This window comes from Pyrus communis, chromosome 6 (genome assembly GCF_041283825.1).
Source record: "Pyrus communis isolate YQ-2024b chromosome 6, ASM4128382v1, whole genome shotgun sequence".
NCBI lineage: Eukaryota > Viridiplantae > Streptophyta > Magnoliopsida > Rosales > Rosaceae > Pyrus > Pyrus communis.
In genome coordinates this window covers 2510105-2571052 of record NC_142570.1, presented here as the reverse complement: position 1 = coordinate 2571052, position 60948 = coordinate 2510105, and the positions used below count along the sequence as shown (strand labels likewise).

At 38.2% G+C, this 60948-nt stretch overlaps 4 protein-coding genes and 1 pseudogene across 4 annotated transcripts in view; 4 read left to right on the top strand and 1 right to left on the bottom strand.

Moving 5' to 3' along the window:
* Positions 1 to 16110: 16110 nt before the first annotated feature.
* Positions 16111 to 19341, top strand: LOC137710894 (flavonoid 3'-monooxygenase-like). Its single transcript, XM_068450051.2, has 3 exons — positions 16111 to 16723; positions 17600 to 18043; positions 18528 to 19341. Exons 1-3 carry the CDS (start codon positions 16283 to 16285, stop codon positions 19176 to 19178), a joined length of 1536 nt encoding a protein of 511 aa, XP_068306152.2. The 5' UTR covers positions 16111 to 16282; the 3' UTR covers positions 19179 to 19341.
* A 653-nt stretch (positions 19342 to 19994) lies between these two features.
* On the top strand, positions 19995 to 22322 carry LOC137710977 (protein CANDIDATE G PROTEIN-COUPLED RECEPTOR 2). Its single transcript, XM_068450158.2, has 6 exons — positions 19995 to 20479; positions 20574 to 20765; positions 21414 to 21576; positions 21656 to 21758; positions 21852 to 21933; positions 22037 to 22322. Exons 1-6 carry the CDS (start codon positions 20183 to 20185, stop codon positions 22112 to 22114), a joined length of 915 nt encoding a protein of 304 aa, XP_068306259.2. The 5' UTR covers positions 19995 to 20182; the 3' UTR covers positions 22115 to 22322.
* A 1606-nt stretch (positions 22323 to 23928) lies between these two features.
* LOC148696112 (uncharacterized) lies at positions 23929 to 24587 on the top strand (annotated as a pseudogene).
* A 6927-nt stretch (positions 24588 to 31514) lies between these two features.
* Positions 31515 to 36335, top strand: LOC137711448 (flavonoid 3'-monooxygenase-like). Its single transcript, XM_068450690.2, has 3 exons — positions 31515 to 32084; positions 34185 to 34628; positions 35531 to 36335. The coding sequence occupies exons 1-3, from the start codon at positions 31644 to 31646 to the stop codon at positions 36179 to 36181; spliced, it is 1536 nt and encodes a 511-aa protein (XP_068306791.2). The 5' UTR covers positions 31515 to 31643; the 3' UTR covers positions 36182 to 36335.
* Positions 36336 to 47054: 10719 nt separating this feature from the next.
* Positions 47055 to 60948, bottom strand: part of LOC137709753 (U5 small nuclear ribonucleoprotein helicase) — a 17198-nt gene continuing 3304 nt past the window's right edge. Inside the window, exons 8-49 of the mRNA XM_068448730.2 lie at positions 60373 to 60489; positions 60220 to 60279; positions 59757 to 59828; positions 59529 to 59645; positions 59280 to 59441; positions 58375 to 58440; positions 58096 to 58248; positions 57932 to 58015; positions 57362 to 57436; positions 57138 to 57269; positions 56987 to 57052; positions 56700 to 56765; positions 56485 to 56607; positions 55768 to 55917; positions 55388 to 55600; positions 54947 to 55102; positions 54626 to 54850; positions 54446 to 54547; positions 54256 to 54336; positions 54051 to 54131; positions 53717 to 53920; positions 53478 to 53594; positions 53251 to 53373; positions 52966 to 53055; positions 52768 to 52893; positions 52551 to 52613; positions 52245 to 52333; positions 51767 to 51857; positions 50933 to 51082; positions 50654 to 50845; positions 50467 to 50532; positions 50183 to 50338; positions 49952 to 50095; positions 49777 to 49844; positions 49520 to 49685; positions 49368 to 49430; positions 48920 to 49015; positions 48651 to 48818; positions 48253 to 48423; positions 47920 to 48063; positions 47712 to 47843; positions 47055 to 47527 (exon numbers count right to left, since the gene is read on the bottom strand). Coding sequence (XP_068304831.2) covers positions 47444 to 47527; positions 47712 to 47843; positions 47920 to 48063; positions 48253 to 48423; positions 48651 to 48818; positions 48920 to 49015; positions 49368 to 49430; positions 49520 to 49685; positions 49777 to 49844; positions 49952 to 50095; positions 50183 to 50338; positions 50467 to 50532; positions 50654 to 50845; positions 50933 to 51082; positions 51767 to 51857; positions 52245 to 52333; positions 52551 to 52613; positions 52768 to 52893; positions 52966 to 53055; positions 53251 to 53373; positions 53478 to 53594; positions 53717 to 53920; positions 54051 to 54131; positions 54256 to 54336; positions 54446 to 54547; positions 54626 to 54850; positions 54947 to 55102; positions 55388 to 55600; positions 55768 to 55917; positions 56485 to 56607; positions 56700 to 56765; positions 56987 to 57052; positions 57138 to 57269; positions 57362 to 57436; positions 57932 to 58015; positions 58096 to 58248; positions 58375 to 58440; positions 59280 to 59441; positions 59529 to 59645; positions 59757 to 59828; positions 60220 to 60279; positions 60373 to 60489 — 5004 coding nt within the window. The 3' untranslated portion in view covers positions 47055 to 47443. The remainder of the gene's footprint in view (positions 47528 to 47711; positions 47844 to 47919; positions 48064 to 48252; positions 48424 to 48650; positions 48819 to 48919; positions 49016 to 49367; positions 49431 to 49519; positions 49686 to 49776; positions 49845 to 49951; positions 50096 to 50182; positions 50339 to 50466; positions 50533 to 50653; positions 50846 to 50932; positions 51083 to 51766; positions 51858 to 52244; positions 52334 to 52550; positions 52614 to 52767; positions 52894 to 52965; positions 53056 to 53250; positions 53374 to 53477; positions 53595 to 53716; positions 53921 to 54050; positions 54132 to 54255; positions 54337 to 54445; positions 54548 to 54625; positions 54851 to 54946; positions 55103 to 55387; positions 55601 to 55767; positions 55918 to 56484; positions 56608 to 56699; positions 56766 to 56986; positions 57053 to 57137; positions 57270 to 57361; positions 57437 to 57931; positions 58016 to 58095; positions 58249 to 58374; positions 58441 to 59279; positions 59442 to 59528; positions 59646 to 59756; positions 59829 to 60219; positions 60280 to 60372; positions 60490 to 60948) is intronic.

Here is a 60948-nt window from a genome sequence, read left to right as displayed (position 1 = left end):
GGTATTTCAGCCTTACCTGGATAGATTTGTCATTGTCTTCATTGACGATATTCTGGTGTATTCTAAGTCCAAAGCGGAACATGTCCGACATCTTACTTTGGTGTTGAAAAGGTTGAGAGAACACCAATTGTATGCTAAGTTTAGTAAGTGCCAGTTCTGGTTAGATCAAGTCGCGTTTTTGGGGCACATCATTTCTGCTCAAGGTATTCTGGTTGATACTCAGAAGGTTGCAGCTGTGGAGAGTTGGGAGCAACCACGAACCGTCACTGAAGTGAGAAGTTTCATTGGTTTGGCGGGATATTATCGGAGATTCGTTAAGGATTTTTCGGTAATTGCCTTGCCACTGACGAGGTTAACAAGGAAAGATGTTAAGTTTGAGTGGAATGATAAGTGTGAGCAAAGTTTCCAGCAGTTGAAGCATTGTCTCACTCATGCACCTGTTTTGGCACTCCCGGACGATAGTGGTGATTTCGAGGTTTATAGCGATGCTTCCTTGAATGGTCTGGGATGTGTATTGATGCAGCATGGTAGGGTGATTGCTTATGCTTCGCGGCAGTTGAAAACCCATGAGATGAATTACCCTACACATGATTTGGAGTTGGCTGCTATCATCTTTGCGTTGAAGTTGTGGAGACATTATCTTTACGGAGAGAAGTGTAGGATCTTCACAGATCACAAGAGTCTTCAGTATCTCTTCACCCAGAAGGAACTTAATCTTCGTCAAAGGAGGTGGTTAGAGTTGCTCAGCGATTACGATTGCACGATTGATTATCACCCTGGTCGTGCGAACGTAGTAGCCGATGCACTTAGCAGGAAGTCACATGGTCGTATCAATGCGCTGTACGCTAGTCGTATTCCTCTTTTGGTGGACTTGCGTGCTACGGGAGTAAGGTTAGAAGCAGAAGATCGAGAAGTGGCATTGCTTGCTAATTTTCAAGTTAGACCAATCTTGGTTGATCGGGTGCTTGAAGCTCAGGTAGCTGATGAACAGATTCAAGAACTAATTCGAGCTCGAGATCAAGGAAGGAGGCGAGATCTCAGAGTTCGTGATTCTGATGGCATGTTGATGTTAGAAGGTAGAATGTTCGTGCCTAGTAATGAGGAATTGAAGAAGGAAATTCTCGATGAAGCACATATCTCGGCTTACGCCATGCACCCAGGGGCAACTAAAATGTATCATACCATTCGACCATTTTACTATTGGCCGGGTATAAAAAGGGAGATAGCTGAGTATGTGAGCAGTTGTGCTGTTTGTCAGCAGGTTAAAGCAGAAAGAAAGAAGCCGTTTGGATTGTTACAGCCGCTTCCCGTTCCAGAGTGGAAGTGGGAAAATATCACTATGGATTTTGTGTACAAGTTGCCGCGTACACATAATGGCTTTGATGGCATTTGGGTGATCGTTGATCGGCTCACTAAATCGGCACATTTCATTCCAGTGAGAGAGAAGTACTCTTTGAGCCGGTTAGCAGAGTTGTTTATCTCAAAGGTTGTGAAGTACCATGGTGTCCCTGTAAGTATTGTCTCGGATCGTGATCCACGATTTACATCGAAGTTTTGGGTAGCTTTTCAGGAAGCTTTGGGTACGAGACTACTATACAGTACAGCATATCATCCACAGACAGACGGACAGTCAGAGAGAACTATTCAGACCTTGGAGGATATGCTGCGAGCATCAGTGTTACAGTTCAGTGATGCTTGGCACCAGCGGTTAGATTTGATGGAATTTGCTTACAACAACAGTTTCCATTCGAGCATTGGCATGACGCCATTTGAAGCCTTGTATGGTAGATCTTGTCGCACTCCGTTATGTTGGTCAGAGGTTGGCGAGAGAGTCTTGGTAGGTCCGGAGATTGTCGAGGAGACGACTCAAAATGTTCAGGTAATTAGGTCTAACCTGAAAGCAGCTCAGGACAGACAGAAAAGTTTAGCAGATCGGCATGCTACGGACAGAACGTATGAGGTCGGAGATTGGGTATTTCTGAAGCTTTCACCGTGGAGAGGTGTTGTGCGGTTTGGAAAGAAAGGGAAGTTGAGTCCCAGGTATATCGGACCGTACATAGTTACAGAAAGAGTTGGTGAGGTAGCTTACAGGTTGGAGTTGCCTCCGGAGTTGGCTAAAGTGCATAACGTTTTTCACGTGTCTATGCTTCGACACTATGTTGCCGATCCGTTGCATGTGATACCTCCTCAACCGTTAGAGATAAATCCAGATTTGACGTACGACGAGGAACCGTTAACGATCTTAGATTGGAAAGAAAAGGTTCTGAGGAACAAGACGGTGAATTTGGTGAAAGTTTTGTGGAGGAGTCACTCGGTTGAAGAAGCTACATGGGAGACAGAAGAACGAATGAGGGATTTGTATCCTAGATTATTCTTTGACTATTAGGGGTGTATTGAGGTTGTTTTGAATTTCGGGACGAAATTCTATTAAGGAGGGTAGGTTGTAACATCCCGTCCCGAAACTAAAGAAACGTACATTTAAATTTACGTTATTACCCCTAGTTCGTTCGTGTACGATTAGTTTTGTGTTGTGTGATGTGGTGGGACCACACACACTCATACACTCTCTTTTCTCCCGGGATTCTCTCCCTCATTCCCTCACTCTTTGTCTCTCTGTCTCTTCTCTCAGTCTCTCTCTCTCTCTCTCTCTTCCTCCCCGAGTTCACCTTCTTCTTCTTCCTCTACACACGGACACACATACAAACCTAATCAAATCTTCACCAAACAAGAAACCAAGACCACCATCGTGTTCGTGGAGCTGAGAGGAGTTCAAAGGTGCCATTTTCAGGTAAGGATATCGTTGTTTTCACGTCGTTTCAACGAGGTCCGATTATTGCACTGTTCATGCAAACCTAATCTAGCTTGTTTTAGGAGATTCTAAGCTTGTAGATGTGTTTGTGAGGTCCCAAGGAGCCTCGGAGTGGTTCGTTGGGTGAATTTGGACGTCGGGATCGTCCTGTACGAAGTTGGCCGATTCTTGAAGTTGAAGACAGGTATGATCTAGCAATTTTTAGGCCTTAAAATTAGTCTAACGTTGTTCTACTAGTCCTAGGCTTCATTTTGGTATAAAGAACGTGAAATTTGGTTGAAAAACGAAGGAGAAAACAAGGTTTGAAAATTACCCAGTTTTCCGGCGCCGTCGCCGGCGCCGGAGGTTCGCCGGAGAAGAAAGAGGAATATTCCGTTAAGTCTAACGGAATATTCCTAACGGCAGTGACAGAATCCGGTTAGATTTGACGGAATATTCCGTCAGTTAACGGAATATTCCTGACGGCGTCAACTGACGCCGTCAGTGTGCAGTGCACGTGGGCCGCGCGTGGGGGCGCGTAGGTCCGTGCGGGGTCAGGCGCGTGGGGGCGCGTGCGTGGTCCAAAATTTTTTTCTAAAAATATGGGTGTGATCCTGAGGTTGTGTAGGTCACGTTGGTATATTCAATTGTCCAAATTGAGCAATGTATGAGAAGTTATTACGAGAAGTTGCTTAGGTGCTTTTAAATTAATGTTTTCGTAACTTTGTCGCGTATAGGTGATTCGTTTTCCGAAGACGAGCGTACACACTCGAGGCAGGGGGGCTACGACCCTTCTAATTATCAGTGAGTGGGCTTTTGTTTTCCGTATATACCTATATACATATTAATTCCCAGAAATTAAATAGAAAAGGTTATATGTTTTATGCCATGCATCATTTGAATATTGTTTACGCATCATCACGTGCGTTGGTAGTTGGCATACATATATAAATGTGTATTTGGTGCTGTGGACGCACAGGTAAGTGCCAGGTAAGCGGTATTTATGTGGTTATGCATTCCTGTTTATTATGCAATAGTAGTTTGAAATGCTTAGAGAGCTCATAATCTGCACCCCCGGTGTTAGTGCTCCCGCCCAGGGCCAGGGCACAGTCCTTCACGTGATGTTCACCAGCACCACACGCTCGCCTTGGATCCAAGTTAGGTGCAAGCCTTGTCGTACAGACCACATTAGGTGGTTCCGACTCGTAGGTGACCCGCGATTATTCGCACAGTCTTCACGTGATCGTAGCACTAGAGCGTATATATTACACCCAGTCTTGTCGTACAGACCACGTTAGGTGGTTCCGACTCGTGTGCAGATTCAGATATTGAGTTGAGATTGAAGCTCTATATGCAGCCGTACAGGTCACGTTAGGTGACTCCCGGCTGCCAGATTATATATATTCGATGTGAATTACGCTTGAGCATTTATAATTGATTATGATATTCTGTAATGGCATATTCTCAAGCATGAATGGCATATTACAAAGCATGAATGGCATATTGTGAGCATGAATGGCATATGTGGAGCATGATTGACATATCTATACATACGTATATATGTTCATTTTCTGGGAAGTATACAGGTTTTACGGCGAGGGGTTAGAACATTTTTTGCTAAAGAGTTTTCAAAGAACTTTGTTTTTGCCCACTCACGCTTTTGTTTTTGCGCCCCTCCAGGTTCTAGTGGTCTAGAAGGTTCGGTGGTTTTCCCCAGAGGGCGTCCCGGCAATTTCTGACAGACACTCACCATTGTAGGGTCACCTTCGGGTGTACATATGTCGTATCTTTTCCTTTTGGACTGTTGTAGACTTGCTCTGAATTGTGTCTCACATACACTAGTACTTTGTATGTTATTAGGTTTTTAATTATTCGTACTTTTATATTACCTTCTTAATTAGCTTCCGCACGCGCACATGGTTACGTCACCTTCGTGTGACGGCCAGCACGCCCTGATCTCGGTCGGGGTGTGTCAATCGTGCTATGGTGAAGTTGAGCCCGGGATGTGGTGGGATCGGGGCTGGGATGTGACGTGATGGCCAGCATGATTTTGGTTGTGCCACCCCCCCCCACCCCCCCCCCCCCCCACAAAAAAAATCTCCAATTATGGGCTAAAAAAAGTCCTAAGGAGAAAATATATCTCTAGACTTGATTTCCTCTAGGATTTAAGTCTGACTTAAATTATTTTGGACCTACCAAACTGTCATATTTCAAACATTTTTTTGTTTTTTACTTATAATCTAACGACTGTGATCAAATAAGATCAAATCTAATAGTAAAAAAAAGATTTGATGGTCCAAAATTAAATCTAACGTTAAAAATAATTTAAGAAAATAATTTAAATCAAATTTAACTTAAAACTTTATAAATACCTATGTATTTGTATGATTTTTAATTACCTATTGGAATTTAAATATTTTTAGACTAAAATGTTCATAAAAATAAATTAAGATAATCTACATAAATTTTATTTTTTAAAAAAAGTTACTAAAAACAAAAAGTTAGGCTAAAATCATTATTTAATCATCATGGGCAAAAAATTTAAGCCACAAAGGGTTGGAGGAGAAAAACAGTTTATGGTTTATTTTTTAAAATTTTCTGGCTTAAATTTTAAAACTTTATTCCCTAGATGTGTTGGTGGGCTCCATTTTTATTAGAGAAATGATACAAATAAGATATGTAATATGTGATAAGTGTAGCATTTGATCATTACAGGTGTTCTTGGATTTCTTGTTTGGGTTCATCATCTATTTATTGTGGGCTTGTACATTGATACCCATGTCTACTTTAACGCAGCTACCATGATTACAACCAAAATTGTTTTATAGGATTGATACGACCATCCTAAATACCTAACTTAATGGGTTTGTTAAATCTTAGCGCAAACTCTCTACACGATGATTCAATAAAACTTTATCAAACTAAGTCGAACAAACTCCAAACAAATATAAAACGCATGAACACAAATTATGCCTTGGAACGAGAGACAATTCCATTGAGACGTCGTAGTTGAAGCCTCATAACCAATTAAAAGAAGGGAGCTTTAATGAAAAAGACTTGGCTTAAGTTTGTTTTAACAAAAAACCATCTAATAAGTTAATAACTTTATTTAATGTAAAAGGCTTGAAAGTTAATGAAAAAGACAAAATACAAGATGGTAAAGACAAAAATTAAAGCCTCATGAGTATAAAGCATCAACAAATTTGATGCTTGTTAATGGTTGGCTCTATTTCCGATTCCTTTTTCCATTTTATTTCTCTTTCAATATATATATATATTTTTTTTTTTCGGCGCAAATAAATTCTGGAAGAGGCCAAGTGGGGGAGATGTGATGTTGATTATCCATTTAATCATCTTGAATAATTATGTTTATTTTTTCTTAGGTTAACTATACAAAATTGACACTTTGAAATTCTTCAAGAAAAAAAAAACAAATAGTTAAAATATTTCTATAAGTAAATAAAGTTATCAATTATAAACACATGAAAAGTTTCCAAAATATAAAACCTTCAAAATGAACATTATTTATAGAACTGAACATTACCACTGTTTTTAGAACTTAGCACTGACATTACCACTATTTCTAGAACTAAACATTGACTTTTTGTAGAACTGAACAATGACTATTTTTTAAATTGAACATTGTACTATCATTATTATAGTTCCAGAAATAATGTGAGTTATTTTGGTTTAGTTTCAGAAATAGTGTTGGTTATTTTGCTATAGTTTCAAAAATACTGTTTATTTTATTTGACACACCCCGACCGAGATCGGAGCGTGCTGGCCGTCACACGAAGGTGATGTAGCCATGTGCACGTGCGGAAGCTAATAAGGTAGTAATGCAAAAGTACGAATAATTTAAAAACTAGCATACAAAGTCCTAGAACAAGTGCTAGCGTAAGTGAAACACAAATCAGAGCAGGTCTACAGCAGTCCAAAAGAAACGTTACAACATAAGTACACCCGAAGGTGACCCTACAATGGTGAGTGTCTGTCAGAAACGCCGGAAAAGCCCTCTGGGAGACCACCGAAACCGCTAAGCAACTAGAACCTGGAGGGGCGCAAAACAAAAGCGTGAGTGGGCAAAAACAAATCTCTTTGAAAACCATTTAGCAAAATATATTCTAACCCCTCGCCGTAAAACCTGTATACTTCCCAGAAAATAAACATATATACGTATGTGTAAATATGCCAAACATGCTCAAGGGTATGCCAATCATGCTCAAGAATATGCTATGTCAGAACCTCATACTGAAATGCAAGTGCTCAGGTATACATCACATCAATAGGATAACATCTGGCAGCCAGAGTCACCTAACGTGACCTGTACGGCTGCATATAGAGCTCAAATCTCAAACTCAACAACTGAACCTGCCCACGAGTCGGAACCACCTAAAATGGTCTGTACAACAGGCCTGGGTGTAATATATATATACGCTCTAGTGCTACGATCACGTGAAGACTGTGCGAATAATCGCGGGTCACCTACGAGTCGGAACCACCTAAAGTGGTCTGTACGACAGGACTGTGCACCTAACTTGGATCCAAGCTGAGCGTGTGGTGCAGGAGGTGAACATCACGTGAAGGACTGTGCCCTACTCTGGGCGGGAGCACTAACACCGGGGGTGCAGGTTATGAGCTCTCTAATCATCTCAACCCACTACTGAAATGTAAACATGCATACCTCTTACTTGGCACTTACCTGTGCGTCCACGACACCCAATACGCATATAAAAATGTATGCCACTACTAATGCATGAGATGATGCATAACATTAATAATATGGTGCATGGCATAACATAAATAACCCTTTAATCAATTTCTGGGAATATAAATGTATATAGGTATATACGGAAAACAAAAGCCCACTCACTGATAAGTGGAAGGGTCGTAGCCCCCCTGCCTCGAGTGCGAACGCTCGTCCTCGGGGTACGTGTCACCTATATGCGAAATAACTATAAAAACGTTAACTTTAAAGCACATAACCAACTTCTCGTAATAACTTCTCATACATTGCTCCAAATGGACAAATGAATATACCAACGTGCTCTACACAACCTCAGGATCACAACCATATTTTTAGAAAAAATTTCCTCCGCCGCACGCGCCGGCCACGCGCAGGCACGTGCGGCGCACACGGACGGCGTCAACTGACGCCGTGAGGAATATTTCGTTATTTCTAACGGATTCCGTCAACGACGTCAGGAATATTCCGTCAGATTTGACGGAATATTCCTTCACCTTCTCCGGCGAGCCTCCGGCGACGTCGCCGACGCCGAAAAACTGGAAAAACTTCAAACTTTGTTTTCTCACTCGTTTCTCAACCATTTCTCCTGATTCTTGAACCAAATTAAAGCCCTAGACTAGTAGAATCACGTTAGACTACTTTTAAAAGCTAAAAACCACGCGATCATACCTGTCTCAAAACTCAAAACTCGGCCAACTTCGAACCAAGCTTCTCCGACGTCAAAATACTTCCAACGTAACACTCCCAGGCTCCTCGTGACACCACCAAGCTACCTACGAGCTTAGAAATCCCAAAAACACGCTAGATTAAGTTTGCATGAACAGTGCACAATTCGGATTACCTCGAAACGACGTGAAAACGATGTATTTCTCACCTGCAAGTGGTACGGTTGTGCTCGCACGAGCTTCACGAGTTCGAATGTGTCCTTGGTTTCCTCGATCTGTGAGGATTTGGTGGTTTGTCTGTTTGTCCGTACGTCGAAGGAAGAAGAAGAAGGATAGGGGACTCGGGGGAGAGAGAGAAAGAGAGAGACAGGGAAAATGACTGAGGGAGAGGGAGAGTGTGACAGTGTGTGTGTGTGTGGCCTAGCACATGCCACACCACACCAACAACCAAAAACATAACGAAAACAAACTAGGGGTAAAATTGTAATTTCACACGTGCGTTTCGATATTTCCGGGACGGGATGTCACATTATTCCATTTCATAAATAGTGTAGGTTATTTTGGTTCAATTTCAAAAATAATGTGAGGTATTTTGCTATAATTCCAGAAATAGTATGAGTTATTTTGCAGTAATTTCAAATTTGTGAGTTATTTTGGTTCAGTTTCAGAAATAGTGCGTAATTTTGCTGTAGTTTTAGAATTAATATGGGTTATTTTGGTTCAGTTTCAGAAATAGTGTGAGTTATTTTGGTTCAGTTTACAGAAATAGTGCGTAATTTTGTTGTAGTTACAGAAATAGTGTAGGTTATTGTGGTTCAGTTTCAGAAATAGTATGACTATTTCTAACTTGTTTTTAAAAATAAAAAAAAGAAAAGAAAAAAAACTGAGGGCAATGTATATATGCATGAAATAAAAGCACACGTCTTAACCAAAGAAAAAAAACCAATCAATCTCTTAACTTTTTAAGTTACACAAGCTATATTCATCCGTTTACTAAGAAAAAAAAGCTATACTCATCATAGTTCACAGTTATAAATGCAGATCAAAGTAAAAACAAAATTGATTGTTTAAAGAATACTGGAATATGAAAGGACCAATTGGTTAATGCACGAGACGAAAAAAAATTGATCGAATGTAGCAACCAAACAGAACCATAATGTGATAAGTTACGATAAAATGAACTCATTTTATATAAGTTGCTTTCTAGTACATCCTCCAAAACTCTGACATGTACAACAAGATTACATTGATCTTCTTCACCAATTCATATGATCCACAATCAAAAGATGTAGATAGGTCTAATCTAAGGTTAAGTAAAGTTCGTTCATTATAATCTACTGAATTCTGAATAAACAAATACCAAATTAGTGAGGCAGGGTGTATTGGTTCAAGATCATAAGAATTTTCAAGTTTCGAACCCGAGTTTATATTTTGAAACCTCGTTGTTTTAGGGATCAAAATCCAGCTTATTAGTATTAAACGTTGACCAAATGTTGCATGCTTCACATTGACTTTGGTTAGGGCATGTTGGATGAAATTTTTGTATTGAATTTATACATATATATTATATATTTTTTATGTTAGTGGGTTAATAAGGGAAACCTAATAATCTAGGGGTGTGCTATCCACACACCCCTTTTACTTCTCACACACCTTTATTAATTTATGTCCGTTGATATTCTTCAATTCATCCGATCCGACGGCCGAAAACTAAAATGATGTGGGAGAAGTAAAAATGAGTGTGTGAATTCACATCCCATAATCTAATGACGTTGGCCTTTGCCATTCATGAGATGCCAGGTAGCAAGCAACAATTGTATAATATGATTGAATCTTTTTTTTACCCTCATATCATATTCTATGCTTTTAAATATAAAATAAGGGTTTGATATGAGTCGGGTTGGTCTTTTGGCCTTTTGGCCTTTGTGTGGAAGATGGTGCTGATTTCTGCAGTAGCAAAAATGGAAGACTAACTTACGGAAAACTAAAGATAGAAGTGATATAGTATTACGATTTAGTATAGTATTACGATTTAGTAATATTCTTTTGCACTTATAGGTAAGAGGTTTTAGGTTCGATTCTCGTCATAAAGGTAAATTTGAATCACAATATTGCTAACTCATTGTATGGTTAAATCCACTCCCTTTTCTTAGTGTAGATAATATCGTTTGTTTTTGTAAAAAAAAAAAAACTGAAAGAATTAAAAATTGTCAGGTATGGAAATTCATTAGGGTATTTTGGTTGGACTATATTGATTGAACTGATTTAGATTAAGCTTTGTTCTAACTATTAAATAAAAATTTTACATAATTTTTTATTAAAATTTTAAATTTTAAAGTCCCAATCATTATTTTTCTTTTGAAATAAATAAATTGTCTTCGAACAACGTGAACGTGATCCAAAGTTTAGCAAATTCAAATGTAGTTGCATTGGGACATTGTAGTTGAAGCCACATGTTCCATATCTACGTGTTCAGCCTGTAACCACACTTCCAAACATGGGAAAGAGATCTTTTGTCCTGTAAAAGTAGCTTTCTGAATCTTTTGTACTATGTTTGTAAGTACGCTGTCATTGTAGGCATCCCTGCAGGGACATCAGTCCGATCGTTTAGTTACGTAGAGCCCCTAAAGAACGCACACCATGACTGAGCTATTCTTTGACGTGGGTGATCGTAAACCAGCTTCTCTTGATTATAAGTACCATGTATGAGCTGAAAAGTTCTATTAGAGCAACTTCACCGTTGCAAAGACTATCTAAGGTTATTTAATATTTAATCCACTTAACAAACAGTAATTATCTTTAATGAACAGTAACTGTATTTTACGTCTTCATTCCTGCATTAAATAGTTCTGGTAATAGATAATAAAATATTAGTATTTTTATTTATTTATAAAATAATACAAAATAATTTTATTTGTAATTTCGGATAAGATTTTTAATCATTATTGTTGAGCCACATGTCATTATCTGAAAGGACAATTATTGGTGATGGATTTCGATAAGATTTTTATCCAATACCGTCGTACCACGTGTCGTTATCTTTTCAGAATCGTTGATGATAGATTTCCTATAAGATTTTTAACCAATTACGTCGCGCCACGTGTCACGATCTGTTTACAATCTTTGATGATAGATTTCGATCAAATTTTTAATGAATGACGACATGCCACTTGACATTATCTACAACCTAATCCTTTCTAAATCCTTCAAATAATCCACCATCCATCCTCAGAAATCTCACACCAATTTTCTTAAGATCTCTATCATTATTCATAGTTTTTGTTTCCTTCTTACAATGTCTTATTCTTCAAGGATGATGTGGAAAATCGATCAGCAAGAGGAATAATTGTTTAACCAATAAGAAGGAATGTTCAATCTCCAAGTGGCCCAAAATGAGATGGAAGAGGATGAGGAGCGTAGAATGGGAGATGATGAAGCAAGAATCGCCAGAGCCTCAAATTCCCATTGAGTCATCCAAGCTGTGGCTCAGATTTGCAGGCTCAGCCGTTTCGCAAACCTTGATAGAAGTAGGCAACGACAAGGTATAAATCTCTTGGACGATTATTTTGTCCATAACAGTGCATTCCCTGATACGTAATTTAGACGTCGTTTTAGAATGGAACGACATTTGTTCAACAAAATCATGATTGCTGTTTGTAACCATGATTCTTACTTTGTGCAACAGAATGATGCTTTTGGTGTTATGGGTCTCCTTCCTGAGCAAAAAATTATTGCTATCTGGCGGATGCTTGCATATGGAGAATTTACAGACCAAGTGGATGAGATAGCATATAGCTTTTGGGTTTGGAACTTTCGGAATAAGCACCACATGCGTGGAATTAATACGGTTAGGAATGAGATGTCCCATCATAAGGTCCTCAATCAACCCATTGACTTCAATCATAAGATGATCCCAAAAAGATTGATAAAATAGCCCTAGAAACCATCAGGTCTAGGAGCCTTGAGTCTCCCCATTTGAAAAGCAGCCACCTGAATCTCCTCAGCCGAAACCTGTGCAAGAAGGGATGCATTCATATCATCTGTCACTTTAGGCTGAATGTAATCTAAAACTGTGCCCCACTCACGTGCTCCCACGGATGTAAAAAGTTTGACAAAGCGTATCAATGGCTTTTGCTACCCGTTGAGGACTCTCAAGCCACTGCCCCTGTTCATCTTTAATTTTGATCACCTTATTTCTTCTTCGCCGCTGTAAGGTGGATTGGTGGAAAACTTTGGTGTTTGCATCACCTTCCTGGAGCCATTTTACTCTGGCTTGCTGTTGCCAGTAGCTTTCCTCCTGCCGCCACAATGCATCAACCTCCACAGACAAATCCTCAATTTGCTTCTGATTCATGTCCCAATCCTCTTGCAATTGCCCATGATGTTCCAATTTTGACTCAATTTGTTGCCCCCGGCAATTAACTTAGAACGGCAATCATTCACCCTTTTATTCCATCTGGACAGACTGTCACCTAAACAAGGCATCTCCCAACAGCTTCTCACAATATTCTGACAGTCCACCTCATTGGACCAATATGCTTCAAAGCGAAATAACCGTTTGCCTTTACTACATTGTGGCTCACCTTGGACAATTAGAGGATTATGATCCGAGCCCAGCACGGTAGCATGAGAGACATAGGTGTTAGGCCACATCTCGAGCCACTTCTGGTTGACTAAATCACGGTCTAATCGAGCCTCCACAAGATGACCATTGCGATGTCCCCGCCGAGTAAATTTGGGCCCATGAAACTCCAAGTCTAACAACTCCATATTATTCATAAAGTCTCCCAGATATCTCTCCCAATTATGTCTTATCACCACTTCCCCCGACTTCTCCCAATCGCATAAAAAATCATTGAAATCACCTCCACAAATCCACGGTATGGTGGTCGGATAAAAGTCGTTGTTCATTTGCTGCCAAAAAGCCGTCTTTTTTGCGTGATAAGGAGTACCATGCACCCCTGTGAATCTGAACGCCCAATTTGAATCCACAATCCTACAGTGTGCATCAATTAAATGTCTCGAAGAGTCCACCGTGTCCACCTCCACAAATCATCCCACCACAAACTCAATCCACCGCCACCGCCACCGCCCTCATCTCACCTATGTTTATCCTGCATTTCCTTCTCCGATAGTGCCTCCAGACAGTCCCACATATCTTGATACTCAATTGGAAGTTCCTGCAATTCCTCCTCTGCATATATCGCCCGTTCCATCATTAAACATCGCTCTCGAATACTCATTTTCCTGAGTTGATTCGCCGTTCTCCTCTTTCTCTCCATTACATTTGCCGACAGTTCAATAGCCCTACTTTTCTTCTTCAGGGATTGAGCCGATCCTGTGGCCACGTCTGATGACTCAGCACCCCGTTTAGAAGAACTGCCCCCTGATTCCCACTAAATGGGAATCGACCTCCCTGTTGGAATTGCTGGTGAGCTATAACAGCCTCGTCCAGAATCTCCTCAATCCTTACTGACGTACCTCGAGGTAAATTTGGATGAATGTCCATAGAATGAGTACTCGTGGAATCCAATGAACCCAATCCCTGCTCAACCTGATGCTGCATCTGTGAGGAGCTTTCAGTCGGAATCCAGTGTCCCGGGTTTAGCAGCATGTCATCCGTTCTTTTCTCCAGTCTTCGCCATCGTTTTTTATTTGTAGTCCTACTACCGGTCTCAATATTAGGGGGCTGCACCCTCTCACTACCCTGATCCCTATCCTCCTGGCCATCATGTCGCTGTTCATATCGTTGTATAGGAATCGAAACTTCACGTCTTCATGTCCCAGCCCGTCGTCTAGTATCCGAACTGACAGTTAAGTATCTCTGAGGTTCCACCATTTCTGTAATTGGTGCCGTGCGAGTCCAATCTCCGTACCTCGCAGCACCCCCTTGCGTTGGTTCCAAAGAACATTCTGTCTTCGCATGGTCAATTCTTCCGCATCTGTAACAAAAATCTTGGAGTCGTTCATACCGGAACTCAACCCAAGTCTCTTCGGTATCTTCTCTAGATGGCCAACAACCTGTGGTTAATGGATTCATGGTATTCACTACAACTCTGACTCGAAGAAAACCGCGTGCAATCGCTGGATTTTCTGTCTCCAACAACTCTCCAATTTGGTGCAGCAAGCCTCCTGGCATTAGGTTCTGAACAAGTTTAACGGCACCCTGTGTATCTGGACCCACCAAAGCTAGAACCGGTGGCCACCTCTGTATTGAGAAGTGTTGCTTCATAACTGCCCACGGGACTTGATTAAATATCTGTGTTTCCGTACTGGCACCTGACAGATTTTTCAGTGTGATCGGTACACAGGATGATACATTACGTGTCATTAAATAAATAGTGAGATATGTGTGTTAAAAAATTAATAATTTAAAAAATAAAATTTCTTACCATTCCTATTAAAACACGAGGTGTACCACTTGTGTTTTCGTCACAACTAAAAATTTCTTCCGGCACAGTGATAATAAACAGATTTTCCCGGATCCATTTGATGTCGATATCCCTTAAATCCTTCCAAGCAGCACGAAGTATATTACGAATTCCCCATTTATTTAAAGTTCTGTTAACTAAAGCCTGTCCCACAAGTTTGACCCCATGTTCCCACAAGTTGAACGTTCTTGGAGAAGACTTAGTCACACACTCATACAAGCAAAAGACCAAAGTTCGTAGGATGTAGTTCGTGACCGAGATAATCTTCCACAATTTTCTTTCCCACACAGACGGTTGAAACAGGTGGAAATGACAATAAAGCCACAAGAAGAAAAGGTAAATGGAAGGACCTGGGCTCAATCACGCTAGGACGGTTCTGCTCTTCCCTAGTAGGTTGTTCATGAGCTCCCTGGGTATGTGGGAATAATTGCTCCGGTTAAGTTGTTGGGCGTAATTACTGTAATTCCTTTTGCCACCGCCTGTAGTTCCAAATGTAAAATTACCAAAGCACAATTGGGTAATAGCTGCTAGGATTACAGCAGAAGCAACTTTACCAGAAAATTGAAGAGAAAAGATCTTTCTTTTCATAAATTCCCAGATCTTTATGGTAGGCGTAATGAAGGGTTGTCTACGTGGGTAATTGTAAACCAGCTGATATGCAATATGAGCTAATTTGCAAGCTCAAGCGGGTTAGTTAAGTTAACTATCGTAGTGTGTTTGTTAAAGTGTCGAAAATAATTTCATTGAATAAAAGATAATTCAATACTATTTTTAACGAAACTATCAACTTTCTTAACAACGTGATTAAAGATGTAATTAACAAGGTAACACAAAAAAAAAAAAAAAGTTACTAGTGTAATGTTAAAACGTACATGTATTTATTTAGTAATCGTTTACTTCACGCTCAAGAAATAGTACATTGTTTTTTTAAATCCACCAAAATATGACATTTGAACTATAATAATTAAAAATAAGTGAATGCGTGATGATCATATAAAACAAATTTTCCAACTCTAGATCCTTAAAATTCACAAGATATAAAAGTTTATTTAGCCCTTCTTCCTCCCTCCAAAAGAAATGAACAAAAATCCATTCCGGATTTCACTTTTCGAAACTCAAGGATCAAGTAATATGGATAACTCAAATTGAATATGATAGTTCCTACTAACTTATTCTCGCTGATCCACCTCAAACAAGCCAAAACTCCGATTTCTCTTTCACATAAACTAAATGCCGGAAATTTTTATCCATAAACTCCAGACCTGGAGTGGAGAGGATCCACATTCAAAGAAATGACAAAAATAAACGAGCCCATCTCAGTCACATTAGCATAAAAAAAAGCAAATATTAAACATAAAATAAACACTTGAGGCCATTGCATATTCATAGTCAAAAGCAAAATTAAAGTATCCAACCTTCTCATCTCATCTTCTTAATATCCAACCTTCAAAAAATCTGCGTCTACCATTCATAAGTTCCACCCCAAAACAAAAATAAAATAGATAAAATTAAATTGAAAATTCAACCTAACCCGCCCCAACAAATCAAACACGTTCCCAACCTCCTACGCACACACCCCAGCCACCCCTCCTCCTCTTATATATTTTATCCAACACCGGCAAACATCTGACTTCACTCACAGTCTAATACCATGTTTGTTCTCATATTCTTCACCGTTGTCTTGGCCTTTTTCTTATACCGGCTCTTCGCCCCCGGCGGGAGCCGCCACGCTCTGCCTCTTCCGCCAGGGCCGAAACCCTGGCCTGTCGTGGGAAACTTGCCCCACTTAGGCCCCGTTCCCCATCACTCTCTGGCGGCGTTGGCCCGTCAGTATGGACCCCTTATGCACCTCCGCTTGGGGTTCGTTGACGTGGTTGTTGCAGCCTCTGCTTCGGTGGCGTCACAGTTCTTGAAGACCCATGACGCCAATTTCTCCAGCAGACCACCCAACTCGGGCGCCAAGCATCTCGCTTACAACTACCAGGATTTGGTGTTCGCGCCGTACGGTCCACGATGGCGGATGTTACGGAAGATCAGCTCCGTCCATTTGTTCTCCGGCAAGGCTCTCGATGATCTTAAACATGTTCGCCAGGTAAGCAATTGGGCCGTCGTCTTTTTACGTTGATTTTCTCTACACTTCATTAATGCATGTTTTATTAATTATCTAGCAATCGAAAACTGATTTATTCTTAAATTAAATCACTAGGTTGACTACACGTTTCTTAATTACTTGTAGTTACAAGCTTTTATTAAAAAAATTAATCAATGTTCATAGTCGTTAATTAACAATTAATTGTGGTCTTAATTATGAAGCTGTTACTCCATGTAAGAAAGTTAGTGCATTTTACGCTCAATACTATATTTATTATTGTTGGATGAGATTCAATTTTAAGATTTGTATCCATCCACTGTACAGATCTCAAATGATGGCAATAAATAAGGTGGTGAAACATCATTATCGCTTGAGAGTGATGGACAAAAATATTTCCATAAGAAAATAGTGTATAAAAGTGCGATTAATGGTAGACCGGTACAGGTGATGAATTACCGAGGTATAATTTTTTTTTTTCAAATCACTGAGTTTTGAAATCAAAGCCCTAGTAATATTGTCTCTAGACCCTGCTTACTAATTTAGTTTGGAGTAGTGATATATATAATCTCTAAACCTTAGTAATATTGTTTGCAATAAAATAAAAATTAAAATAGACTCGTAAATTTTAGGATTAAATATATTTTACGCCACAAGGTTTGGAGATCGTTTGCACAATAAGCCACAAAATTTTAATTTTTTACATGTTACACCACGTCATTTCTTAATTACACTAATTTAAATTTTCCGTCAATTTGATGTTCGAGATACTATAATTGCATCAATCACTCAAAGTACTATCCACTTACAACATCTTTTTGTTCTTAAAGTTTTCAAATCATTTTCATTAGTTTATTTATATTTTTAATAATATTATAGGAGGAAGTAGGTGTGCTGGCACATGGATTAGCAAGTGCAGGGTCAAAGCCAGTGAACTTAGGGCAGCTACTGAACGTGTGCACAGTCAACGCCCTAGGGCGGGTGATGGTAGGGCGGAGGCTCTTCGGAGACGGCAGCGGGGGCGAAGACCAGAAGGCCGACGAGTTCAAATCCATGGTGGTGGAGATGATGGTGTTGGCTGGCGTTTTCAACATTGGCGACTTCATCCCGGCCCTCGAGTGGCTGGACTTGCAGGGGGTGGCGGGAAAGATGAAGAAGCTGCACAAGAGGTTCGATGCCTTCTTGACCGCCATTGTTGAAGACCACAAGAGGAGCGGCGAAGGGAAGCACGTGGACATGCTGACGACGTTGCTGTCTCTCAAGGATGATGCTGACGATGAGGGCGCCAAGCTCACGGACACTGAGATTAAAGCTTTGCTTTTGGTACGCTCTCTCTCTCTCTCTCTCTCTCTCTCTCTCTCTCTCTCTCTCTCTCTCTCTCTCCCTCTCCCTTCATCATTTTGTTTGAACCGTTGCATATGATAACAAAAGGATTTATAGTATAGTTTGATTTTTAGGATTTTAGAAAAATAAGTATTGTTTGTTTTAATAAGTGAAGTATTTTTTTTTTCAAATTATTTTCACTTTTCGTACACTTTTTTTATTATCTTTGTGCTTAACATTTCTTTATCAATTTGTTCGGTTTAGTTAAAGATGAGTGCGCAAGAAGTGAAAGTTTGTCGTTCATAATTATTATTTTGAATTTTTATGTCTCTTTTAGACAATTTTTTTCATTTAATGTTGTTCATATGAAGTGTAAAACTAATGAACACTTTCTTGTTGGCCAATGGTGTCTACGTCATCTTAAGTCAAATTACTACAAAAAGCTATTAGACTGACCCACCCATAATAATTTTGATGCACACAGAACATGTTCACAGCTGGCACTGACACGTCATCAAGCACGGTGGAATGGGCCATAGCAGAACTCCTTCGCCACCCCAAGATTCTAGCCCAACTCCAACAAGAGCTGGACCAAGTAGTGGGCCGGGACCGACTCGTAACCGAGTCGGACCTGCCCAACTTGACCTACCTCCAAGCAGTAATCAAGGAAACCTTTCGGCTACACCCGTCAACCCCACTCTCCCTACCTCGCATGGCGTCAGAGAGTTGCGAAATCAATGGGTTCCACATCCCCAAGGGTGCCACTCTTTTGGTCAATGTATGGGCCATATCTCGCGACCCGGCCCAATGGTCTGAACCGCTCGAGTTTAGACCCAAACGATTCTTGCCGGGTGGAGAGAAGCCCAATGTGGACGTCAGGGGTAATGATTTCGAGGTGATACCGTTCGGGGCGGGGCGGAGAATATGCGCCGGGATGACCCTTGGGCTGCGGATGGTGTCTCTAATGACCGCGACCCTGGTCCACGGTTTTGATTGGACCTTGGCTGATGGGCTCACCCCTAATAAATTGAACATGGACGAGGCTTATGGGCTCACACTACAAAGAGCCGCACCATTAATGGTGCACCCACGTAATAGGCTAGCCCCTCATGCATACAATGCGTCATCACCTTGAATTCTTGAGAGAGTTTTGAGTTGTATGATGCTTTATGAAAAATGTGTTGTCTTTGGTAATGCTCGATATGTCGTTTATGAGCAGAAGTATTTTTTTTATTTTACGCCTGATGATCTGCTTTTCATGTCCGTCTTTAAAATAATAAAATCACGTACATTATTCACATGATAATTTGATTAATTGGATTGAAATGATAATTTGTTTATTCTCTATTCGATGAAAATGAGATTATCTAAAGCACACATAATTCAAGTCATCAGTTTTTAACTTGCTTATTCTCTTGAACTTTAAAGCTAATTTATGCATTTAATCAAATTTAAAAGTTTTAAGTTGAAGATCACATAAGACACTGACGAGTTAATATCGTTGTAGTCAAGTTTGAATATCGCTATGTACAATTAATTACATAAGAACATCGCTTAAAAAATATAAAATACTTAAACGGATAAATGATCAAAACAATTAAGGATGAATGCTTTTTCCTTTTTTTAATTGGGAAAAAGTAGTTGATTATTCCTTCCAAAAAAGAAAGTGGTTGAGTATCGTTATCAAACTAACAATGATGGAATAAAAAAAAGGATTAGTTAGTGATTTCGCAACGGTAGTATAATATTTTGGGGGTTATGAAGACTTATAGAGTCATTTTAGCATCATTTGATCACTGTTGTGTGATTCATCACCAATACCAGAAGTCCAACCTAAAATGTGCTGCATAAAATACGAGCTTGAACTCTAATTACCGGACCATCTCATAGTGGTTATAATGATTGAATAATTGAACCGTTTTTTTTTTTTGGTGGGACAATAACTACCAAAACGCTGTCGTAGTGAGAGAACTACCAAAATCCAAGTGCTATCTTCTCTGCAACGACTACGAGCACAAACGACGAACTGTCTCTCTGAAATTCCGATCTTTGTTTCATCTGAAAATGCGAGCTCTCCAATTTGAATCTGAGCCGTCCATTTCAGGGTTTTGTCTCTGAATCCAATCTGCCCCCACAGCAATGGCGACGAACCTTCGAGAACACTTCAACACGTCGGTCAACTCGCCGATCCCGAGCCACCCAGCTACAATCGGCGGTCAAGATCAGAGCTTTTCCGTCGTCATCTCGCCGGAGTGCCATGGATTCTGGTACGACGCCGTTCTGGTGGTTCCCGCAGTCGTTTTCGTGGTGTACTTGGCGTTTCAAGCCAAGAAGAACGTCATCAAGCTCTCCAATGGAAGATCATACATCATGATATCCTATTATGCCATTCTCTGGGTCGCCAGCCTTCTCAACCTCGCCTGGTGCGCTCTTCAGGTTCGTGGGTTTTCAATTTTTCAAGGTTTTGGGTTGTGGGTTTTTTCCAGTGCTGTGATATGATTGCGATTTGGTGTTCGATTTTTCGATGCAGGCATGGCAGTGCTCAGGTGGGAAGGAGGTTGCTTGGAAAGTGTTGTCATTGTTTACGGGTTCAGCAATGCTGGGATTGGAGATTAGCTTGGTGGGTTTCTTGCTTCAGGAGGATTATGCAAGTGGGGTTGAAGCTTTAGCTCATACTTTCTTGGTCTCTGGGATTGTTGTTGGTGTAGACATACTGCTTAAGGTAATTGCTAATCGGCGTAATCGCCTTTTTGTTTGTAAATTGGTGAAGAATCCGTTGAATTGTGTATGCATATTGTGATTTCAGCTTATATTTCGTTTTAATTTCAGTTGGTCGAGATGGGATCAACCATTTCTATTTCATTTTTCCTTATGTATGCAATGCAATTGTTGTTACTTTGTAGTGTGTGATCGAATTTCGTTGCGAAATCCCATTTGCTACATTTGATTACTTCGTAGTGTGCTAGAATTTCGTTGCGAAGTCCCATTTGGTACATTTGATCATAAATGTTATTCCTGCAGAGGTAGAGTGAGCAATTGACTGATCGCCTGCTGCTTTGGTCATCGTCAAAGTCTAGTGTTTTTTCTTTCAGTTTGACATTGTAGACCTCTAGTTAATAATAGCTTTGATGATCATCTGTTCGCAGTTTTTGTTTTCTGTTTTGAGTTGTCAAGTATTTTCTGTTGATTTGGTCGTTGAAGAAGTTTAGTGTGTGGTTATTTTATAGTTTTAGAAGTATTTTTATGTCTCTGAGCACATTCCCGTTTGTATAAATGTATATAATGTCTTCCACTGCATACCTATGTACCAGTAATTGAACCGTCTTTTGAATCTGTTGGTAGGGTTGTAATAAGCCTTGTTCATTTTCAGGTCATCTATGTATTCGGGTTTGGGGTACCGCTGTTCACTGTTGGCGTTGGAAGTACATATGGAGTGAAATGGGGCTTGTGGCTCATCCACAAATTATTGCTTACTGCAGTTTATGGCTTCATATTGTTTGTGCATTTCTCAAAGTGGAGAGAGAAGTTACCTCGTGAGTACATTTCCAATTCCGCTATCATTGCTTTTGCTGGAACAAATCTAACTCGCGGTTATCTTCTAATCTTCTGCAGCCAGACCAGCATTCTACAACTACATCGTCATAATGTTTGTACTTAGTGCTTTGGCGTCGTTTGGTTGCGGGCTTGCTGGAATTGGAGCTGGTTTTGGAATCTGGTACTCAAAATTAAGCTCAAAACTAGAACTATGATACGTTCATTATCTCAAATGCTTGCAATTTATAAATTTGAATTTGTGCACATCCTGCAGGTTGTACAATTTGACGGATATATGCTACCACACTCTCTATCTTCCGTTTCTGTACGTGATTTTTCTAGCTGATTTTTTCCAGGTGATCATTCTTCACAGTCGTGGTTAAACAGCATTTTCGGGTTTCCGATTTTTTCTCCAAGTGATACTCATGCAGTTGCTAATCTACATTGTGATGTTTACAGGAAGAAAGTTTTCTCCTGGAGAATGCGTATTACTCCGAGATGAAGGATGCTGGGTTCTTTGATGCCGATTGGGACTAGTCGGTCGGACCATCGGCAACTTGTGAACGTGTAAATTCAGCAGAAAGAAGGCTGGACCTTTTGTATACTTTGTAAATAAGTTGAACAGATAAATGTTGGATTTTGTGAGTGAAAGTAGATAGAGAGGTAATTTCACATGCCATTTTGTTCTATAAAAAACAATAAATATGTCCAGGTAAGATAATGCAGCGTTGATGTGATTATGCAACTGTTCCCTCTGACTACTCTCGACGGGAAATGGTTCATATAAGAACTGCAATCCATTAAGTCACGACTTCTCTTTTTTGGGTTCATGAACAAGAACGACAGCTTTCCCATGCTGATCAAATTGTGGCCGGCCAGCACGACCCATCATTTGCAAGATATCTGTGATTTAGAAAATCAACATATCTTTTTGCTTTCCCATCAGAATATTCGCTTCCCTGCAAAAGAATTAATGGTATTGTACAAATGAACGATTTCTGAAGAACAGGTGATGCAATTGATACCTGCAAAAAAATTTAATTCTAGGAAACAAATGTAAAAGCCTACCACACAAACCAGATGAGCTGGAAGGTTTACACCCCATGCCAATGTGCTCGTACAAACCAATACCTATAATTTGATGGACAATTGCCTCAAAAAGTGAGGTACCAAAAGATAGAATTAGTGATCGGAGACATCTTGGTGAGAAGTTTGACCAACATAAAAAGAGTAAAGAGCATCTCACTAATTTGAGAACTTTGGGTTGGGTTGAAAAGTAGATTGACAAAAAATCAGACAATTGACAAAGAATTTCAAATGCAAATCAAGAAAGAGACAAATCATTGGAAACAAGTGATGCTTAGAATTATTATTGTTGCGAAATGTCCTGCCATACGTAATTTAGTATTTCGTGGAACAAATGAAGGACCTTTTGAAGACTCTAATGGCAACTTCTTAGGTTTACTTGAAATGATTGCGGAGTTTGATCCAATAATGCAAAAGCATTTTCGACTCATTGAGAATAAAGAGATTCATCATCACTATTTGAGCTATAAAATCCAAAATGAGTTGATAGTTACTTTAGCTTCAAAAATCAAAACCGCAATCATTAAAAAAATTAAAAGAAGCCAAATTTTTTTTCCTGTCATTCTTGATTGTACTCCTGATGTAAGTTATGTGGAACAGATGACTTTAAATTTGAGATGTGTTGACTTGTCAAGTAGTTCAATAAATATAAGGGAGTATTTCATGGAGTTTTTAAGTGTGGAAGATACATCAGGACAATGACTTTTTAATGAGTTGCAAGATGTCCTAAAGTCTCTTGATCTTGATTTTGATAATGTGAGGGGATAAGGTTATGATAATGGATCTAACATGAGAGGGAAACACCAAGGTGTTCAGAGAATATTGCTAAACATAAATCCCAGAGCCTTTTACATGTCATGTGGTTCTCATTGTCTTAATTTAATAGTTTATAATATGGCAAGTTCATGTCTTAAAGCAAAATCTTTTTTTGGAGCATGTCAATGCATATATACGGTGTTTTCCAACTCTACAAAGCGTTGTAATATTTTGTTTGAACATATTGATGGTTTAACTTTAAAGTCATTGTCAACCACTCGATGGGAAAGTTACATTGAAAGTGTTAAAGCAATTAAATCCTAAGTAGCCCGGGTTAAAAATGCTTTGTTTAAGTTGGTGGAAATTATTGAGAATCTCCAATTGAGTAGGAATGCATGATGTTTAGCATAAGGAGAACTTTCAATTTTGATTTTGTATGAAGTTTGGTTATTTGGTATGACATTTTGTTGAAGATTAACATGGTGAGCACAAAATTACAATCTGAAGATATGCGTCTCGATATCGTTGTAAAGGCATTGGAAGCACTTGTTACGTTTTTCAAAAACTACAGAGAAACTGACTTTGCTTCTGTCATGAGTGATGCTAAAGAAATTGCACTTGATTTGGAAATTGACCCTATTTTTTAAAATAAACGTCATAGACCTAGAAAAAGACATCATGATGAAGTTGATGGTAGTGAGAGGGAACAACAGTCTGCTGAAGAATCATTTAGAACAAATTATTTTCTTGTTATAGTGGATATTGCTCTTTCTTTACTGAAACACAGGTTTGAACAGTTAAAGGCTTTTGAATCTATTTTTGGCTTCTTGTTTGATGCACCGAAGTTAATTTCATTGGATGATCAAGAGCTAAAAGAAAATTGTATGAATCTGAAGCACATTTGAAACATGGAAATACCATGGATGTACATGGAGTTGACTTATGTTTTGAATTACAGATTTTGCAAATGATGCTACCTGAAGAATCATTTCTCTCTAATAACCCTTGGACATCCATGGACAGTGCAAACTTTGTAAAAGAAACTGACATGTGTCGTAATGTCTTGATTGCTCATCGTATACTATTGACTGTACTCATGATCGTGGCATCTACAGAAAAAAGTTTTTCAAAATTGAAATTATTAAAATCTTACTTGTGGATACTATAACTCAAGATAGGCTAAATGAATTAGCAATCTTATGCATTGAAAATGATGAGATTGAAGACTTGGAGTATGATGATATAATTGATGATTTGGCTTCAAAAAATGCCAGAAGATAATTTCTTAAAGGTTGAAATTTCAAGAAGCTTTGCTAGGAGTGGTTGTATATGATTGTAGATTGTACTTTTGATTGTCGGGGTTTAGGTACTATGCCCCCCTGGTTGTATATTTTCTCAAGTAATATAATTTGGACGTGAGGGTCCAGCCCCCCCAGTTTCGACTGGGTTCCAGTCCTCGTTAAATATTTTTTTAAACATATGTTTCGGTATTAAAAAAGGGCACATTTTGAACTTTCGCACTGGGCACCAACAAACTTAAGATCAGCCCTGCATAATGGCCATCATATCTGGAGTATAATCACCAGTCATTTCAACCTAACAACAACACAAAGTTATTACCAGTACCACATATTATGGTTTACTTATAGCTATGGACTATGATTCTCTTCCCTCCTCTTTCCATCCCCTTTCATCCCTTCCTCTTACATTCTCTATTTTGTCTTACTCTTTCTATAAAAAAATTAATATAAGATGTTGACATGGTTTAACCGTAACCGTTCAAATAGAAGGGGATAGAAAAAAAAAAGGGAAAAAAATCTTACTTCTATAGCTATAAGGGAAAAAAATTCACCATCTCTTTCCCTAGCTGAGAGACAAGGCGTCTTTTCCAATCATACATTCTTTCCTAAACAGTAGCCTTCAAAGGTGCTATGTAAATGGGACCCGACTTCTTTGCCCTTCCTGTTTCCATACACTCATTTTCATCTATTTTATGCAGTCACGGTTAAGCCACGTCAATATTTTATATTGATTATTTTTATAGAGATAATAAGATAAAAAAAAATAGTAATATAAAATGTTGACGTGGTTTAACCGTGACCGCACAAATAGGAAGAGATGAAAATATAGAAACTAGGAGGGCAGAGAAGTCGGATCCCAAATATATAGCGCATCAGACAGACAGATCGATGGTACAAGTTAGTTAATATATAGCATCGATTTCGATTTTTGTTTGATATATATTCAGATATGGCAGATGGAGTGTTGTTGAATGTTCATTTTCCCATCATTTCAAAGCGCATCCATCCACCTTTTTTTATTGTTGAAGGGTCATCGCTGTTCACTGATCCGTCGATGTTTTTCTTGTTGAATAAGAAGAGTATCCAAGATAACTCTAATGATCCCAAGAAGAAGAAAATAGAGCACACTCTTAAAGAAAGATCACAAAACAAACTAATTAGCAAAGCTTTTCTTATTTAGCTCTAGGCTTTGTTTTTCCTTGGATGATTTACAATGCTTGAGGACTTGGGTATTTATAGCAAACCAAATGATTAAACTAAGATTATTTATTACCACACAAAACACATTAATTGCACCTAATAATTTTTATTCAACCATACCTAACATTGCCTAACTTTCCTTGCCTAACTTTGACATTGATTTTCAACACTCCCCCTCAATGTCAGCTCTCATTCTTTGCACTGTGCTGAGCAGACAGCGAAAATTTTCGAGCTTGCCTGTACTTAAACTTTTTGTGAACAAGTCCGCAACTTGATCATTCGTCTTGACTTGTCTCATCTCAATCTCTTATTGTAGAACCTTTTCTCTGATAAAGTGGTAGTGCACTTCTACATGTTTAGTTCTTGCATGAAAGACTGGATTTTCCGCCAAGCGAATGGCCGATTGGTTATCGCAGTACAATGGTACTGGATAATCTACTGGTTGATGTAGATCACTCATCAACTGTACCAGCCATGCATTCTCTTGAGCTGCCATTGCTGCTGCTCTATACTCTGCTTCTGTGGTTGACAAAGATACCGTTGGCTGTCTCTTGCTACACCAAGAGATGGTTCCAGAACCAAGCTTAAACACAAACCCAGTTGTTGATCTCCTGGTGTCATGATCTCCTGCATAGTCAGCATCACAGTAACCAACTAACTTGCAGTCTTCACCTTTCTTGTACAAAAGACCATAGTCAATTGTACTCTTTACATATCTCAGTATTCGTCGAACTGCTTCCAAGTGAGGCTTCTTTGGATTTTGCATGTACCGACTTATCACACCAACTGCATAAGAAATGTCAGGTCGAGTCAAGGTTAAGTAGATCAGACTACCTACCAATTGTCGATACATCGTCGCATCTTCCAAATCTTTTCCTTCATGTGCACTCATTTTGACATTTGGCTCCATCGGCGTAGAGATCAGCTTGCATTCGAGCATTCCGAACCTCTTCAATAAATCTTTGGAATACTTCTGTTGACAGAGAAATATTCCTTCTTGTGTGCGATCAACCTCTAGACCAAGGAAGTGCTTGAGTTGGCCAAGTTCCTTCATCTGGAAACGGACTGATAAATTCTCCTTCGTCTGAAGAATTTCTGCCTCATCATCACCGGTTATGATTAAGTCATCCACATACACTAGCACAATAGCTAGCTTTCCTTCATTGGCTTTGACAAACAAGTTGGAATCTGCAGGTGTTACTGAATAACCACTTTGTGTTAGAAATTCAGCAATCTTACCATACCACGCCCTGGGTGCTTGTTTCAATCCGTAGAGTGCTTTCCGCAGTTTACACACATATTCAGGATGATCTTGGTTCTGAAATCCCATTGGTTGGATCATGTAGATTTCCCGATCCAGCTCTCCATGAAGAAAAGCATTCTTCACATCCATCTGCCACAGATTCCAGTCTTTGTTGGCTGCAAGTGCAAGTAAGACTCGTACTGTTGTAAGCTTCGCCACTGGACTAAACGTTTCATCATAGTCTAGTCCGTACTGTTGAGAGAAACCACGAGCTACCAATCGTGCCTTGTACCTCTCGATTGACCCATCTGGACGACGTTTTATCTTGTAAACCCACTTGCAGGATATGAGTTTGACATCTCTTGGCTTTGGTACCAGATCCCAAGTTTGATTTTGCTCAAGTGCATCAAGCTCTTCTTTCATAACTATCATCCACTTAGAACTCTGTGATGCTTCTTCGAACATCTCAGGTTCTGTTGCTTCTTCAATTATGGCTGCATTGGCGTATTTGGGATTTGGTCTCCGTGCTCTTGTTGACCTCCTTAGTTGTGATCGTGGAGTTGATACTTCCACTTCACTAGGTCTATCTTCTTCTGGTTGTTGATATATGTTAGCTTGGCAAGGGTTTTGGGGCACTGCTTGCTTAACATCATCACCATCAAGCAAATCTTCAGACTCATCAGGTCTCGACTGGATTCGAATAATTTGCTCCCCTATCTTTTGCTGCAACTTATCTTTTATCTCTCTTGAATCAGGCAACGCCTCCTTTTCTGAGCACCACCAAGAAGATGCTTCAGCATCCCATTCTTCATCCATAGCTAGATATGCTATGGCGTCCCAATCATCTTCACTTTTCTTCTCTAAGTTGACAACATTACTTTCTGCAGGCCTTTTGAACCAGCAATCCTTCGCCATGTGACCATTCTTTCCACAATTGTAACACTTGCCCTCAAATCTTTTATTATTCTGGGACTGACCACGGTTGCCGTGATACTTCGGAGCTCCCCCTGGCCGAGAACTCCCTCCTCCTTGATGACCTTTTCCCTTGTCACCATTTCTTTTAGATCCACCACCAGCACGCTGCTTAAAGCTGCCTTTACTTTTGGTGTAGAGCGCTTCCTCCTCACCTTTTAACGAGACCCCTCTCATTTGCTTTGCCAAAGCTTCTTGATCGGCAAGCAAATTCTCGAACTCAACAAGCGATGGTTGTGTCGGCCATCCTTGTATAGCGGCAATGAACCCTCGATATTCGGGTCTCAAACCATGAATAATTATTCTCTTCATCCTGGTTTCCCCAATAGGAGTTGTTGGATCTAATTCTGAAATTTCGCGGCATATCGCCTTCACCTTGTGAAAGTACTGGGCAATCGTCATGTCGCGTTGTACCATCGATATCAGCTCATTCTCGAGAAGTTGCAATTTTGTATCGTTCCTCTTCGAAAAGAGTGTAACAAAAGTGTCCCATGCTTCCTTTGGCGTTTTAGCATCCTGAATGTGCTCCAACATTTCTTCTTCTATTGTGGTCTTTAAGGCAAACATTGATTTGCCTGCTTTAATTTTCCACTTCCGCAAGACGCCGTTAGCATCTTCCGCTGCCGGTTGTGTAACTTCACTACCACCGACAACCTCCCACAAGTCTTGACCTTGAAGGTAAGACTCTATACACGTTGCCCACGTGTTATAGTTTTGGTTGTTGAGCTTCTTGATTCCTCCAACAACTTGAAGATCACCCATCGTATCGGCAAGACTTTGACTACACCGAACAAGCTTGAGTGACTACCGTGCAGAGTAATACACTACTCTCGACACAAAGAAGCTCCCTCTCAAGGTTTGTGATAACCCCAGCAATAACCTCAAGAAACCTTTTCTGATGTGGAAGATCAGTCAAAACTGCAACCACAGAGCATACTCGGAATTTCAAGAGACTTTACAATCAATGCTCTACCAAGAACGATCCCTGATCGACTTGGCTCTGATACCAATTGTTGAATAAAAAGAGTATCCAAGATAACTCTAATGATCCCAAGAAGAAGAAAATTCCAAAGATTTATTAAAGAGGTTCGGAATGAGCTTAAAAAAAAAAAAAAAAATTGTTGAATAAGAAGAGTATCCAAGATAACTCTAATGATCACAAGAAGAAGAAAATAGAGCACACTCTTAAAGAAAGCTCACAAAACAAACTAATTAGCAAAGCTTTTCTTATTTAGCTCTAGGCTTTGTTTTTCCTTGGATGATTTACAATGCTTGAGGACTTGGGTATTTATAGCAAACCAAATGATTAAACTAAGATTATTTATTACCACACAAAACACATTAATTGCACCTAATAATTTTTATTCAACCATACCTAACATTGCCTAACTTTCCTTGCCTAACTTTGACATTGATTTTCAACATTTCTTAGTATTTATTCACGTCCAGTCCTTCAATCCATTTTCCAGTCGACAAACGTGGAAATAAATATTTTGTGTGTATATTTAAATTTTTATATTGTTCATTCATGCGAGAGGAGGTTCACGAAGTTAATTTCATGCAATTAAGCATCATTAGTTAAAAGTCTTATATGAAATTCGTAGTGAAAGGAGATATTGTAATAGAAGTAAAATTTTCTCTGCTCTAAATTCACGTTCTCTCTAGTCCCCTATGTTTGAACACTCACATTTAACTCTTAAGTCTACTCGATGTAAAGTCAGAGTCTAAATAATATAACCCAATAGTACTTGATTTTGTAAATTATATACATCGAGTGATTGAAAAGATACCTAGCTAGACAGACGTGATATTAATTATGAACACGGAGTTTGTCCAATAATTATAGAAGGTTCTTATCCCTCTTTCTTCTATTGCATTGATTAAAACTATATTTCTTTTTAATTTTTTTTTATCAAGGTCCCTAACTTTTAATGAACGTCATTATTTCAGTTGTAAATTATTTACATATCAACATAATTAAATTTTATTTCTACAATATATTCATTTAGTGTTAGAAACGTTACATTTGGTATATTTATATTTACGTTTAAACTTTGTATCATATATTTCTATTTTTAGTTTGTTCTATTTTTAATTTGCAACCCTTTTTTAATTTCTACCAATTTTAGTTTTAGTTTTAATTTGTACCCATATATTAATTTCATTTTGTGCCCATATTTAAAAAAAAAAATTATACTCATAATTTATTTATAATGTACCCATTTTTCTTCATAAATGTACCACTTTGTTATATGTAAAATGTACACATATTTTTTTTTTTTTGTAAATGTATAATTTTTTTAATGTAAAATGTACCCATTTTATAATGTAATTTTTTTTTTTTGAACACTATGAGTGCATTCATTTGACATTTATTATTTCAAGGTTATATTGTTACCTGTTTTATCTATTTTATTCAATCAAATTTTTTGAGTATTTTCTTTTTATTGTAATCGTTTTTAATTTATATGCCATATAATATGAAATTTTAAATTCCATAACGTGTCAAGTAATTAATACCAAACATATGAAAATACATATTAATAGCAATAACAAGGTGTACAAAGTCAAGGGACTTTGATCAAAAATTGAATACCATTAAAATTTTAGTCAAAAAATATTAGTGGTTAGGGACCGGATCCAAAGTGTTTTTTTTTTCTTTCAATCCAACAAAATATAAACTATGTCATTCGTCCATATTATAACATTCAAAATTTGAAATATCTCTATTAATTAACAAAACACTCATTGTCAACCAAAACCCTATGAAATTACCAGTTTAATTAACTCTCTAATTAAAACAGAACATGAATAAGAAATATAGGGCAGAAATGTAATTTCTCACAACCAAATTTTGCTGTTTTTTTTTCAAAACCTCACCTACATGCAATCCTAACATATCTCTAATTAAAAATAAATTAAAAATAAAAACTTCCCACTCCCACATTCTCTATCACTCTCTTCTTCTCTCCTTCTATTTCAAAAAAAAAAAAAAAAAATCTCACTTACTTTATGTGTGCCCATATGCCAGTGATAATTAAAAATAAGTGATTGCATGATGATCATATAAAACAAATTTTCCCAACTCTAGATCCTTAAAATTCACAAGATATAAAAGCTTATTTAGCCCTTCTTCCTCCCTCCAAAAGAAATGAACAAAGATCCATTTTGGATTTCACATTTCGAGAAATTTTTTATTGTGACCGGAACACGAGTGGTACATCATGTGTTTTTATATAAGTGGTGAAAAATTTTATTTTTTAAGTTATTAAGTTTTTAATACACATATCCTACTATTTGCATAATGACATATGGTGTACTGTACCATCCCGTATTCCCATCACACTGAAAAATCTCTCTCACATTTCGAGAACCAAGTAATCTGGACCATTTAAACCCTCCTCCTCTCTCTCCCTACCCCCAACACACCACCCCCACCCCCGCGTCCTTCTCTTATATATTGTATCCAACACCAGCAAACATCTGACTTCACTCACAGTCTAACACCATGTTTGTTCTCATATTCTTCACCGTTGTCTTGGCCTTCTTCTTATACCGGCTCTTCGCCCCCGGCGGGAGCCGCCACGCTCTGCCTCTTCCGCCAGGACCAAAACCCTGGCCTGTCGTGGGAAACTTGCCCCACTTAGGCCCCCTTCCCCATCACTCTCTGGCAGCGTTGGCCCGTCAGTATGGACCCCTTATGCACCTCCGCTTGGGGTTCGTTGACGTAGTTGTTGCAGCCTCTGCTTCGGTGGCGTCACAGTTCTTGAAGACCCACGACGCCAATTTCTCCAACAGACCACCCAACTCCGGCGCCAAGCATCTCGCTTACAACTACCAGGATTTGGTGTTCGCGCCGTACGGTCCACGATGGCGGATGTTACGGAAGATCAGCTCCGTCCATATGTTCTCCGGCAAGGCTCTCGATGATCATAGACATGTTCGCCAGGTCAGCAATTCGGCCGGGTCTTTTTACGTTGATTTTCTTTACACTTCATTAATGCATGTTTTATTAATTATCTAGCAATCGAAAACTGATTTATTCTTAAATTAAATCTCTAGGTTGACTACACGTTTCTTAATTACATGTACTTAGCTTTTATTAAAAAATTTTTAATCAATTATCATAGTTAATTAACAATTAATTGTGGTCTTAATTATGAAGTTGTTACTCCATGTAAGAAAATGCGTGCATTTTATGCTCATTACTATATTTATCATTGTTTGATGAGTTTGATTTTAAGATTTATATCCATCTGCTGTACATATCTCAAATAACGACGATAAATAGAGTAGTGAACATCATCATCGCTTGAAAGTGGTGAACAAAAATATTTCCATAAGAAAATAGTATATGAAAGTACTATTAAATTGGTAGACTAGTACATGCGATGGATTACCGAGATATAATTTTTCTTTTCAAATCACCGAGTTTTGAAATCAAAGCCCTAGTAATATCGTCTCTAAACCCTACTCACTAATTTAGTTTAGAGCAGTGATATATACAATCTCTAAACCCTAGTAATACTGGTTGCAATAAAATAAAGGATAAATTAGGTTCTCATCATTCTTTTTTCAACTCCATTGATCAAAACCTTATTTGTGACATCCCACATCGTCCAGGGGAGCGATCCTTAAATGTATATTCCAATCCCTACCTAGCACGAGGCCTTTTGGGAGCTCACTGGCTTCGGGTTCCGTAGGAACTCCGAAGTTAAGCGAGAAGAGGGCTAGAGCAATCCCATGATGGGTGACCCACTGGGAAGTTGCTCGTGAGTTCTCAAAAACAAAACCGTGAGGGAATGGTAAGCCTAAAGCGGACAATATCGTGCTACGGTGGTGGAGCGGGCCCGGGAAGTGATCCACCCCAGGCCGGGATGTGACATTATTCATTTTCAATTTTTGATCAAGGTCCTTGGTTTTAATAAACATCATTAATTATTTCAATAATAAAATATTTTACATATCAAAATAATTAAATTTTATTAAGAAATATATTCATTTAGTGTTAGAAACGTTACATTTGATACACAAACACACACTTTTGGGTAAATTTTGTATCATATATTTTTATTTTTAGTTTGTACCCATTTTAATTTTCAGCCCTTTTTTTAAATTGTACAAATTTTCTTTTCAGTTTTAGTTTGTACCCATATATTAATTTCTTTTTATGTCCATATTTTTCAAAATTTTATTTTTACACATTTTTTTAACCTTTTTTTTTTTTTGTACCAATAATTTATTGATAATGTACCTATTTTTCTTTAAAGATGTTCCACCTTGTTATATGTAAAATATACCAAATTTGTTTTTGTAAGTACCATGTTTTTTATGTAAAATGTACCTATTTTTTAATGTAAGATGTATTTATTTTTTTAATCTAAAATGTACCCATTGTTTTGTATATAATATGTACCAATTTTTTCATCTAAATCGTACCACCTTTTTTGTATAAAATGTACCAACTTTTTGTATGTAAATAGTATCATATAAAAATTACCAATTTTTTGTATGTAAAATATCATTAATATAAGTAATGACAAATAATGTGTTTTATTTAAATATAATTTATCTTAATGACAAATAATGCATTAACATAAATTATACTTTTTTTTATATAAGTATAATTTATTTTTTGAATATTTTCAACCCAACAAATCATGAATTTTATTTAATATCTCATTAATATAAGTAACGACAAATATCAAATTTAATTTAAAATTATAATAACCTACATAGAAATGTATTATTGTATTAATTTCAGGGACCCTAATCAGAAACTGAAAACTAACAAGATTTCAATAAAAGAACGTTGATAAATAAGGATTGCATCCAAAGTTACCCTAAAATAAAATAGACTGGTAAATTTTAGGATTAACTATATTTCACAACACAAGGTTTGGAGATCGTTTGCACAATAAGCTACAAAATTTTAATTTTTTACATATAACACCCTGTTGTTTCTTAATTACACTAATTTAACCTCTCCGTCAATTTGATATTCGAGATACTATAATTGTATTTTGTAATGTTCTTTATAATATTATAGGAGGAAGTAGGTGTGCTGGCACATGGATTAGCGAGTGCAGGGTCAAAGCCAGTGAACTTGGGGCAGCTACTGAACTTATGTACAGTCAACACCCTAGGGCGGGTGATGGTAGGGCGGAGGCTCTTCGGAGACGGCAGCGGGGGCGAAGATCAGAAGGCCGACGACTTCAAATCCATGGTGGTGGAGTTGATGACGTTGGCTGGCGTTTTCAACATCGGCGACTTCATCCCGGCCCTCGAGTGGCTGGACTTGCAGGGGGTAGCGGGAAAGATGAAGAAGCTGCACAAGAGGTTCGATGCCTTCTTGACCGCCATTGTTGAAGACCACAAGAGGAGCGGCGGAGGGAAGCACTTGGACATGCTGACGACGTTGCTGTCGCTCAAGGATAATGCTGAAGGTGAGGGCGCCAAGATCACGGACACTGAGATTAAAGCTTTGCTTTTGGTACGTAGGCCCTCTCTCTCTCTCTCTCTCCCTTCATTATTTTGTTTGGACCGTTGCATTTGCATATGATAACAAAAGGATTTATAATTAGTTAGATTTTTAGGATTTTGGAAAAGTAAGTATTGTTTGTTTTAATAAGTGAAGTAATTTTTTTCAAATTATTTTCACTTTTCGTACACTTTCTATTTTTTTTATTTTTTATATCATTGTGCTTAACATTTCTTTATCAATTTGTTCGGTTTAGGTATTAAAAGAAAAGATGAGTGCGCAAGAAATGAAAGTTTGTCGTTCATATGAAGTGTAAAACTATTTTATAGTGTGTCAAAAATATTTCTGTTAATAAAAATAAATCAGAAATATATTAGGACATAAATACAACTTTTTACAATTTCCCCAAAGTTATAAGTTTTTCCTAAGGGTAATGCTAGGGAGACTAAATTTGTAAACATTGATAAATGTGCATGCTTATCCCTATTGGTACACATCATTTAATTTGTAAATTTAGTTTCCAAATTTAATCTCCCTAGCATTACCTTTTTTCTACTCCCTCTTTAGATATGTTTGGTAGGTATGAAAAGTTATTCTCATTTTTCAGTTACCTTTCTTGGGAACCGGATCCTCTCCGGACCCAAAGGAACTGAGCTCAAGGATCAAATGATCCAAACCATTGAAATTTGATCCAACGGCTACAAACAGGGGGCCCTCTAAAAGTTATAATAATTGTAGCCGTTGGATTAAATTTCAATGGCCCGGATCATTTGATCATTGGGCTCAGTTCTTTTGGGTCCAGAAGGGATTCGGTTTCCCTTTCTTGTTGGCTAGTGGCCTCCACGTCATCTTTAGTCAAATTACTACAAAAAGCTATTAGACTGACCCACTTATAATAATTTTGATGCACGCAGAACATGTTCACAGCTGGCACTGACACGTCATCAAGCACTGTGGAATGGGGCATAACAGAACTCATTCGCCACCCCAAGATTCTAGCCCAACTCCAACAAGAGTTGGACCAAGTAGTGGGCCGGGATAGGCTCGTAACCGAGTCAGACCTGACCAACTTGACCTACCTCAAAGCAGTAATCAAGGAAACCTTTCGGCTACACCCGGCAACCCCGCTCTCCCTGCCTCGAATGGGGTCCGAGAGTTGCGAAATCAACGAGTTCCACATCCCTAAGGGTGCCACTCTTCTGGTCAACATATGGGCCATATCTCGCGACCCGGCCCAATGGTCCGAACCGCTCGAATTTAGACCCGAGCGGTTCTTGCCAGGTGGAGAGAAACCCAATGTGGATGTCAGGGGTAATCATTTCGAGGTGATACCGTTTGGGGCTGGGCGGAGAATATGCTCCGGGATGACCCTTGGGCTGCAGATGGTGTCTCTAATTACTGCGACCCTGGTCCATGGTTTTGATTGGACCTTGGCTGATGGGCTCACCCCTCAGAAATTGAACATGGATGAGGCTTTTGGGATCTCACTACAAAGAGCCATACCATTAATGGTGCACCCACGTAACAGGCTAGCCCCTTATGCATATAATGCGTCATCACCTTGAATTCTTGAGTGAGTTTTGAGTTGTATGATGTTTTATGGAAAATGTGTTGTCTTTGGTAATTCTCAATGTGTTGTTTATGAGCAGAAGTGTTTCTTTATTTTGCAAGATATTTTATACTATATAAAGATATAAAAGTCGTGTATGATGTTTTATACCATCTTCCCCTATCAGTATAAAAGTAGTATCATACTATATAAAGATATAAAGTCGAAAATATATAATAATGTAAGGTCAAAAATATGTACGCATAATAAGATGACTTCAGGATAGATATATATTAACATAGAAGTCGAAAACTTTTACTAAATTTAAAATCGACAGTGGAAATGACTCACCCAAATATTTGTAACGTCAAAAATACAAATATATAACTATAATAATATAAGTTAAAATACTTGCACTGAAATTTAAAACCGCAAATTAAAATGGGGTCTCGCCCTCGCATTCGTAGCGTCACGTACTCCAAAATTAGGTGTGTGTGTGTGTGTGTCTTTGGGTCGAGCCTAAACAATAACTAATCAATAACTATTATCATAGACAGGTCTACTTGCCCTCTTGTTTAACGAACCCAACGAATAAGCCATAGATATTACAGTTTACAGCTCGCAATATCGACAACACATTGTTGTCTTGATAAGCAAGTAGTAATTTCCCAAGGATGGAAAATTACCATTTTATCCAACTCCAAGGAGACACATCTAAAGAACACAGTTTCCCATATTGTAAATTCAATCATCCAAATACCTGTTCGCAATACTCTTTTGTCTAACCAGTGTTGCCTGTAGAATCTCTCATACCATGTCTCAAACAGTGGCATACCCAAACCAAAAATAATTAATGTCATGGTAAACAACTCCAAAAGAGATCGGTGCAAATTCTAATCATTTTGAAACCACAAAACGAATGAACACAACACGTCATCCAAGGTCTAGATAGCTCATTCAGACTGTCCAATAGTCTGAGAACAACTTTGTACCTATAACCTTCAAGAAAAACTTCACAAGACTTTGAAGTGAAACGCGCATAAGGTATAATAGTGACGGCATACCCTAAAGCCAAACAATGTGATTCACAAAGCCTAAGCGAGCTGATTCATTGAAAATTTCTCTTGAGTTTAGTGAACAGCTATGCCGAGAAGGCTAAAAGAACACTCAAGAATTTAAGGGTCAAAACTAGTCCATCAAATCTAGAGTACAAGATAACTAGAGTGAATGCGTAACTTTGATGCAAGAACACGTGTAAGTACATAGCTTTATTATTATTATATTTTTTTGTGGCAAGTCGAGATGATTGAGCACGGACTCGACTTGATTGGTAGTCTAAAGTAATCTGATAGGCGGGAACTCAGACTTTTTCCCCATTCAAATACTCACAACAACTGTTACAACAATAATCTCAGGGATATTCAATCACCAGTGGTAATGATTCGCTCGATAGGGTAATAATGGGTGATTGAAGGACAGATGGTCTCAACTAAAACTTTCAGATCCGAGTGGTCTTCATGGATAGTCTGTCTGCTTTAGAAATGATACGAAGTGTCGTAGGGTAAAAATGAACCCTAAGTTGACTAGAATGTCTTCCCATACCAGGAGGTGAAACTGGGATTACGGTTGAAGTCGATGTTAATCGAGACGTCAGTCTAACGAAGTCTAGAATGAAGAATTATGCCAAGCACTCGTAAGTATAGTCCTCATGGACTGGTAGATAATATGCTAAGTGAGTTGATAACAATCATCGAAACGTCATCATAGTCTCCATGTGCACAAGGCGGTTTGTACAGGAAATTTATGGTGACATTCACCTATTTCCACTTGTATCCCCAGTGGGTCCCCGACAACCCAAAAAAGACAACCATGGAAATTTCTTCCTACCTTCAAACAGGAGTAGAAAGAAATTGAGATAAGCCTGATGGCTTACATCTCTCCGCTTCTACTTACCAGTAAATCAGACATTTCCTTACATATTCAGCGATATCTCATTCATACAATACCAGTAATAAAATGGATGAAAATAGTGGTACAATGTAGTATTGCCAGCATGCATGGCATACGTTGAAATGTGAACCTCGTCAAGAATTTTCCTTTTTCACAGCTTTCTTACCCTTAGGCAAGAACAATTTGTTTCTTATCAACAAAGTTCCAACTCCTAGACTTTCAAATCTCGTCTCATGTCATCCGACGCTTACTCCTTCAAACTCGCACATTATTGATCAAACGTTTGGGCTTCCTACCCGAAATCTACCGATACAGGTTTGACTTAGAAGTGAGCCGACAATACTCACCGTGGATTGGATGCCAAAGTAAAGCCAATTCCTCAAAGGGAAAATAATAGTGGGATATGGATAACTCGGATAAAGGTAAGTTGTCCATGGGATTTCTGACTAAGAGTATCAGCTATGACAATTGCCTGATTAAGATGGTACTCAAAAGTGCAATCAAAATCACCGACGAGTTTCATCCACCTCTTAGTCTCAAACTCAACTCCTTCTGTGTGAAAACACACTACAACTTCTTTGGTAAAAAAAGATGCAACATTTCTCACTGTACAGAAAACGACACCAGATTTAACAGCAAGAGAGATTGTTACCAGCTCTAGGTCCTGAATAGGATAATTCTTTCCGTGAGGTTCGAGATGTCTGGGAAAATAGGCTCACCTTCCCATGCTACATCAGAAAACAACCCCAACGTGACAAGGATGTAAAACAAGAGACTTTAACACTCACCACCAACGTCAAGAAAAACAAGGATAGGAGCATAAGTAAGATGATGTTCCAAACTCCAAAAAGTTTCGTTCCCAATCTTCGTCCCATATAAATTTCTACAAAGAAAATGTGTCATTAGGTTTTCAAGTAAGACAGTAACCATTGGCTCAAGGTAGTAGATAAGATGGTTCACTTCATACGGTTCCAACTGTCAAAAGGCACACATGTTACTCGACTATGCTGCATCAACATACAGACAAACATTCAATAAAACATCACCGTAGAATTCGAAATTGATCGATGTCATCGAAAAATGTAAGAACAATGATCAAGTGAGACAATACTTCCGTTGTCAAAAACTTCGTTCATCTTCAGCATCTCAAACAAAATTGACTAGCTACTTAGCCAAAAATGAATAAGGCTATGCTCAGAGAATTGTTATGAACTACTGATAAAATTTGACAAGACCAAAGATATTTCGTGTTTCACAACACCTGATGAGGATTTTCAATTTTTCCATAGTCGCAACCTTTTTGGAAATTGATAAGAATAACGTTTACTACAAAAGAGTCTCCCAAGAAAACTATCTAATCTAAACAAAAACAACATTTGTGTAAAGCTGACTGTCAATGTTTAATGAACTTAACCTCGTTGTTGGAGTAGACAAGAAGGTCAATAATAAGAAAATCACTGAGAGTCTTCTGAGGGTCTAAACAAATTCCCTCAGCGGCAACAACAAGTCCGAGAACATTGATTCAATCCAACCAAACTAACACTTGACGTACTTCACAAGCAACTAGTGCTTCCTCATTATTTCCAACACGAACTTTGGATGTTTCGAACAATTTCCATATAGATATGACTCTACCCGCCATTCTTAGGAAGCGCAAGTCATAAAGTAACATCACCGTTTCAGATCTCCAGCTGGTTATATCCAAACTTTAACACATTAAGGTTTTTCTATTTCACAACACTCATATGTAGATCCGACTCTGCCTGCCATTCCTAGGGAAATCATCTCGTAGAGTATCGGTCCGTTGTTGAAAGTCGTCTGTCAATCCATTTCGTCACCAATGAGGCACAATCCCGACATGAATTTTTGTACTTCAAATAGAACGTGACAGTTCAGATAAAAAAAAGTTTGCACAACTGCGCCGAATAGCACCAAATTTGGAATACCATGACATCCAAATGATGTCAAGGCCAACACACTACTATAGTAACACAAGGTCCTAACTATGCTCTGAACAAACCATGATCTCGTACCAAATTGACATGCCCAACCCCAATATCCTCCAAACACCAGGGTAGGCATGTGCTAGCCAACACCCGAGGGTGACGAAGCCATACTAAACATACATGAGAGTTATGAAGAAACAACGAACATAAATAAAATACATAAATTTAACTATAATGAATATGCAATTGTGGGAACATGTTCATAGCATACAACTAATCAAGAATACTATAGAATGAATATTATAAAAAGGTACGAACAAAGGAATGGGTTCTACGCCAAGACGGCTCGAAGATACCAATGCAAGAGTGCCTTGACGCGAGATTATTTGCCTCAATTCTAAGTCATGAAAGGGTGCAAAACAAAATATAAGTGGACCAAGTTTATATATAAATAAGGTAAATCTCATTTACTACCCTTAAGTTTCGTGATTTTCAACATTTGGTACATGAAGTTTTTTTCGTCCCAGAGTCATACCTAAAATGTTAATTTTGGGACAGTTTCGTACATCCATTAGTCTGGCTGTTAAGTTTCCCATTAACTAATGATATGGCACCCATATGGACAATGACTGGGCGCCATGTGTCATTATGGGGTCCACGTAAAAATAAAAAAAACTCATCCGTCTTCTATTTTCCCCCAACCCTTTTTCTCCCTTCTTTCCTCTGCAGCCCGTACCATTCATTCTCTCCTCTGCAACCCGTACCCTCCCTTCTCTCCTCAGCAACCCCTACCCATTCTCCCTCATTTCTCTCCTCTGGTTAGACAAGGAATGCACAGACTTGGAGCTCAAAAATGCCTATAAGAAACTTGCACTGGCTAGAATTTAATTTCATCACCATTTTTGCACGATTCAAATTAAACCCCTTTTTCACGATTCTTTCAGTTGGCTTCTTCTAAAATTGAAATCCAGACCTAAAGTTCTTATCTTTTTCTCTATTTATTTCTGGGTTTCTGCTAGATTATTGGAAAAATTGGACCTTTCTACTATTTGCTTCCATGGGAAATTGGCTTTTGAGGATATGACATGTGGTGCCCAATCATTGTCCACATGGGCGCTACGTCATCAGTTAACGGAAAACTTAACAGCTAGACTAATGGATGTATGAGACTATCCCAAAATTAACACTTTAGGTATGACTCTGGGACTAAAAAAACTTCATGTACCAAATGTTGAAAACCACGAAACTTGAGGGTAGTAAACTGAGATTTACCCATATAAATAATACTAAAACAATTATTCTTCAACGTACTAACCCCCAATTTATGAAAACTCATATAGCATAATAAGTAATAGGTTTTCCGAAAACCCTAGCATGCCATAAAGCCTTCATAAAACATATATCATAGATAGTGTGCTTAGTAGTGGTATCACAATCGCCCGAAGACCCTACGTCACTCGCCCGAAGGCATATATAAGTCAATCGCCTGAAGGCCCTACATCACCCACCCGAAGGTCAAATATAAGTATCTTCCGCCCGAAGGTCATATATAAATATCTTCCGCCGAAGGCACTACATCACCCGCTTAAAGGTCATATATAAGTATCATTCACACGTAGGCATATAGTATGAATATCCACTAAGTAAGCACAGAAAATCATGAACATAATCCTTACAAAATATATCTCATCGGAGCTCAATAGCTCAAACATCATATCATAAAAACCATATTCATAAATATCTCAATAAACATAAATTCAATAAAGCATGATATTTCATAAAGTGTAAATCAAATTTACTCATAAACGTTTCATAAAACGTAGCCATAAAATCACGCTTTTCATGCATGCGCATTTCTATTAATTAAATCATGCATTTTGGAAGGGGTCCACTTACAGATGCTCCATTGTCGAAGAGCCGTGTAAACCAGAGAAGACTGAATCGCCACTAACAAACGCACCTAAGCACATAAATGGACCAATTAATAAAACTCTACTAAAATGATTCAATTTAGGAAAACGGACGTCGTAATCGAATTCAGGACGTCGAAAAACCTAAAGATGGACTTTAGGTTCCCCACGTGCCACCGCACGTGCCGAGATAGGTCGTCAGAGCGTTGGCCGAAAAAGTCGCTGCGTTGCCGTGGACAGCGGAGACGCATATGCTCCGCACGCCGACCATGACAGCCTACTACGCGCACCCACGCGCCGACCATGAAATCTGGGAATCAAGTCCGGGTCGGGTTGGACTTGTGTTTTTGGGTTGCTGGGTTGGGCTTGGTTATTGGGTTGAGCCCGGTTATTGGGTTGGGCCGGGTTTGTTGGGTTGGGTTGTGTAGCTGAGTTGGGTCGGGTGCTGGGTTAGTCGAGAAACAACATGTAGTCCGACTAGCTCCATTTCACAACTACCACAAGCATGCCATATATGGATTTGAAGCTACAGAGGAGAGTGTAGACATCGAAATTTCGGTGAAATGAATGTTAACCAATAATTAAAATTTCAACGCTCACGTGTCACATAAATTTTACATGTAGCGTGTGACTCAACGAAAAATCGAAATAAATTGGAAAGGTCATCAAATAGGACACGTGTCAATATCTGGCAGAAATGATTTATTTCATCTGATTATTTAAATCCAAAAATCAAGTTTTGGAATTCTATAAATAGGAGGCCAAGACATTCATTTCAAGGAAAAAAAAAAAGAAAGGAAGAAAGAAAGAAAGAAGGGAATTTACATCACACCAAAACCTTGAAGCCTCGAAACTCTAAAGCTCTCAAGCAAATCCCGAAGGATCAAGAAAACACTCTTCGTTCTTCGTCAAATCCTCCTTCAAAGGTCAAGCCCCAACGGCCCTTGAAGAACTTCCACCGACTCAAGATCAAGCCCCGACGGCCCCTTGAAGAAAGTGTTCATCATCCGTTCATCCTAAGATCAAGCCCCAACGGCCCTTTGGATCAACAACCTCAACAAATCCACACATCCAATCGTTCTTCAAGATTAAGCCCAAAAGCCCTTGAAGATCCGCTCATCCATCAACCTTCAAGATCAAGCCCAAAAGCCCTTGAAGAAATCCATACATCCAATTGTTCTTCAAGATCAAGCCCAAAAGCCCTCGAAGATCCGTTCATCAACTGTTCATCCCTAGATCAAGCCCCGACGGCCCTTTGGATCAACAGCTCATCCACAAACCTACATCCTACGAAGATAGAATCAGAGGATCAAATTACAAAGAGATTGTAACCCCAAAATCATTAAACACAAAAATATATTTTGTACACGTACTCTTGTTTCTTGTTTCAGGAAATTTTCCGTGTTTACAGAGAGGAAAAGAAATATACCAATATTTGGTTCAGTCGTGGCTGGAAAATGCCTACAAATATCACGGGTTTTCTGTTGGAATCTGGGGAGAATTCCCGAGTTGATTTCATGTTAAACCTTCACAACCACGAGTAAACAACTTAACAATCAAACTCAAACATTAACTTGAGACAGAGAAGGGTGACTCCAAGGCTCACCTAATCGGAGATTGTGGAACTTGCCGGATTTGTTGACATACGGCGATAGTGATGGAGGTTTCGGTGTCTGCACTTACATATGAAGAAAAGGGACAAGAGATGTGAGAAAGTTCGAGAAGGGTGAGGGAGATTAGAGGGAGAGAGAAGGTTGGTGGTCATGCGTGCGTGTGGATGTGCTTGAGGGAAGGAGGAAGACATTAATGAGAAAGCTGAGGGAAGAGTCATAGGGAGAGGAATGAGAAAATAGAGGGAAAAAGAGAAAGTGTCGGGGAGCAAAAAATAGAGGTAGGCCCCTTTGGCACACTAAACAATACCAAATAAGATAACTTTTAAAATGAAAATACCAACCAAAGTGAATTACAAAATTACCTTTCTGTTTTGTAAAATCCGGGACGGGCACCAAGGTAAAAGCTGAAAGCTTGGTGCATGTACCAAGGTCCGAGATCATTTAAATTGCTTTTTATGATCTATGCAATGCTATTTTAGGGTGAACATGGGATTCAATGTCCAATTATAAACCCAAAAGACATGCAATACCTATCGAAAACCTTTGATATAAACTCTCCGGCATTATCCAGTCTTCCAGACTTTATGGGATAATTAGGGTGATGAACCCTTATAATCAGTCACGAGGTTTAGCAACAATGTGTGGACAAATATGTGACCAGTTTGTCGATTCATCAACCAAAACCATAAGTATTTATATTGTCCGCATTTTGGTTGGATTAGTCCACATATATTCCCTTGAATCCACTGTGAAAAGAGGGTCGTTTCGTATCTTTGCTAATGATGATGTAGAAAATCAATTTCCCCAACGAGTAAGCTTGGCAAAGTGTATTGGTAGGCACAAGATCCTTACTTCGAGTAAGAAGATGCATCGTAGCATCATTGTTTGACTTAAGTGCCCCAAATGGTCGTGCAAAGGCAAGTAAACTGCTCGAATCACCAGACTCTAGGCCGGCCACATGTGGCGTATCCCAATCGGGAGGTAGCCTATTGGCCCTAAAATGAAGTTTCAGGCTCATTTTTGGAGGTGGTGCAAAGATATTCTACTCTATTTTCTTCAATGGTTTCATTCATGATCATTGTCATCTAGAATATCCTTAAAACTCAACGATGTTCTTCTGGAATGGGGATAATATAAGGTCTCTTAAATGGTAATGTAGTACCATTTATACAACGAGAAGCATGCCAATGCTCTTAATCAGGTTGGATAGACCTAAAGTCATTGTTAGAGATGTGATTTAGGTATAAAGTTAGTGTGCGTAGTATCATATTCATCCAGACAACTAACTTTCCCACATTTGTACCTAATCACGTGTTTAATTGAATTTGGTCACATGTTTTAAGAAACATGATTCAATTAACTCATATTCGAGGGCAATATCAATAAGATTATCCACAACTAAAACAAACACCAAATATGAATCCAAGAACATAAAAAAAAAATGTTCACAAAGTAAATGGTTTATTAAGGGGATTCAGCCAACAAAGCCATCCATGTCAAAATTCTATTATTCCAACGATGTTTGGTGGAGCAAAATTAGTCTCACATATTGAGTACAAGAATGGTACTCCTCAACGACATTGGTAGGGGCACGAACAAGGGCATAACCAATAATCTATTCCATCGAGATTGAAGTAGATTTTGCAAGGTTAAGGTTTAGGAATATTATCCCTTATCCTTGAAGTTTTAGGTCTTAGGTGCCAAAGATCACGCTTCGGACGTGATCCCACACCTTCGCAGGCCCTGATTCTACCATAGGTTGTAAAAACAAACTTGAAATTGGATTGTGAGAGAGACAGACCCAAACTTAGGTTCGGTAGGCTCCAGCCGAAGTTGGAAGGGTCTGTTCGGTAGGCCTCTGCCGAAGCAGAGGAATACCTTTCGGTGCACCTTTGTCGAAGCAGAGCACGCCCTTCGGTGCATCCCTGTCGAAGCAGGGCACCACCATTCAGTAGACTCCAGCAGAAACTGGGTGTATACCGTTCGGTACCTCCCAACCGAATTGTTGGGGTACCTTTCTCTCACAAGTGTGGTAGTAATCAGATCCAAGAATTTTGTAAACTTCCACTTTCTATGTTATTGCTTCATGAACGAGTTAGAAATAAGGAAGGACGCGAAAGTATTCTCTAGTCAAAATTCAATCGGATTTATAAATTTCAGAATTGTACTCATTTATGATCGTAATCATAGTGTGCTACAGGCAATGTCGTTCATGATTAAACGGGTAGTAAAAGCGAGCCAAAGAGATATGGTATCCTCGTTCGGGAGGTATTTTCATTTGTAATGCTTCCGACATAAGTCTTCAAGTGAAGATAATGGCATAGGCTTATTCAGCTCGTTCAAGCCATTATTGGCCTCAATGGTTTCTCAACTTCTTGATAGTCAAGTGGAGATTCACATCTTATACCCCACATAAAGTGGTTTCTGTAAAGAAACGTCCAAATCAATGAAATCGAACTTGTTACGGTTCGACAATCCACTGAATGGATGGAACAAGATTGTGATTGCTACTATGAAATAAGATATTCATAAGCATCAAAGTTAGAACATTCGGGGTTCTAAGATATGGTTTACATGAAAAACGTTGAGTTTTCATGGATGTATTGTTTTATGAAAACTTTGGGATTCAAAGGTACCAAATTCGAAACTACAGGTTCGAGTTTAGTTATGAACTTTCGGTTCATAAAAGAAGGTACCTTCAAGAACACAGAATACAATATGCAACTAAGTGTAGTGGATTTGGGTTGCTTCAGGAACTCAAGTGTAAGTGCTTCGGGACTATGAAAGGGAGTCAGCGGTTTAAAGATGCTAGGTTCTTTGATGCCGATTGGGATTAGTCCGTCGGACCATCGGTAACCTGTGAACGTGTAAATTCAGCAGAAATAAGGCTGGACCTTTTGTATGCTTTGTAAATAAGTTGAAGAAATTGGATTTTGTGAGTGAAAGTAGATTGAGAGGTTCCTGTGTAATATGATGGCTTATTTTTAGTTACACCTCTTCAAACCTGATATCTTACTTTGCCTCTCTAAAACTCAAAATTCGTTTCACTTTGCCTCGTAAAACTCGATTTTGATCTCATTTTTGTCCTATGAAATTCAAAAGTCGTCATTTTACTCTATAAAAATCAAAATTAGTTCCATAGTGCCTTAATTCTGTTAATCCCATTATGTGGGTAATATTTGGGTGCACCAATCCAATCAATTTAGTTTTTATCCTTTTCCATCCCTGCAACTCAAACACGGCACCCAGAAAAATTCCAATTATGAATTTCTTCTTTTAAACTCAATATTTTATTCTTGAATGTTAACGCATAACGAAAATTTATAATTAAATTCTTTAACACGTGGTGTAGTCTTATTGAGTGGTAAGTCGCACATGTTCCAAAGGCAACTTTTGAATGTCAAAATAGAATGAATTTTGAGTGTTAGAAAGTAACGTGACTTTTAAATTACAAGGAACAAAGTGAAATCGTAATCGAGTTCAAGAACGTAACTAAAAATAAACCCAACATAAATTGGGTGGTAATACTAATTTCACATGCCATTTTGTTCTATAAGAAAACAATAATTGCACTCCAAAATAGTTATCCCGCACCCCTTTTGTTTTGAGTGAAGATTCACTAAAACCCGACCTGAATAAAGCATAATCGTCTGGGTATCGGGTTCGGGTCCACCGGGGAACAAGCTCCCGATAACTCCAATTTATTAGACACTAATCATACATAAAATTGTACTCGTACACCAGAAAGACGGTAAATATCGAACCTTATAAATTTTTTTGCTGCCGGGATATGTGTTCCTCGCGTCACGTTTCATCCTTTTCTCATATGTTCATGCATTTTCTGATATTCCGGCATTGATCACCGCCGTTGAATAAGTTCTGAGATAGAGTGCTCTTGCTCGAAGCCCAAATAACAATCCGAAACTAAAATCAATTTCATCCCCTGGAAAATACGGTTAAATAATGTTATACAAGCAAACCAAGACATTGAAATCGAAATTGAAATCAAAATCAAAATCGACAGTTTGATATTCGGTAATGATGAATTATTTACCCGGGTTTAGTCACCCGTAATAACAAATGGAATGTCAGATATTCGATAAAACAGGGAGAATTTATCCGCGTACCTGGATATTATTCGGAGCTGCTGGTAACTCCATGTGAGTAACCAAGTGATCGGAGAAGGATACTCTCTTCAGAGCGTATAATTCAGATGTTGAGGTGTTCCCAAGGACCAACCACCACGCTTCGTTTTTCACCTGTCAAAGAAATCCGAAGCTTAGTTTCGTTTCTCGTTATCAGATTAGAACAAGGAGAACAATTTTACGGTTTTACCTTAGGAAATCGCGGGGTAAACGCTCTTGATTTGTTTTGCCTGTAATTGGTCTTAACCAATCTGATGTTTAAAGAGTGAGACTTTCCGCTGTCCTTTTCCTGAATTCTTAACTTCATTTCGATGTGGGGAAAATGCTGCAGATCCTAGAACAACAAAAAATTGCAGATGTTAAGCTACCGGAATCAGTTGGCATGCCTGGCAGTGAATAATAGTGAACAAAAAACGACTTGTGTCTCAATAACCTAACCGACCCACTCCAAAAGCCATCCGGTCATGTTACATCTTGACCGTGGGTGGGTTTGCTATGTGTCAGCTATCTTTGAAGTCCATACCTGATAAAACTTTGAAGCCGGGAAGTTTCCGATCATGGTCTGCAAAGTTGTCTTGGGGAGATTCAGTAGTTGCTGCACGCTGAATATTCCTCTTTTGCTTAGTGAGTCGGCAAGTTCAACATTCATGCATGGCATCATCCACAAGGAAGAATCCTTATCAAACCATAAACCCTGAAACGACACAAAGATAACAGAAGAGGCTAGGCATCAAACTTTACTTTTTTGAGAAACAAATCATCCGAGTCAAATCAGTTAACGTTTAACTAATCGACTGATATGCTGGCCGTACAACGTCATAATATGAACCAGGTAAAATGACAAGCTGCGGTCCTTTTTCTAGGCAGGTACTTTATTTCGTTTTACAGTAAAAGTTGGAATGGTAACCACTAGGAGTTTACCTGCATGACCATTTGCAGAAGATGCATGCAAGTAACTGAGCTTGAAAGCCACCCACTGTTGGCACATATATCTATCATGGCCTGGATGACCCGTATACTTTGATCCAGTACCGACTTCAAGTCTGTGACGTAATCACTGATTGGTAATTCTAACTGCGAGAAATGTGCCTGAATGCAGAATTCATGCATGGTAAGAGAAACAATGAGAGAACTACAAGAAAACGACAGAACATTTTTATTATGAACATATTGTTGAAGATAACTCTGACCTGAAACAGAAGATTGGCTTTGACATGTGGATCATCTAACCGGTCCTTATCCACTTTATATCGAACTCTCTCAGTCAACGCTCCATTGTAATTCTCCTATTATCATATAAAATATTATAGATAGTTAAGACAAAGATCTCATATTCTTTTACAAAATAAATTTTAATTGGCACTGACTCGCAATAACATGGGTAGGACTATTGTCCCAAAAAGTTTTGGATCCAACACAGAACTTAATATCCTGTGTGGTATAGGAAGAATATCATATGTTAGCAAATTTGTACGAAAGAAGGATTCCATATGACTGCTAATTTTTAATATTCCTTTCAGTGCTAATTTTCTCAATTTTTTTTTCAAATAGCCACCGCTGGTATATTTAGTCCATCAAGTGTGTGCCTCTATACTAATCTAAAAAGAAAGAAAGTACCCAAGACCTTAGACTAATTACCTCATTGTGCCGCACAGGAAGTTCGTTATATTCAGAAGCAGCCGATAGGATATGCAAGAACACCTATAGGAAATAGCCTTTCATAAGCATAACAGCATAAAAATGTAAAAGCGAGAAAAGGACTACCAGATGAATCAAGAACCATATCTTACTTCAAGCGACGTATCTGAACTTATGTTTGAACCAAACATTGATACAGTCATGTAGCTAAGGTAATACTGGGATGCTATTGAACCCAGCATCGTTGGCTTCACACTGTCATCATTCATCTCGATGCATCCACTGTCTTCGAGATCCTCAAATGTGTTCTGCACTAGCCTGTCAAAAACAAGAGTAAGTAGTGAAAGCAATGGCACTGGAAGAGAATGATAAAAGAAAAAGAATCGATGAGAAATGGACATTTTATTACCTAGACAAGTAAGAATTTACAACTTCAGCTTCTGCATTGTCCAAGCCATAGTAAGCTGGATTAAACATCTGTAGCAAATGCAAGGCGTTCACAACTTTTATGTCAAAAAATTGATAATCCGATTCCCTTTCTTTCTGTATTTTTATTCTCTCTAGTTATGTGACCAAAACCATACCAGTCTACGGTATAAATATGTCCAGGTAAGATAATGGAGCGCATCCTCTTTATGGCAAATTGTGCCAGAAACTATCTCAGCGTTGATGTGATTATGCAACTGTTCCCTCAGACTACTCTCGACGGGAAATGGTTCGTATAAGAACTGCAATTCATTAAACCGCATATTATTCTAGCACCCTGTGAAGGATAACATTCAACTAACTGTATAAAGTCACGACTTCAAATTAACCTTTTTATAGAAGCTCTTTTTGGGTTCATGAACAAGAATGACTGCTTTCCCATGCTGATCAAATTGTGGCCGGCCAGCACGACCCATCATTTGCAAGATATCTGTGATTGGAAAATCAACATATCTTTTTGCTTTCCCATCATAATATTCTGTTCCCTGCAAGAGAATTAATGGCATTATATAAATGAAAGATTGAGGAAGAACAGCTGATGCAATAGATACTAGCAAAAAATTTAATTCTAGGAAACAAATGTAAAAGCCTACCACACAAATTTTGCCTTTACCTTAATGATGACTAGATGGGCTGGAAGGTTTACACCCCATGCCAATGTGCTCGTACAAACCAATACCTATAATTTGATGGACAATGCCTAATCAGTATAAAGAGTAAGATATTTTTCTTCCTAATATTCTCTTTCTGTACTGTGTCTATCAGGAAAGATACGTGATTTGCCAGGTAAAGAGAATTGCCTGAATCTTGTTGTTTGCAAAAAGCTCTTCAACTAGAGATCTATCCTTGTCATTCAGACCAGCGTGATGTAATCCAATGCCAAATTGCAAAGTGTGCCTAAGGTTATTATCAGTGACCTGAGAAAGCACCATCTGCAGGTCGTCTTCTGGCATGCTAAGAAACTGCCTTGGATGTTCATCTGAAGCTGCAAACTTCAATTACAGAAAAGAAATAAAAACAATAATAATTAGTCACAGTTAGGGAATGCTTCATTTTCCCAACATGACTTCAGATCCTACCTGAATGAGGTCCAATGCAGTAAGCCTTGTCTGTCGACGAGAGGAAACAAATATTAAAACTGGTTTTGTAGGTGAGTGGGTGCATATCGCAGCATATGCTGGTTTGTTCATGCTATTCATCCTTGGGCAATAGAACTTTCCAGGGTATCCCTGTTCATAAACTGACATATTAGTGCTATGAAGTAAACATATATAAGGCCCTTATCTGCTTTCATCTCAACAACAAAAATGCAAACATAAACAAGGAGACAGCTCTATATTCTACCTCATTTAGTGCGCATAGTCACTAGCATAATAAAAGATAAGCTAATATACATAGATCAAAAGGAAAACAGTATAGTTGTAGTTACATATCCAATTTTAAATACCCTTGTAGTTCTAGCAGCACAGGTGTATCTAATACCTTCTCTCTTTTGTTTGAAAAAAAAAAAAGAAAAAAAAAAAAAGAAAGAAAGACAAACATACTTTATTTAAACTATTGAGAGACGATACAATTACATAGGAGGACTAAGGGTCCAGTGAGATACAAATCGAACAGCAAATATTGATGCAGAAGATTGCAGACCTAGATAAGTAATCTCACAATTACCTATACATTTAAAAACAACTACCATACCATTAACGGTTGTATAAAACCAAAATAAGTATTATAAACTTAATATCATATACAAGAAAACAAGAGATAACCGAGATGCTGTAACAAAGTCGCTTGCAAATTGAAGGAGGCCCATATTTCAATATTCCCCAGGAAAAGTTACTAGCAAATCACTTCCAAAATAGAGCCAAAAGATCAAACATGAAACCATAATCCATTTGAAACACTAAATTTACTACCTGGATATGAACTTCAAGAGGTACAGGTCTCACGCTTGGTTTAAAATTGAAGAGCCCGATTTCCCCAACACCCAACCAATCAGCCAAATCCCTACAGAATTGAAACGGCAAAAGAATATTCAAAACATAATATGTTGATCAAGGAGAAAGGGAAAAAAAAAGCAATTCACGTGCACTATTTCCACAAAAAGAGCATAATAGAGTATGACATTTGCTCAATTGTTTAAGAGCAGTACAACTGAAACATGCCTGAGAATACTGATAATATGACAACAATTTAAAATATATCCAGACAAATAATGCAAAAGGGAGGGTTGCATCTAGTGATCTGCAAACATTCCATCAAAGGATCCAACCCGATACCAAATGCACATACATGCCAGGTAAAAACTTGCAAAAAAAGAAGAAAAAAAAACTTTAGGACTTGGATGTGAGATCCACTGCAGGATCCTAGGATCAAAGATGCACACAGACGTACCCTGCATTTGCTAAAGCTGTAGAAAGGCCTACAAATTGTACTTCACGCTCTGTCTGTGATGATATGTATCTCATCCTTGACACAATAACCTGGAACATAAATTTGCAAGCTCAAACCAAGACCAACTACCTTTTCCCCAAGAAAAATCATATGGTCATCTGAAGAAAAGTGTCAACACACACAGACGAAGACATATACTGGCATGTTCCCATCAAAGCATGATAATAAGCAAGTTCATTTCTCTTATATGTCAAATTTTTTTATTTTTCACAATTAACCAAGAGCACAAAATTTTTCTATATATACCTCAAGGATGGGTCCACGGTCAGCTCCCAACAAGTGAATCTCATCCATGATCATAAGCCCAACCTACTGATGAAACATCCATTAATGCATAGCATGCAAAATGACATACATGTGTAGAAAAATTATGTACACAAATAAAGTAGAAATCCAATTAACTAAATAAACTAGTTCCTTCTTGGAGAAGGGGAAAAATATCGATATACGTGAGTGAATGCACCTTCTTAACATAGTCTCGACTATGCCAATTACGACTGATACCATCCCACTTCTCAGGAGTAGATATTATGATATCCGCTGACATAATGGCCATCATATCTGGAGTATAATCACCAGTCATTTCAACCTGACAACAACAGAGTTATTACCAGTACCACATATTATGGTTTACTTATAGCTATAAGGGAAAAAAATTCACCATCTTTTTCCCTAGCTGAGAGACAAGGCGTCCTTTCCAATCATTCATTCTTTCCCGAACAATAGCCTTCAAAGGTGCTATGTAAATGACCTACAGTCAACAGTTCATAGTACACTTTAGCATAAAAGCAGCATTGAAATACACAAACCTATTAAGTGCAATCCTGCCCAGATCAGCACCCGTAGGTGCTACCTTCCACAAAAAAACCATTGCCCTTTCTCATTTTGCATTTCTCTCAGGAAAAATCTATTTCTATTCTGTGATTAGGAAATGCCAACGAGATACCTTCATATCAGGCTGGGTATTGAAGAGACGAAGCATAGCAAGCTCGGCAGATATAGTTTTCCCACTTCCAGTGGGAGCTCCTAACAAAACATTATTGTCTGTGTGATACAAGACATGGAAAGTCTGCCCAATTCCAAAAAAAGCATTAACTCACTGAAATGTGATGGATATTGTCCGGGAAAAAGATGAGGAAAAAAACCACAATAAAGGTGTAAAATCACTGAAACCTGTGTTTGTATCGGATTAAAGTGTGAGAATCTGTACAATGCTTCGTATGAATTGTTGCCAAGTGAAGTCACAGGGAGAGGTTTCAAATCTAGCAGTTCTGTATGTGAAGTATGAGCCTGAAGAAACAAGACTTGTCTGATCAGACAAAGCTTTTGGCAGGAGCACCTCGTTGGCCTTTATGAAAATAAAAATAAAAATTCGACCATATACCCATATAATAAACAACGAAAACAAGTACCTCTGGCAGTGCTAGATTCTGGAAAGATATGGTGTAGAAAGCCTCTGAACGCAACCAAGAATCCGAAACAGCACGGATATAATACTGTGGTGGATGTGGCTCAAATATTGGCACAGTAAAAGAAAGCTTCTGAGGTTCCCCCTTAGCCATCCGCTTTGTCAGAGTGAATAGCTCTGAATGGTAGATGTGGTCATTCTCCGAATCCTTTAATATAGTCAAACATCAAGAAAATTATAGTTTTATATGGGGAAAAAAATTTGGTCCTTAAACATGACTAGTATAAGAGCCTATGACCCATAGAAAATTAACAAGAAATTGGAAATCATGTCAGCACCTCAACGAGAATCCACCAACGTTGGGCTGTGCCATGAAAACGATCTTTCCATATGAAGTCTGGTGTAATAAGTAATTCCACCTGAAAATTAAAAAATACATAAATAGGTGTTCAAAAAAAAATTACTGAATGATTAATCAGACAACAAACATTTAGTGAGATAGAAATTACTATAAAAAAATTAAGGTTCACCATGGTAACTTACCTTTAAAACAGTTCTGGTGATTGGACTCACAGTTGCTGACAACTGGATCCATGGAAAATATCCCAAATATTGCTTGACCAACTTCAATCACCCAAAAGAAAACAAGGAAAGAAAGGGTTAAACAAATTTCCTATTGTTTGACGTACCCCATACCAAAGTGAAGTTTAAAGTACTACAATAGACAATATACCCTTCCTCCAGGCCCATAGTGAATCAATGCTCCAATGTCTTTTTCCTCCATCTCATATAGGCGATCTAAGTCAGCCTCTCGTTCTTCAAGCTTTCGCAGTATCTGTATGAATAAAATATATTGTCAAACAATGCACTACACTTTGAGGAAATTAATAGGAGAAAAGTATCATGTACAAACATCTCCTGAAAGATCCTTGTCAAATTGTCTGAGAGGATGCTGATGGGGCCAAACTTGGTGATCCACAGCCTTACAATAGTCCAACATGAACAATGACATCTCAGACCAGCCCTTTCGTAAGCAAATCTCAAATAAAGCCCGCATAATGCGTGCCAAGCTTGCACTTATATATGCAGCATCAGAAACCAAGGAAAAGGTATCGATTGAGCCACGAGATATGTACAACTGCAAAACACATAAGCCATAAATTAGTCAACAAATATTTCCCTTTTTGTAAAATTTTAGGTAATATTTGATAGCAGCAGCTGAGCACAAAGCAACCTGAATGAGAATGGAAATCTTTCCATGTTTATTTGAAGGACCCCCCTTAACTTCTAAAGGGCATGATGATCGCACCAACGCCTCAAGTTCATGCTGTTCCTCATCTCGAACAACAATATTTTCAAATTCTGAGGAGTGGGCTACCATATCAATTACCTGAAGGAACAGAAAAAGCAGCACCAGCCAAATCAAAAATAATAATTATTAGAAGGAAACTCCTTGTTACGAGAAGGGAGCTATTTGACACTCCAAAGTCATCCTGCAGTCTTCATAGTAAAAAGATGGATGGAAGAGTGCGTGATGACTATTTTTGAGTGCTGCTAACAATTCTCTTACAAGAAAATAAAAAGCGAGAAACATATTTCAAGGCTGCATTGAGATGGATGTCTCAAATAGGAAGCAAATTGGAAATACAAATGAAATAGTACACAAAACAATAACCTCAGTCTCATTCATGTGGCGTCTCAAACATTCATTGTACGTTTCAACACTTGAGTATTGAATATAAAAGTGGCTTGCAATTCGACCAAGTTCTGTACAATAAAAGTTGCCACTTTTTTCATCAAATCGCATCATTTTTGCTTTGTCCAGGGAACGTGCAGCATCCGCAATAAGAGATCTTTGCTTCAAGCTCAAGGAAGGATCTGCAACAACCTACAAAATGCAGAAGAAAATGTCAATACCCGAAACAAGCAAATACAAATATCTAACCCATAAGCACCAATAAAGTCCAGTAGGCTTTCGAGAATAAACAATAAAGTCAGGCTGCCAGTCAAGAAAATGTTCAACAAAGATCAACTGGTAAACCATATAGGTAATACCTCATCCCACCCGATACCGTACACCAAAGGGTTCAGCCTCATTCTTATAAAAAGGTATGTATATCCAAGCCATGCACAAGCTTCCTTGACATTGGTGACAGTACCAAGTGCCACCTCTGCATTTAAATTGTCTTTCAAGGAACTAATAAACTGCAAACATTGAAGGAAATTACAAGAGCCATAAGAAAAAGTGAATCATCTCAGCATAACTTGGATAAATTCAAATACACAAAACATGCAAAACCCAAAATTTATTACGTGCAAGGACATCATATTGCCATTCTACGTCATTGTATAACGTAAAACTCAAGTATGTGGAGAACTCTTAAGTTCAGCATGTCAATGCATAATGAAGTACCCTAAGGCACATCCAAATCAATGATACCTTGTCCCATAAGTTAGTTGCAGTTCCAGATGTACTAAAGTGACCGATAAAACCTTGTCCAACAAATTAGTTTCACTTTCAGATCTACTAGAGCTGACTTATAAGCAATGTTTATAGTAAACAATCAAACAATCACAGATTCAAAACCACCTAAAACTTATCCGAATATGTTTTACACAAGGTGTAACCAAGATTCTGTCTCAAGACCCATCCAAATTATTTTGTTACAGAAAATCAGTACACTTCACAAGACACATGAGAAATTCTCACCCACTGACTGACCTGGATATATACATATCATAATGTTCTAGTGTCTTAAACTACACTAGTACCTGACTTTCTATAGGAAGTTGACTTGTCAGCAACCGAAGATAGTAGGCCAGTTTGTCGTGAGACGTAATTATAATGCCCTCACCACTTTTGTCGAATTGAGGTCTCCCAGCACGCCCAAAGATCTAAAGAAATTATCATGAGAACAAAAAAAATGGAAATTATATGATAAAGTTTGCTTGAGATGTATTTACAAGAGAAACACTTTGAATCTAACCTGCATAACATCTAGCATGCCCAGGTCTTTCCACCCACCAGCCTTTGGATCATACAATTGAGTCCCCTGAAGAAAATGCCACACTTTATATATATGTGTGTGTGTGTGTGTGTGTATATATATCTATATATATTATAATCTTTTTAGGGAACAGGAAGTAAAATAAAGGAGAAAGAACATCGAACTGTCTAATTAACGTCCATTCTGTCACATCTTATCTTTAAAAAATTAAAGTATCAAGTTTTAAGCCGCACAAATAAACTATACTTTCAGAAGTCTGCACAAACCTTTATCACAACAGTGTGAGCTGGTAGATTTACACCCCATGCCAAAGTTGCTGTACAAACAAGTACCTACAACAGAAAACAACATATCTAAAAGAACAATTGCGGCCAAATATAGAAGCAACAGTATGAAGGATAACTAGATGATATCTACCTTCAATAGTCCATCAGAGAAAAGGCGCTCAGTCAAACCTCTATCAGACCGTAACATCCCAGCATGATGAACTCCAACTCCAAATTCAAAAAGTGCAACAAGATCTTTGTTTCTGGACTTCTTAACATCCCTCTGAAATTCATTAAATGGTACCTCTATCAAAAATAAATAAAAGGTCTGATATTAATAATAAGATCTAGAAAACAAAAAACATCATTTCTTGCCTGAACCAATGAAAACTGTGGGTGTTCATCGTTCTTGAAAAGATCCAGTCCTTCAAACTTGCGAGCAAGTTCAACCTGTAAAAATGTAATATAATTGGTAAATAGCGAAGCCAGAGCATAACACACCTCATAAAATTGACAGCAAAGAATTATAAATTTCGAACCAAGTCCATCTTTCTATGATAAACAACATTGGTTATTGCATTATAAGACTTTAAATGTCACAAACAGATTTTATCCTTTTAGATATGTATTAGCGTATGTACAATTGCATCCTTTCAACTTATACCAACATGCCTTTATTAATTCATTGTTGAACCAGACCAATAATATTAACTCCAAAACCTACAAACAATGTAGGACAAATGGCACAATATCAAGCCAGTTCCTATGACTAAAATGAAGCTTGCAAGGATTCATACTGGTCTAGCTGATGCAATTGCATTAACAACCAACCAAGCTTTCTCATTGGCGAAGTTGGCATAACTAGTTTATTATTCACACTTCAAAAAGAATTTCAAGCCAAATAGAAGGGCCACAAAATTCAGATGGAACATGAGGAGGGTATACCAATTTCTGAGCTGTTTTTGCTGTGTCCTTTCGAGAATGAACGAATACCATTGCCTGATACCCTTGTCTGAGTGATTCAACAACCTGGCAGAAAAAGTATCAATCAGTTAATAACCATTCCAATGCACACATTACAGAAAGGACAGCCAATCAAGAAGAAATACCTTCTTGTAGCATATCTCATTCATTAATTCATTTCGGGCTGCAAAGTTCTGCTCACTAATACCAATATACTGCTGTGCAAGGGGCACAGGACGATAACTAGCATCAAAAAAGAAGAGTCCTGCATCTGGATTCACTCTCAGAAACTGTGCAACCTGAGTGATTATAAAACAATTACCATATCCACATTAAGAAATAAATATGAGGCTTTAAATTATGGCATGTAAATTCCAATCAATAGTTCAATACAGATCATAAATATAAAAAACTGGCCAAGAAACCTCCAAATAGTTGGGTAGAGTTGCTGAAAGGCCAACAATGCGTATCATCGTCTGTGTAGATTCCACCTGCCAAGCACACCAAAAACAACAAACCAAAAGACAAAAACAAAAATCATAAGCAACTAAATCAACAATCAGATAACCATTTAAGTAAAATGTAATATCTGATAAACATTTATAAAAATAAACGTCCTGCTATTACATAAAACAATAATCATCTTTGCAAGCAGTGCCTTCAATAAGACTTTGATGGATACTTCCTTTTAACAGGGAAAATTTATCGAAAGACTTGTTGATGAATACGCCTTCAAGTCTATTTATAAGTTATAACTACTGGGTTGGTAACATTGTTGGCCAATTCCCTAACAGCTAAAGTTTTTGACTTTCAATGGTTTGTATAAAGTTGAGGAAAGTCGGGTCAGCAACTCTCATCCTCACGCCCGCACTTATTTACTAATTTGCAAGGTGTATCTCTTTGTCTGCATCTTCACATGAAAAATGAATCTGCAAGTTAAGAATAAGTTTAGTACATTGTTGGCTCATTCCTTTAGCTCAAGTCTTTTGGGTCCATTAGCTGTCTAACTATAACAACTCCCCTACCGTATAATCAGAACCAGTTGTGTAAACTCATAACTATGTTGGCGGGAAAAAAAAAATTGCCTTTATCACAATATACAATAAACATCAAAATATTGTATGTATTCAATTTCAAACTATGGTAAATGACTAAGGGAACCCGATTTTCCATAAGAAGATGAAGACTAAGAGCAACAAGAAACAGAGAGGATCTCTCCAGCTTTCATAAGCATAAATTGAAACTGTACAGATGTTATCAACTAATCTAAACAGTGTGAGTTATTTCACATCAATAAGCCAAGAGCACTAATGACTCGCTAAAAGTTTACCTGGCGCAAAGTCCGAGCAACTAGTGCCTCAATTACAGGGCCCCTGTCATCATTCAATAGATGCACTTCATCAATAATTAAAAGCTTCACGAGCATTGAAAGTGCCATGTCACTGCTCTTGCGAGTAATGACATCCCATTTTTCAGGTGTAGTAACTATCATCTGAATAACAAGAAAGTAGAGACGTTAAGGGAACAGGATAGGAGCAACAACAGCATACTGAGCATGCAAAATTTGATAAAAAGTGACCTGAGTTTCTTCAAGTTCATTCTTAGATAGTTGCATGTCACCAGTAAGTTCTTTCACAGTCATATTCAATGGAGATAAGCGATGGCTAAAAGTTGATGTGACTTCTGAAGCTAATGCCTAAAAAAGAAATGGTAATAAGTAACAAGCCACTAGTTCAATGCCCATCAGAGAAAAAAAAGGAAAAAAAAAAGGGAAAGAAAAAGGAAGAGAGTAACATAGGGTAGATACCTTCATAGGTGCAACATAAACTATTTTAAATTCATTTTTATGCAAGTAACCATCTTTGAAGTGCTGTCCAATCTGCACCATATGACTAGTCTAGTCACTATCTAAATATCAAAATAGATCATAACTACTGAATGCTAAATAAAGAAAAGTACAGAAAAAGAGCTGCTTAGGTTGAATTCAATCCTATAAGCAGCAGCACCATAACATAAAAGGAGTTAATTAACTAAGACAGCCAAAAGTTTAGTTTCCTTGCTTTTGTTTTGCAAGGTGGTATCCTTCAAAACATTAACCTCCTACAAAAAATATAAGTAGCACTTCCTAGGTCATAGGACATTACAACTGAAGTTAACTCATACATAATATAAAACCAATTGTGTGAATCTGTGCTCAACTCCAAGTAGTATGAGATAAGTATGATTGCCAAAAGGAACAGAGAACCAGGAATTCTCAATCATTGGCATACCTCATGTAGAATAGAAATCATAGCTATGTTCGTCTTACCAGCTCCTGTTGGAGCACAAACCTGCAAGCAAATCGAAATCACATTCAAGCATATCATACACACTTTCACAGGAAAGGTTTGGTATTCACATAGTAAACAGAAATAACAACTTACTAGTATATTTTCATTAGTGTTATAAACAGTATGAAATATGCGGCTCTGAATACGGTTCAAAGATTTGTATCCCCGAAAAGCAGCTTGAGCAAATTCATCTAACTCTGTTATCTCAATCTGAGAACAGATGATAATAAACAAAAAATTCCATACAAAAGGAAAGATGTCAAGGCCAGTAGATGATAAAAGAAATGGAAAGTAACGACAATCCTGTTTGATAAACCACCAGTAAATGCACAAATATTATGGCCTGCTTGCCAGTGAACTCCAATAGCATCACAAACTTCCTATGGAAAAATATATTCATACATTATCTTATAGCTACAAAGCATGTCATGGTCAATATAATTCTCCAAGAGAAAGTAATATCCGAAGGTTTATACATGTCACATACCTGCTCACACTTAATATGAAAAAAGAAATATGATAAATGTAGCAAAATGAAGAATGCTTCCCGGTAAGTTTATTTCCCTGGAAGGGGTAATAAGGGATGCATCTATAAGCTAGCTACCACCTGTTAGGTCAGTCCATTTATAATGGTTGCCCAAATACCAACATAAGGTTTACTTTGATTTC

What these genes read in the sequence shown, in the direction of transcription:
- LOC137711448 (XM_068450690.2), top strand. Translation starts at nt 31,644, where the DNA reads ATGTTTGTTCTCATATTCTTCACCGTTGTCTTGGCCTTCTTCTTATAC. An exon ending in ATCATAGACATGTTCGCCAG is followed by an intron (nt 32,085 to 34,184) that starts GTCAGCAATTCG and finishes ATAATATTATAG; the next exon opens with GAGGAAGTAGGTGTGCTGGC. An exon ending in AGATTAAAGCTTTGCTTTTG is followed by an intron (nt 34,629 to 35,530) that starts GTACGTAGGCCC and finishes TGATGCACGCAG; the next exon opens with AACATGTTCACAGCTGGCAC.
- LOC137710894 (XM_068450051.2), top strand. Translation starts at nt 16,283, where the DNA reads ATGTTTGTTCTCATATTCTTCACCGTTGTCTTGGCCTTTTTCTTATAC. An exon ending in ATCTTAAACATGTTCGCCAG is followed by an intron (nt 16,724 to 17,599) that starts GTAAGCAATTGG and finishes ATAATATTATAG; the next exon opens with GAGGAAGTAGGTGTGCTGGC. An exon ending in AGATTAAAGCTTTGCTTTTG is followed by an intron (nt 18,044 to 18,527) that starts GTACGCTCTCTC and finishes TGATGCACACAG; the next exon opens with AACATGTTCACAGCTGGCAC.
- LOC137710977 (XM_068450158.2), top strand. Translation starts at nt 20,183, where the DNA reads ATGGCGACGAACCTTCGAGAACACTTCAACACGTCGGTCAACTCGCCG. An exon ending in GTGGAGAGAGAAGTTACCTC is followed by an intron (nt 21,577 to 21,655) that starts GTGAGTACATTT and finishes AATCTTCTGCAG; the next exon opens with CCAGACCAGCATTCTACAAC. An exon ending in GGAGCTGGTTTTGGAATCTG is followed by an intron (nt 21,759 to 21,851) that starts GTACTCAAAATT and finishes CACATCCTGCAG; the next exon opens with GTTGTACAATTTGACGGATA.